Consider the following 71,520-nt stretch of genomic DNA (forward strand, 5'->3'; position numbering starts at 1 on the left):
TCAAACAGGATGCAAGAGTGCATTTATCTCCAATACCACAGGAAACAACATTTCCACCAGACACTGTGCGAGAGGCATCTCAACATCAAGGGAAGGATGCTGGGCTGGCAGAGCAGGGGTTAATTTACTGCTTTGGCCACTCACCCCAGCAAGCCCTGGGTTAAAATACTGCGGAGGCTGCTGGAGAGGCTGCTTGAGGGACAAGATAGCATCCAGCAGACAAGGATGGGTGTGGGATGCCTGGGGAGAGCAGCCTGCCTTCCAGCCCCTGGCTTGTGAGGAAAGAACATCTGCAACGCAAATTGACATGCACAGGCAAGTCACAGTTCCAGACAGGCTTGCAGGCCTGATCTGCTCTCACTTCTGAAAGAGAAACTGGTATGAACATCACCACTGATGTTCATACTGCAAATGCACTGCCAGCAGCCCACTAGTAGAGGAGAGATCAGCCAACTATTTTCAAAGCAATTAAAGAAATAAAATACATCCAAGGTCTTGGAGGTGCCCCTGCCACTCCCAACCTGTCAACACCATTAAGAGGATGTTTTGATGTTGTATATCCACAATAAGTAGACTCTAGCCCTGTGGATGGGAAAAGTCTGCTCCTGTGGTGAGACCCAGCCAAATCAGGCAGGTGACAGGGACAACCACAGGTGGAAGATAACAAAGGATCTTTCTTAGGAGCAGTTTTACACAGTGCCCTCTGTACTTGGAACCTAAACCACTTACCTTATACACCTTAGAAGGTTTATACTTGTGCAATGAACCTAAGCATTAAGCGACTGATGCACCTGGTCCAGAAAACAACAACAACAAAAAAATAACCAAACCCCACAAGTCCTGATATAAATATAAAAATGTCATATCAGACAGCAACCAAACTTTCTGTAGGAAAACATAAGACACATAATCTCTCCAAGGAAAGAGAAAGACCCTAAGGCTGTTTGCTGCTGGCAGAGCTGTGTGCAGCCCTGTGCTGCTCCTCGAGAGCCCTGCTGGCTCCTGCTGCAGGTCACTGCCACTGCCATGGCCCCATCAGCCCCAAAGGCTGGGCAAGCCCAGATTTGGGCACAGTTGGGTTACCCGAGGTCACCACCCAGTTCTCCCTTTTACTGAAATAACTGTGGCAGCGTGGGACTCTGGGGCAGAAATTAGGGACGTGGTCTTTAACACGCAGAGTTAGCAGCTCTCAGAGGCTCTATCTGGCCTCGCTCCAACTGGGAATTTTTTGAAGAAGACTTCAAGCCTTTAGAAGACCTTCCAGACTCCCACCTCCCCTGTGGTATCACCCACAAAGAGCACAGGAAACCTTTGTACCTGCACCAGAGGTGAGTGATGTAGAAGAGCCCCCTGAGCAAAGCTTGCGCACTGGAGCACACCAACCTGCGAGTGGCCAAACACATTGTGTGAGAAGAAACAACAACAGCCGCTGAATAATTTATGTGATAAACTATTCCTGGAGCATTTGATCAGCTCCATTGGCTACCATTACTTTTGCTGAATCAACAGCCCCCATCAGAGCATATGCTGCAGCAAAAACAAGCAGTGCTGTGACAGGTTAGGAGAGACATTTCCTGAATTAAAGGCTCGCTCCGCTGAGCCATAGCGGCGCATCCATGGAAATGCAGGCAGATGAAGGCACTCGCTTCCCTCTGAGTGTCTCAGCACACACCGTCTGTCCCTGCAAGGCTCACATTAGCACAACCACGTGTGCAGCTATAAATCAAAACCAGGGAGAACAGAGCAGGCTGGCAGAAGAGCAACAGAAAGAAAAGACATTGTGCAAAAGGTGGTGTTTAATTATTGCTGGCTAAAAGCAGCCACAGAGGGAACAGCTCTGCACCTTGGCAGCCTGGGGGCTGGGAGGAGGCTGGGGGGAAGCAAGGTGTTCACTTGGTCTTGAAAACGGAAACAAACATGACAACGTTATTTGTTGAATGATGCTGAATCCATTGCTAAATACACATTTCATTTCAGAGTTTACCACAAGCAGAATGAAGGCACCTGCACTGAGTCCTGCAGAGGAGTCGGAGGACCCAAAGCAAAGGGGGAAATGCAGAAAGGAAGCACAGAAAGGACCCTGGGGTTTGGCCACCAGCTGCCCTGGTAGCCCCCTGAGGCCACTCAAAGAGCTGCTGTGGCACAAGGGCTTCCACATCCATACAGGGTGCAATTCCCAAGAGCCACCTCTCCACTTCAGGAAGCAGTGCCTGGGATTTGCTGAGGGCAAAACGATCAGGTTTTACTACAAACACTCTCCAGGGACACCCCCTCACCCCTACAAAATCTGAAATCCTTTCCTGCCACCACTTCTGTCTAAATGGCAGCTGGGAAGCGCACTTCTGGTTGTACAGAATTGGCAGATCTTCAGAAAAAGAAAGAAAACCAGCCATGAAGTGCTGCCACTGGACAGGTGACAACCTGATCAGCACTGGGACTGGAAACTTCTCTTGCAAGTGGAAGAGTACCCAGGGCAATGAGCCCCCGTGCTTGTACCCAGCTCCATGGAAGCACCTGTGGGATCACCTCAGTAGATCTGGCAAGGAAACAGCCACTGCCTGTTTCCCCAAAGGTGCGTGGCTCTGGAGAAGAGGAACCCCAGTGTATCCTGGCTCTACAGCTCAGAATGTGAATCCCCTTCATATCTGGCGTGAGCAATGCACCAGGACTGCAGAAGGGAACCTCACTGTCCCCCCGGATCACGCTGAGATGCACGGGGCTCACAAGAACACCCTGGCCCAGCAGGTTATTTTGGGGTGGTGAATCAGCCCAGGAGCGCCTGCCAGCGCGCATGACGAGGCAGGGGAGCTGCCAGCTGCCCTTCAGCTCCTCTCTGCACAAACACACTGGCACAACACCCACTCTCTATCTGGCTACAGTAGATCTGACACTGCTCAACACTCTGGGAAGTACAGGAATCATTCTAGAGCACAACAACCAAGTCACACGTAGCAGGTTTAACCAAAGCTGCGTATTTTAGTGCTATGGAAACCAGTCACAAGAAACAAAAAGCTGCCCAGTGACAAGAATTTTGTGTGCTGCTCTCTCCTAATCTGTCCTGTTCCCTTCTGAAACCCTAAAACTGATGAACAGCAGCATGAACTAGTTACAGCTGGCCCAAAGCAGCAATCTCAGCTTTTCACATCAAAGCTCTGCCAATGCATTATCAAGGTCACACTAAAGCACAAGGATATTTCATCTCCCACCTCCAAACGACCTCATGCAACGTGCAGCCTTGCTTCATCTTCACAAAACACACTCCCCACATACAGACAGACAGCAGAACTTTCAGCTGTAAGGCCTAAAGACACCTGTTTTTTCCCAGAAGCAGTAATAATCCAGGGGTCTGAGCAAATGGGAGCTGACAAGTGCTTGGTGGTGCACAAGTGAATGAGGGAGACACCACCACATTTAGGAAAATGTGGCTTTAATGAGAGATACACCACCACATTTAGGAAAATGCTCAAAAAGCAGCTATGTAAATTGAAGCCCTTCCTTATTTACAGAACATAGAAAATGTACTGACTGAAGCTACAGCCAAAGGTGAGCTGAGACTCAGAAAACCTCTGGAAACTGGAGACAGCTAAGCAGTGGGATCAGCACTGTGAAGTCACAGGTTAAAATCTGTCAGAAAAGCTTACATCAAGTTTATCATGTCTCAGAGGACAGAGGTCCATGTGCAAACCTATGAACTTAAACCCACTGGTGTTTCATGCCAAGCAACCTGATGGCCAAGGCACTCAGCACTCTGTAATGTAGAGTTTTGGGCTTCAGAGATTTGTTAGTCTCTACCTCTCAGAGAACATTTTCCTGCTTTCTAAACCTTGAAAGGGTTTGTAAAGCAGGCTGCAATGTTACACCAGTCCTGCCACACCACACCATGGATGGCCCCAAACTCACCACCTGAGCCTTCACACACTGGCTGAACCCCAGCACTGTTCACAGCTCACAGGACCCTTCCCATAAACTATCTCGGAGCAGAATAAAATTGCACCTTGCCCGAGAAACATACCATAACTCAAGCAACAGCCAAACACTTCTGACTAGAAATGCAGCAGCACAGGGTGAGCACACAGCCTCAGGTGGAAGGAAAAACCAGAGTGATGGGAGGGCAGGCACGTGTTGGAGCTGCAGGCTCCAGCAGGACCAGCCAGGGGCTGCAGCTCCCTCTCCGAGCTCCCTTTGTTGCTGAATACAGATTTTTTTTTTCAGCCTAAATTGCATTAGTATGTATATTTTAATTTTTTAATGCAAGTTTTTAGTTTATTTTACAGCCTCCTTTGTTGCCAGTTTTAAAACACATATATTTATATGGCTTGGAAAGAACCATCTGGAATAACGATTTGAAAAGCACATCCTTCTGGCAGACAACTTGTGCACTTCTGAGTAATTAGGGTGTTTACAGAAAGCTAGGGCACGCCTGGGTTTTTTATTTGTGAGCCCACTCTTCATTAATTGCCACATTTCCCCAGGAGCAAGGAATAACATTCTGCCTCTGTGAGCCTTGGCTGCAGCAGCCCCCGTGGGAGAGGCCAGGATGTGACACACACACACACACACTGCCAAGAGGGGCTCCCACCCCTCCTGCACCCCTCGTCTGCAGCCTCTGCCCAGGGCAGGTGGGTCCTGCAGGAGGCAGCTGCACATTCACACAGAGCCAGCCTCACCCAACAGAGCCCCTCTGTGAGATTAAACACCTGCTAGGAGTTCTGCCCCTTCCCTGCTTCCAAAACAAGACTTCCCCCCCCCCCCCCCCCCCACTTCAGTTTCAGATTTCTTTTAATCTTAAAGCTTTTCAGGTTTTTGAAACAACATGGTGTAAGGAAAACCTAAAAGTTGGACTTGTTCAAGAAAGCCAATCTACCTAAAATCTCTATTAACTTTGGAAAGGCTATATACTCTTAAAATTTTACAGTCTTGATCTGCCGGGGGAAAAGAAAAACAAGTTTGCTCAGAGTTCAGCCCCACAGCATGCAGTAAACCAGTCCTAAACCCTTCTCAGAGATCCACTCACACAGTTCAAATGTGACACCTCAACAGTGTCAAAAAGATGGAGCCCTCATTTTTGAACCCTGGCAATAGAGCTGATCTGCCAGCACACCTTGGATGATGTTGTGTAACGACAGAAACCTGTTTGGCCCAGGAAAGTCTGAAGAGATTTAATACATTGTGAAAGGAAGGCAAGAAGGAAAACAAAAACAGGGATAAAGAGTTGCTCAAAAGGAGTCCATGACTCTCAAAATAATTTACTTCCCTAAACAAGCTTATTTCCAGCTTATCTGGGAATTGTATTTCTGTGCAGGAAAGTGAGTGTCAGATGTGAACTACTGTCATGTCCAACGCTATGTCCAAACTATGAACTGTCCCAAGCATCCAGGTCAGCACTCCCAACCTTTTCCAACCCACAGCCTCAACCCTTAACAGCAGCATAAGCTCATCTACATGTCCACCAGAAGCCTCTTCCCAGCCTTCCAATTCCTCTTGGTTACATGGTGTGGACCTCTGGCAAGTGACTCCAGAGACAGAAACCAGATTTAAAAGTGCTGCTCCACACAGTGTGTGACTTATGCAGAGGTGTAAGTGTTTGTAAGGAGCGCACTGCAGTCACAACGCTTCACACATTTATGTAATTCCCATCATGTAAATCCAGAATGTCCTTAATAAATGTCATTGCACATGTATTAAGGACATTAAAATGGCTTGAAAAAATCTCAGATAATCCAGCTTACTCAAAAATGTTGCTGGCTAACTGAAGGGAAAGTTGTCCCAAGGAAAAACAGGAGCAGAGGCAGTAAAGAGCTGAGGAAAACAGCTGCCCTGAAGTCCAGCAAAATGCCAAATTACAAAGTGACTCAAGTCTTCAAAGTGGCAGTGCATTCAGAAATTTATTTTCCCCCGTATCTAGCAATGCTGTGCTGTGGCAGGACTAAATGTTGGACAGACAACCCCATACATGATGCTGCCTGCTACATGCCAGCAGCTACTCAAGTTTAGTGTTTGAGAAAGTCCAAGAGCCAGAATAATCCTATTTATTTCTGAGAGATCAAACAGGATTTGCAAAAGGGTAACATATCCACAGATCAGTGGAATGTTCTCAGTTTAAATGTGCTCACTTTGCAATCATGTCCAGTAAGAATTTTCATCTGTAGATTTAAAGGAAGTTTTTGACCCTGAGAAGTGGAAAATACACATTCATATACATGAATTCACGTGAATTTCTCACGTGATCTACATGAGAAAAACCTGGGAGTGGTATTCATAAAACACCAATCCCTCCTCATCTACTCGTCATGAATTTTGACTCACTCATACAGGAAGGTTCTTCTGCTATGAGTGAAGGGAACACACCAACAGCTCACAGCATCTCCCTCAGCACAGAATCAACATTCTCTAGCAATCAACTTTTCCACACAAAATTTTCTTTGGGAGAAGCAGCTTCAGGACACTATCAAAGCAGCAGCTGTCTAGAAAGGTGCAGTGTGAGCTGGTATTTTCTACAATTAATTCATAATGAACCTAAAATGATGCCCAGATGCAAGTGGGCATGGAGGGGAGCACTCTGCAGCCTCAAGGGGCAGAGGGGCTGAGCTCTGCAGAGCAGCCACAGACACGAGGAAATGGGGGAAGCTGTGCCAGGGAAGCTCAGCTTGGACATTAGGAAAAGGTTCTTCACCCACAGGGTGCTGGGCACTGAAAGCTCCCCAGGACAGAGTTCAGAAAGTGTTTGAGTGCTCTTAGTCCCATGGTTTAGTTTGAAGCAGCCCTGTGAGGAGCAGTGAGGTGGACTGAGCAATCCCTGTGGTCCCGTCCAGCCTGGGGCACGCTGTGCTTCCATGTGCCAAACCATACCTGCAGCTACAGCAATTCCCTGCTCTGAAGAGCTTCCCAGAGCTCCCTGTGCACAAGGGGCTTAACAAGGGCTTAGGTGTGACACTTCCACGTCTTGGCTCTTAGTTCTTTGAGCACTGACACTACTGTGGAAACAGCAGCATCAATCACTCAGCCTTCCCCCAAGGCAGCTGTGAAGCTTCAAAAGAAAGTGCAGCCCCCTTAGATGATGGGAAAGCACAGCACAGTGGGCTGAGCTGACTGCAGCATCAAGCCCTTGATGTGAGCTGAGGGGCAGGAACCCTTCTAAAGGACCTCTCTACAACACTTATTCTGAAAGCAAAAACCAGCCATTTGCAAGTGGAGATCCTGGGAAAACATTACCTAAGCAGTCACAGCAGATACAAACTTAATTATCAACCAGACAAGCACCATAAATAACACAAATAGATGCACAGATGTTACCTCTGTGATAAGAACAGGGGCAGTTAGAGATGCAGAAAACTCTAGAGCTCATTCAGTCTCTACAGGACAACTGGTATCTTTGAATATTCATTCCCCTGCCCCATATTATTTTCATCCCACTGGAATTAAGGATATTTAGAATCAGATGTGGCTGTTTTTAATACCCATCAAACACTTTTATTCACAGCAACATCCTATCTAACACGTCTACAGTAAGGGTAGCCAGATCAAATTAGCTGGCTGTCAAGATAAAAGTCAATATATTCCCTATGTATTCCCACAATACATAACTGCAGGAGAAGGAAGTGCCCTTGGGTTTATCTGAAGATGTAATTCCATAATGGAATACTGTGGGTCAGTGGGGAGCAATGCCTTCAGGGTGCTGTGCCCAGCTGGGCTGCTCTCCCCTGACCTGAAGGCTACCCAAACTCCCAGGACATCCCAGTGCCAGGGCTCGCTCCCTGTGACGTTCCCTGGGCTCTGGCATCCCTATTCAAACCTGCCCTGTGGCAGCTGTGTTGTTGCTTCCTGGCTTGTTTGGCAAATGTTTGGAAAGGTTTCAGTCCAGACCTGAAATGGCACAGCCTGTATCTGCACGCTGCACTGAATGTTGAAATAAAGACCATTTTGTCCTGATAACATTAGAGAACATCTAGCAAAAAATTCCTGTACTTTCCACTGGAGATACTTGTCTTTGTTCCCAAGAAAGCTTCATTTGCACATCCTACTTAGGAAGGAGAAGAGTTATTTCCTCAGGGAATCTTCCCCCTCCACCTGAATAGGAGTATTTTGCTTTCACAGCAGTGCCCACTCAGGCAGTGAGAGGTCAGGGCTGAGCTCTCTTGACACTGCAACACACCTGAATCTTTTACCAACCTACCATAAGGGCTCACCAGGCACTAGAACAGGCTTTGTACACCCTCATTCCATCACCAGAGAGACTGGGAGGCTGGGAAAAGGGAGAGCAAAAACTGTCCTCAAGTTAAGTAAAACCATACATTAGGTTCAAAACTAAAAAAATTACTAAGGATAAGGCTAAGTTCATTCAAGTGACTTTAATTACAAGATGAATGTTAAACCAATTTAAGCTGAGAAAACACTTTCTAAAAGTCCACATTTAAATAAGACTTTAAAAGAACAACTTACAAAAGACGACAGTGTAAAAAATTACTTGTTTTCATCTTTGTAATCCACAAAAAGCCTCATTTTTGGAAGCTAAAGTGGACCACTTACTTAGTAAAGGCTTAGTCAGCATCAAACTTACGAAAGTGATTAAAACATTTTCACTCTTAGGAGTGTAGTAAAAATAAAAAACAGCCAACATTTTCATTAAACTGATACAAAAGTAAACACATTACCAGTGAAATGATGCTGTGTTTCCATATGCCAAATTTGTTGTTTTAGAGGCATCTGGGAAGCTTTTATGTGAAAGTACAGCATGTTACATCCATATAGAATGAGTCCCTTCCTAAACAGCTGGCTTCTTCCTGAGAAAGTTACCAATGGAGAGCAGGTAACCTCATGTAAGGAACCAGTCTCCCAGCAGAGGTCAAAATTCCAGCAGCTGGAAGTCTTTATCTGCACACTAAAGAGGCACAGAAACTCTCAGATAACTATTTAGTATAGGAAAAAAAAAAAAAAAAAGAGGGAGTTTCTCAGGCACTTAGACTTCCAAGCTGCAATTTTTCATTTTCTTACTTGCAGCCTCCACTGCAGTCAGCTGCTCAGCAGAATATATTAACACATGCAGAGCTCTGTGCTCTGCAGCCAGAACACTCCCATGCCTTTCAGACAAGAGAAGTGCAGGTGGAACATTGTGGCAAACAACTATCCTAATTAAAGATGACAAATGCAAGGTGTACAGGTTAAAAGCTCTTAACTCAAAGAGCCAGGGACTGTCACAAGCAAAACTCTCACAATGAAGCACTTTCTCCCGTTTTAGAAAAAAGCCAGAATCAGTTAGGCAGGAGAGAGATGGGGACCAGTTCTTATTCAATAACTACCAGCTACTTTATTTCAGCTTATGTAACACAAATCCACATCATAAACTTTGTGCAACATCATTCAATGGTTTTCTTTATAGGGGAGTTCAGCTACTTCTGCTTTCTCAACTTCAAGTCACATTCAGGCTCTGCAGGACTGTGAAGTCAGCCAAAAAAGCAGCACAGATAACATATGAATGCTTTCTCATGGGTGAGAAAAACTGCACATGGGTATTTCCTCTATGAAAGAAAAGAGTGGAAAAATCAGTTCTTTCTTCTACTGCTTTACAGCTGGTATTGCATCGTTAGATAAGGTGTATACAAAAAGTGCAAATGCAGCAATGGTTCTGTTCAGAACATTCTCCTCCACTGACATCCCAGCTAAACAAAACCATTTATAAAATCTACCAGAAACAAGAGGAAATGGAACCATAAGAACTACAAGATTCTGAGACAGTACTGTCATGTTGCATTTTTTGCACATCTTTTAAAGAAGACGTTCAGCCCTGCTGGCAGAAATGTTTTGTTGAAATAAGGGCTTTTATTCTGACATTTACATCACTAACACATGACCATTATTGTTATTATTATTATTATTATTACTACTACTGCTCAGGCAAGATACAGATATTCACTCTGGACTTCCGTGCATGAAAAATAAATGTCTTATGGGATCAGTTAACTGTGAAGTTCATGCAGTTAAAAAGATTTACTCAAACATGGCAAGAAATATTTTAGTCAGCAAATTATACCAGCATAGTAATGTTCTGTCCATTAAACAGGAAATAAGGAATATCTAGGGAAGAAACAAGAGTTGTACTGTACCACTGTATGTTCCTAGCAAGCTCTACCATTCTACCCTTGTCAGGCAAACTTCTCATTTAAACATTCCACAGAGATTAGCATGGCTTCTCCTAATGAATTTGCTAAGTTACTGATCAATTCACTTGGTAACCTGATACTACAATTCTCAAAACTGAAATGCACCGTGCAAGATAAAAATCAGCACTTGATGATCCCTGGTGCAACATTTGCTGCAATGAAACAAAACTCTTTGAGTCAAAGGAAGTCAAAAAAACTTTATTCACACCAGAAACGCAGACTTAGGAATTTTTCTTTATCAAAATAAGTCCCTTGTGGTTACTTACATCTGTGCTCTAACAGAACTGTACAATATATATAAACATATATATATAAAAAAAAACAAACAAAAAAAAATCAACCGCTGCGCTTCCTTAATATTAATCATCATCTTCTTCCTCTTCATCACTGATCACGTATTTCTTAGGCTTCTTACTTGCTTTGTCATCATCATCTGCTTTTCTCTTTCCAGAAGGTTCACCTTCCTAAAGGCAAAAAAAGAACAAAAATAAACCACCGTATTTCCAGCTAAAATAGAAAAAACACAGAACAACAACAAAAAAATACCTCAAAGTCTTTCTTGTAAGGAAAGCAAAATTACTAGTTGTAGTTTTTCCATTCTGTGCTACTGTGAAGCAGGGCTGGTTCTGTGCCAGTCCTTACCCTCAGCACTGAGTGGCTGCTCCCAGTGTCACACCCCAGACCAGGAGGGTCCAGGAAGCTGCAGCTCTGTTCCCTCACTGGCCCTGCATCCACACCTGCTCTGCTTGAGCATGGCATGCACAGTCTCTGCATTATCTAATTTACAGCACGTGCAGGGGCACTCTCAGCAGGTCTCATGAGCGTGGACACCTCCTCGAATTTGCAGTGAATTTTCCAGCATACAGACACTTTCACTTCAGGCAGCCCCTGCAGCTTTGCTAAGTTTTCATACTATTTATACCTGTATGGCCTGAATCAGAGCTACTGAAGCAAAGAAGAAATTCAGGAAATGGGTAGGCATTTTATTCATTAGGAAGACAAAACTAAACTAAGCATTCTCTGGCATGAAGAAAAAAAATTAGGAGGAATCACTGGTACTCAGAATCAACACCAGTTTACAGTCCAAAAAATGTAACAGTTTGTAGTTAATGAGGCCTTAAAGAGCTGGTTAAAAGAACTCAAATCACCGGGTTAATTACCAGCTTACAAGCAATACATGAAGACTTTTATAGGGTTGATGTTCAGCTTTTAGTTTATGGAGTCAAAAGGTTGATTTTTGCTCCATGTACATTTCTACCAGTTCAGTTTGAATCATTCTTCCAAACAACATTTTAAATCATGAGCTATTAATTCAAAACTCATCAATTGTGAGGAACAAGTGGTAACTCAACTATTGTTGGAAGAGTATCTTTAAAAATACTCTCAGGTCTTAGTAACCTCTTTTCTTCCATTTTTTGGTTTTGGGAGTGCGGGTTTGGATTATTTTAAATTTTTTTAAGCAACTTGCTTGGATTTTAAGGAGAAAAGATTGAGTTCCAGAACTTCAGAGTTTCAGAACTCTAGGGAATAATTATTCATCCAAAAGCATTTGATTCTGTATTAATGTATTGAGTAAGTACAAATCGCAGTTACACAGGAATTTTAAGCATGAAAAACAGAAATGAACAGGGGTGGGAATCTGAATGATAGCTTCTTCCTCAGAACAAACATTCTCTTGTAACCTAGCTGGGCTATTGTTCAGTGAGTCATCTTCCAGTTCAGCAGAATATCCCCATTAACTGCAGCAACAGTGAAACTACTTGCTGTATGGTGATCAAGTGTATTAATAACAGACTGACATTTATAGTAATGGTGACAAATTGTTATCAGCACAAAGATTTGTGCTGTGCTGGTGACTGACAGCAGCTAAAAGCAAGCGAGTGTACAAGGAAGCCAGAGTTCCACACGTGTGGGCATGCACTGAACACCAGCACTCGAGCACCACTGGGGTGTTCTGTGACACTGCAGCACCACTCCAAGGCCCCAGAGGAGCATTACCTTCCAGGCACTCTTTAAAATGGAGGCTGCTGTTCCTCAAGCAGCAGAGAAATGCTGCTGGTTAGACCTTTCCTTCTGAGAGAATGAACTGCCAAGTCCTCACATTGCTGTATCATAACTAACACCTCTAGCAAGAGTCTTAAAAATAAACTATTCCATTTCTACTAATAAACACAGGGCTCACAAAATTACAGTTTTGTCTACATGACTCACTATGGCTGTCATATTTACTAAAATACTAAATTTTCCTGATGGATAATAAAAAGCCAGAATCTATGTCTTTGGAAGACAAACCTAATCTTTACCTCCACTTCACATTACAATGCCTGTTAGTGCAAACAACTCAGCTGACTCTGTAAGAGCACCAAGAACCTGCATTCAGCGTGCAGAAAACACCCAAGGGGCTGGGGCGTGAGGCCTCCCAGGGACTTGATAGAAAACACAGCACAGAGAAGAAAATGAGAGCAGCTTACTCCTTGTGTAACACTGCAGTGCTGTATCAGCAGTGACAGGACGAACTAAATCTCAAACACAATGCTCACAAAGACTCATTTAATAATACCAGTAAGTCATAAATTACAAAGCAATAAAACACCATTTTAGATTAGTAAACAGCACTACTGCTGTAGCTAACAGTTAATTTGATCAGGGCCCAATGTTTCAGATGATAGTGGGGTGATGGAAAATGTATGTTTAGCAATGGAGAGTAAGTCTTTTTAACTCAGTTTTTTAACTCTCCTATTTAAAAAGAGCAGAAATACTCTGTGAAAATGCTTCCACTATCTCCATAATAAAAACGAGAGGACCACGTAACTTAGGTAACACTAGGATTCCAATATTAAATCTCCTTACTCCTTGCATAATTTTTGTAAAGTCATTTTACATAACTCTGCATAAATTTTTCCATCTTTAAATCAGCAATAACAATAGTGTCCTCCTTTGGGAATTACTCAGGTCTGTGAACTAATGCAGTGCATAAGAAATGGATGATTAATTACCACGGAAAGCATGCCAAGTCAAATAACACATTCATCATGGCATAAATGAAACCACAGAAGTCCCAAGTTAGATATAGTGAAGATATAGATATAGTGAAGGAAATGTTCCTCACTAAAAATGAGCAGCTTAAGAACAAAGTCCTTCTCTTACCTCATCACTGTTAAGTTTCTTTGCCTTGAGTAATCTTTGGGTTTTATCTTCATCTGAGCCTTCATCACTGTCAGAAGAGTAGATTCTAGCACGTTCCTCTGCGCATTCCAGAAAAAAAATAAAAAGACAAATATGTTTAATTGAAACTGGTGAGGAAGAGAGGATATTAAAAATGTCTTACATTTAAGCGCCGCAAAACATTTGCAGAACCCAAGTCCAGAGTAAACAAAGTAAACTTAACACAAACTGAACTAACATCTCTTGGTGCATCAAACGAACCGCCAAAATGCCATCTCACCAAGGCAATCCCCCCCATCTGAACCACGGGGGTAATGGCGTGCTGTTAAGGCTGCAGATTACCTCTGATGCCACCTTTGTATCTGTTTTTGATGGCTGCCAGGCTGATGGCATCATCCCCCTCGTCCTCCTCGTCGTAGCGGTCGGGCTCCAGGTAGCTGGCGCTCAGCCCCCGCTGGTGCTGCTTCTCCCGCATGCGGCGCTGCTGCGACTCCCTGCGGATGGAAGCCCGCAGCCTCTCCTCTTCTTTCTGGCCACACAAACGACACACTGAGGGATAAGCAGCCCCCAAACCATTTCAGGAGCACCTCGGATTCTACTTTTGAAATAACCTCACAGCAGTGTAAAGGATGCAAATAAACTCTTTGTTTAAGGCAAGCCACACCTTATGCCTTATAACTCTTGCTTAAAACTCCGAAACATTACTGTTTGTCATAAATCATAGAATATTAAGAAATGTCCAGCTGTATTACAGTTGTGATGATTTAGATTAAACCAGCAGATCAGAAAGTTCCAGGCCACAATACCTTGATCATTTCTGTGCGCTGAGACTCTGGGTCACGGCCTGCCATTGGCAAAATACGAATTTTCTGGGTCTTTGAACATCTGTCTGCCAGAGACAGAGTCATCTTCCTATGAGTGGCACTGTCTGTAGAGTGTGGCCTGGTAAAAAATTGCTAGGGGTTAAAAACTTCTGTAAGGAACATAGCCATTTCCAAAACACAATGGTAGGGACTGCATACCTGAGAATTCAGAGATTCATCTGCATAAAAGTGAAAGCATCAACCCTTTTTGAGAAGTATTTATGTGCACTGCAACAGCTACTGGAGAGAGCAAGCCTTCTCTCAGTGAAATCACCAGTCCAGACATTAGCAGTTGGACTCAAAGAGCTCCAAGGCCTTTTTTACCCTTAATGATGCTACAATCCTACAACCTTTGACCCTTATCAGCATCAACATCTGTCCTCACAGTTCACATCAATATCCCAAGAAGCAGTTGACATCTCAATAGCAACTGTACCTCAGACAAAATAATAATTTCAGGGAACAGTAAAATTTTTTCAGACTTGAGTGAGAACTTGCATGTAAAAATGCAAATTAGAACATATATACAAAAAAATCTATATGTAGCCTACACAATGCAGGAAATGGCACATTAACATTCCCAATTGAGACAGCTAATGTAGGACAAATCTTACTGAAAAACTGAGTTTGGAAAATAGCACATTCTTACTAACCAGTGAAGCTCTGAAGCTTTACAAACCGGTCTATCTAATCTTTATATACTAGTTACAACACTTAAATTGCAACAACAGTATCAGCATTTGATACAGAACAGCAGTTTACCTGAAGGTTAACTTGGTCTTGAAGACAGCCTGTCCTTGCAGGCCTGTCCCTTGTCTGATGAACAAATGATTGTGATCTCCTTGTAGCGGTGCCTTGTAAACGTCAAAGACCTCATTGCCCAAGTGGAGGGACATGCTTAAAAGAGATTCCCACATCAGTTACTTGATAAAGCCACTGCAGTCTATTTTTTGCCTCATTTCTAAATGGAGAAAGCTTTCATGTTTCCTTTTAATATCTAGGCAGTAATTTTATTTCAATCTGAGCTAAGCAGAGCACAAACGTTCTAAAGCACTGATACTAAAATAATCTGTACCGAGCAGAACTGATGTCAAAGTTTGCTGACCTCCCAATTTTGCACATCACTGCAAGAAAAACTTCACGATTTCAGTACCAAAGAGTGCAAACTAACCTTCCATCTGACCATTTAACTATCCGTGCATTGCTTTCTCTGATCTCATTCCCTTCCTCGTCTCGTCGCATCCGCCATCGTATTGTGTTTTCTACCTGTAGGGGGAAAAAACATAAAATAGTTTTTCTAGTTCATAAGGAATACTGTGGTAAAATATACTCTATATAGGTCAAGAATTGCAGTTAGAAAGGCTTGATAATTTGTGGCATAATGCAAAGTCATAAAGGTGAAAAGTATTGCTTTTACAGGTGAAATGCAGCTGTCAAGCTTTTTAAAAATTTATTACCAAATAGATCACTTTCCTCAGTGCCCACACTTTTATAATCTGAAAACTCAAAACACCATTCCAAAAGATCTGAAACAGACTTTGAAGGAAAGTGCCTAGATGAGTGTAAAACAGAAAAGTAAAATTAGTGTTATACCTTGAGTTTTAACCTAGTTCTACCCTCTTCATCAAGCATCTCCTCATCTTCAAATTCATCTTCATAATACTGGGGATCAAAAGGTCTGCAAAGAATTTTACAACACATTCTTTATTATTCTAAGAAAATTAACCCAGATTATTGCAGAGTTGTGCAAGTTAACAGGTGCTTGAGAGGTTTAGATTATTCCCTGCCCACAACAGCAGGCACTGCAGTGTGGGACAGCCCTCTCTGCTGCCAGGAAATCCACTGCACTAATTCCCAGCCTGGGGGCCTGACCCAAGTGTCCTCTCTACCATCAGCTACAGGTTAACATTCACACACTCTGAATGTTCCAGCTGAAGAAAACAAGTCTGCCTCAGAAAATTCTGTTTCCTTACATCAGCATGATGAGGTCAGGGTTAAGTGTGGAACAAAAAATATTCAAGACTGTACAAGGAGAATAAAACAAAAGAAATATCTTATAAATGAGGTGAATTTGGGACTTTTGAAGAGCACAATTTTTTTTTTCTTTTTTGTTTGGTAGTTTTTATTTCAATCTCAAAACCAACCAAAGAGAAAGGAAAATGAGACTGTTTTCCTCTCTTCCATCAAAAAATCCAGTGACTGTGCTGGGAGTGAGTGGGGGGAACCCTTCCTCTCACCTCATTCCTACCAGTTCCTAGGTTGCTGCAAGGGAAAAGTGATAAACAGACTGCTCCTGAACAATTATATTTTCAGTCCTGTCTGACCTCCAGAGATCACCAGGACTTCTATCACTGGTAGCAGCCACTCCCCAGATTTTGAACAGTTCTTCCCTGAAGCAGCCTGGAGCCCCAAGGCAGGGAGAATGGCTGAGCTCAGGTGTGACACAAAAAAGGCTGTGCTGTCAGCTAAACCTGCACCTTGGGAACAAGGCAAGAAAGCTGCTCAGCAAAACACTCAGATTCAACAGCATTGTGCTGAAGGAGGCCTTTAGGGCCAAACCTAACATCACAAACAACTCTAATAATTGATTTTGCTTCTCCTTATGCTTTCCAATAAATGTCTTCAGCTTGGGTTGGGTGCTTAAGGAAACAAGCAACCACCCTCTTCATAAACAGTACATTTAATATATACACATAAAAAGGGCCTTATTCTGAAATTCAAAATGTTGGTTTTTATCACTGGAAAGCATATAAGAGTTGTGTGCACTTGCCTTTCACATCTCTGACAGCCTAAACTTATGCTTACAACTCAACTGATACCATGTGCTTTCAATTAAACCACATTTTTGTCTGGTTTTTACAGACAATTCAATCAAGCTGAAACCCAACTTCATAATAAAATTACCTGATTAGAAAACAACAGCCATTACTATTGACTAATCACAACCAAAAATATGCACCTTAATGTCAACAACTTTAAACAGGGCAAACACATTTAACTGTATTACTAAATAAAAGCAACACAAAAAGACTTTATCAATCCTGTACTTAACATGTGATTACCTGGGCTCCACACTGAGGAAGTTGGGCAGCTTCACAAAATACAAGTCATTACCCAAGTCTGTGTTTACTTTTGGTATTTCTACCTCTATTCTGGTCTCTGGAATAGGCTCTTCTTCCTGCTGTTCTTGACTCAGTCCATTCTCATCCTAATGAAAAAAAAAAAACAGGAGCATAAGTGGAAAAAAATCAATCTGGCTACTGCTGCTCTAATAATTATATTTTGCTTAAAGAACAGTCATTCATAGGCACAGATAGATCAAAAGATTTGGATAAAAGAATTCAGTTATTTTCATTGAAAGGAATTCCATTCAGCATTGTCATGTAGCACTTTAGGTGACTTCAAACACCAGTGCAAACTCAAGAGACCAAAGAAAATAAAGAACAGCAAAGGAGCCAACAGAGTTTTCAGCTGAGCACTGGAGACTGGGGGACACCTTCTACAAAATAAAAGCGGGTATTTTTATCTATTATCAACAAAAGATGAAAAATTACCATAAAAATTAAAATATTCCTCAAATAGCTGCAAAAAGGTACCAAAGCTATGGCTTTGTATTTTACTTGCAATACTTTCTTTTTACTTAGCAATCAAACCATTCTTTGTATTTTTTAAAGTACAAAAAGCAGAGCAGGGATGGGGAAAGGTAGATAAATCTGATATTGTTATGTATAAAATTTTAATAATTCTTTCAGGTGGGACAAAATTATCTGTAATGCTACTTAATGTCACTACTCTTTTTTTTAATGGAATATTACCCAACTCAATTGGTATTCTGCATTTCAGAGTGGAATGGCATGTTAATTATCTCAAAAGTCAGGTCCACTCACAATGGGCTGCCCTGGGGTTGGTGGCTTGTCTTCTCCATCACTCCCTGAGGAAATGTCATCGGCACCTCCAAACAGATCCATGACGTCTGCATGCTCTTTAGCAGAAAAATTACAATTTTAAGCCACACAAATATAAGCAAACGCAGCCCTAATGCAAGATTTATTTATCAAATAAGGAGAACAAGTTGGGAAAATGGCAACAGAAGAGTATAAAATAATCCTTATTCAAGTAACTGAACAGGAGTAAATTTCATTACGCATTTTGGAAGTTTCACTTTTCAGAAAATAAATGCCTCTTCCTCAATCAGCTAAACCACCACAAAACACAGTACAGGTTCCCTGGGTTGTTCTAATTAAAGGTACTATTTTTCAATATCTTTCAGTAAAAATGCATGAAAGAACATTCGCAGAAGAGAAAACTTGACAGAGCTAACTGGAGAGGATGAGCATGTGCCTCCCACACAGAATTCCTGATGTTATCTTGTTATTTCCATGACACCATATAGCAAACGCTACCAATTCTATCAAGCCCCGTAGCTGATGAATGGCATGCTCAAGAGGAGGATTAAAGAGCCCAAAACCCCACAATCCCCCCACATTTACCTTTCTGCCCTTCTGTGTCACTCTCTGCTTCTGAATCTGATGCAATTGGTTTCTTTCGCTTCATTCGCAGAACTTCATCCTCGCTATCGCTGCCCCTTGCAGACTCTACTAAGGAGCATAATTATTCCCAGCAAATTAAAAATTTTGGTCCACAAATTTTAAATTTTCTGTCTATTAAGAAGCTCTAAAAGTACTGCATTAAAAAAACACAAAGATGACTATAGTTAAAAGCTATGTAATTAATGCCGTAAATTAAAGTTTCAGTCTCTTCAGGCCAATGTAAACAAAACAATAAACAGAGACCAAAACAGCAACAAATCATTATTTCTGTATTCAGCCCTACCAGATTTATGCTCCTGCTCCTCCTCATCGGAGTGCTGGGCCCTTTCCTCATCATCAGAGTTCTGCATCTTCTCCTCGTCAGACCGCTGGGCCCTTTCATCATCATCAGAGTTCTGCATCTTCTCCTCATCTGAGGCCTGTGGCCTTTCCTCATCATCAGAGTTCTGCATTTTCTCTTCATCCGAGTTCTGGAGTCGTTCCTCATCATCAGACACCTGTGGCCTTTCATCTTCATCAGAGTTCTGCACTTTCTCCTCATCGTCAGAGTTCTGCTGTCTCTCCTCATCATCAGAGTTCTGCTGCCTCTCCTCATCATCTGACTGATCACTTTTGTCCTCCTTGCCCCACTTCTCATCCTCTGAGTGCGCTTTCTCAGAACCGTCTCCCTCTGAGTGATGGCTGCCTTCCTCTGAGCCGTGCTCACGGTCGTCCTCGTCATCGTCGTGCGCAGCCTCGGAAGCGCTGTGCTGGTCCCCGTCCGACTGCTCGTTGTCCTCGTGCTCCGAGTGCCCCGAGGCCTCGGAGCGGTTGTAGGATCTCTCAGAGTGGTTGTCGCTCCCCGAGTGATGGGATGCCCCTTCATCCTCGCTATCATCTCCAAATAACTCCTTGTTACTGGGTTTTATTGCCTCCCTGTCGTCGTCCTGGTCACTGTCGCTGCCAGATGCATTGCTCCCAGAGCCAGCGTTCTCCTGGTCAGAATCTGAATCAGAGCCAGAATCGGAATCTGCAAAACAAATATCACCCTTTCAAGAGTCAGGATGCCCCTCTGAGGATGCACATGAGATGATGTGCATGGGTTTGACAAAAACCCCAAAACATAACCGAACCCCCAGAGAGAACCTACACAGAACTGTAAGCAAGACCAACAAAGTTACCGAGAATAGTAAAATAAACTGTCTGCTAATAAAAGCACAGCCAAAGAAAGCCACAATGAAAAATGATGGACGTCCCAAACCACAAGTTGTGATCTAAATTCTAAAACTGTAGAAAGAATAAAGAACTGCACAAATGAAGATAACAACTGAAATAGCGAGGGCTTAAACAGGTAACTACACAGATCCGGTTTATAAGATCCTACAAATCCAAAACTGTCATTCTGTATTTAACTAAGTCATCTACCCAGGAGGTTTATGACAATGAAGCCACTCCTCAGTGCCGGGGCTAGTAAGTGCAGTTTCCAACAGGGAAAAAAAAAAAAAAGCAAAGAACACGTGCCTTGACAAGTAATTTACAGGAACGCGAACAAGAATTTTGAAAACGTCAGAGACTTAAACCGGGTGTTCCACGGTTTCCAGAACTCGGCTGTAGCCGAACAACCTGCCCTGCACGTACCGACCCCTCGCCCCGCTCCCTCCCTCCGTGCCGCCCGCGCTCGGGGGTAGCGGCAGAGGCGAGGCGGGGCGGGCGGCGCAGCCCGCGGAGGGGGCACCCCGGGCGGAGGGAGGGAGGGAGAGAGAGAGAAGCGCCCCAGACCTTTGTGCTCGGGCTCCGAGTCCGCATCGCTGCCGAACAGATCCGCCATGTCGGCCATGGCGCCAGTGCGGCCCCGCCGGCGCCACGCAGTGACGTCACAGCGCGCGCCGCGCGCAGCCCGGCAGGGACCGCTCTCAAAGGGGGCGACTCTTCTTAAAGGGACCGCGCCCGCGGCCGTGAGGGGAACATAGCCCGGACGGGGAGCGGCACCGCGGGGACAGGGACAGGGCCGGTGACAGGGCCGCGGGTGCCCGGCTGCCCCTCCGTCCCCTCCCGGCGCGGCTGCAGCGATCCGCAGCAGGCAGCCGCCCTTCCCTCCGCACAGCGGCCGTAGCGGCGGCGCTGCTCCCGCGCTCCCCTCGCCCCGCCCTGTGCTGAGGGGAACCCGTCCCCCTCAGCGCCACCGGGCCGCTCCCTTCCCTGCCGGAGAGAAAACGGGCTGTTCTCGTACAAGCACAGGGGTTTCAATAAAGTCAGTACACTACTAAAAACAGCAACAAACAAAACCCCGAAGCCACAACAAGAATACAGTACTTTAATCATCCAAAAATTAGTAACTGTTTTACAATCTGACAGCATATAGTGCTGATCTGCTAAAATACTCAATACCTGTTTCCCCAATGGAAATTTAAATTGAACACTTGCTCGTTTGTAGTTTACAAACGCAGGATTACTCAAGCTGTAGAGAGAATGAGCCTATTTCTTTAAAATACAAGAGTAAATAGGTAATTGCTCTGAAACACTGGTTATGTTTCCATGCTTAACTTGGAACCAACAGAATCAACATATGCGGTCATTTGATTTCTGCATTAAGCCAGAAAAATAATCAGTTAAGAAACAGTATCTCTTTTGGAAAAAAGACCTCGTGTTTATGGTAACTGGCTATCAAAGGAACACCACTCCTGCACTCACAATCAGTGAAGTCATAGGCAGGATCTCACCACACAGCATTACATCAGTGTTCACTTTGTTTGTTGAGACTGTTGAAGATTCCTGGCTACAGACTGAATTTCTTCATTTATTCCAAAAAGGATACACACTGCAGGCACAAAAGTGAATGTTGTTAACTGTTCCGTGCACCATGCCAAAGGTCTTGCAACAATTTGGATAATTAAACCCTTCTGGTTGCAAAAATTTATTTTCCATGCCCAGCCTGTCAGGTAACTGTCCTGAAAGTCACAAGCAGTCACGTTTTTAGCTGTTGTCTACAGAGCTAAACCATTTATTAGGGTCCAATATTATCATTTGTGACAGGACACCTGAGAGCTGCAACTGAAATGGCCCTGCCTTTGATTGGAATATAAATAACTAAACAGCCAAACTCAATTTAGTAAAAGCAAGAAAGGAATTTCGGCTATTATTTCCATAATCCAGCCTTTCAATTTTCTCCTCAGTTTTGAAGTAGGAGATAACTGCCTAATCTTTTTAGGTCGTGATAAAATAACTCATCATAGAATCCCAGTACATGAACAGATTCTGTGAACATGCAGCCCTTCAACAAACGAAGGAAGACATTACAGCCTGTTTTTTGACACAAAATTATTATGGTGCCTAGCAAATAAAAAATAAAGTACAGCTTTAGGCAACTCAGCACATGACATGCTTTGGCCATGTTTATACAGCAGTGTCTGTAAAAAGACACTTCACTTGTGCCTGTATGTATATTGTATTAGAACTATTTCAAAGTTTATTTCAAAATTCAAAAAGTTCTTGAAAATATACAAAAGCCCAAACCAAAGGAAGCCCTTTTTATTTCTCACCAGAACACTTCTGGTAGTGTTGTGAAGTTACAGTAAGTGTAGTCTTTGGTTTTAACTGAATTAATTCCAACTTGGTTTTCAGAGCACATATTTATTTGTAATTCTAATAAAAGGCCGATTTAGAAATAGGGGGGGGAAAGGTTCTTCCAGGAGTATAAACCAATTTTATACATCCTCACTGAAGGCACTATAGTTCAAAATTCTCTGTATGGTTCCAGTAAAATTTGAAGCCACCTCTGGAATAAAGTCTGGCTTTAAAGATCCAAATCAAGATGTGCAGCAAATTACCACGTGGATACAGTGTCAGAGACTTGCTCTGTTTTTATAGTATATACAACCTGATGTAAAATTGTCACTCCAACATGTTTTCTACACATAAAAGCTCACCACATTATGATCTTTGGATGCAAACAGTTGTCAGTTGAATTTTCTGTTGCTATAAATACAACTAAGCAGTCCTGTAGAACATTTTTGTGATCTCGAAGCAAACTAGTACAAGACAGTCCAAATAGACCTACACCAAAAAGCTTCTAGATTTTCTTATTTCAAAGTGTACTGTGATTAGGTACAGAAGTTGAAGTAATTCTTGTTGCCTTATTAGTTTGCTTATAGGACTTTAAACACTTTAACAATGACTGTGCCCTAGAGATTTGACACTACATATTGGTTAGTTTTTGCATGTCTTAGGTATGTTTCGACATCAAGACAGATATAGAATGGAAAAACCCTTTCTTAAAAGTATTACTTCATTATTAAAAACTGCTAGATTTGTATGAAGTACAAATAGCTTAATGTAACGCAACTTAGTTCAGTGGTCTTACAGTTAAGGCTGCTTTTCCTGTACAGTTATGCAGAATTTTAAATATGAATGTCCACTACTTCTAGAGAAATTGATACTTATGAATGTAGATAACAATTTTTAAACAAAGAATATAAACTAAATAATGGTGATGAACACATGAAATCAGTCTAAAACGTATCCAGTTTAGATACAGAGCAAGACACAGTTATAGGACCTTTGGAAAAAGACTTTAAGGATTTAGTTGTAACAGAAAGACTCATTTTGCAAGGCTCCAGAATTTTTTTCTTGCATTGCAAGGCTTCCACTCTTGCATTAGTCCCTCTAATCTCTTGGGAGAAGTCCTTAGCCAATTTGTGTTTGGCTTTAAAGGATGTCTTTGAACTTGATTACAGTATCAAGAACAAATAAAAAAACAAAACAGTAGAATTACAAATAGCATTGCTGTGAAAGATTTCTCTTCAGTGCATATGAACAAAGCTGAACAGCTCTACACAAGTCCAGCTGCTGGGTGAAGAATCCCTTCTTACTAAGGCATTGTTGTCAGGAATATATACATACCCCCATGTAAATACACATACCCAGATTTTCTTACAAACATTTCAGTTGGGTCATCTGCCCAATGATCTCAAATGTCCCATTCTTTGAGTACAGACAATTATACCATTGATTTGCAATTACATTTTTAGTAGAAAGCACAGACAAAGTCTTGAAATACAAAAAAAGTTCTTCAAAAAAACCCAATCAAAACCTATGGTACAGAGACTGGCACAGTTATTGTGTCTCCATCCACCCCAAAACCGTGCTGCATACCAGCAGATGATTCTATTGCCTTGCTTTAAATGGAATGGGGTTTCCAGTCTTTTCCCTTCTAACCCAGGTCAATGTTGTCCAAGATTGCCTCCATGGTGCTGCCCATGCTGTTCTGGCATCAGCTTTGCTAATTGTCTCCTTCAACCCTCCTCTTCCGAACTGTAGCAAGGGAGACAGAAAAGAGAAGCTTATATTTGTATTTTAACTATGTTTGTGTTTCTATAACATAAACAGTTACTTTGTCACATGAAGTACCACAGATTAAGGTAGCTAACACTAGCCTTCGACAGCATTTTAAGCAAGTAAGCCAAGCTTATCACCTTATTCATAAACAGTTGCAAATATTTCCAAGGAAAGACTTGTGGGAAATATTAATCATTTTATGCCTGACAAGCAGATTTAGCCAGGATTCTTTTTTCACAGTTTCTGCAGTTTTTTAGAGGTGAATTTAATTTACATGGCTTCAAAATAAACACTACAAGAGTTTCACAGTGTATCTAACTCAATTTATACACACAAAGATGTTACAATCAACAGCCTAAAACCTTCAATTTATTAATAAAAACATTCATTTGTCAAAATGTAAGAGCAATAAAAATCTATGAATAAAATAACTAAAAGCTCACATATTATTAAGATTTGAGAATATGCGATACTGATTGAATGACTGGGGTTTTCTTCAACATTTGTTTATTTTTGATGTTTTGACACTATCAAATTATGTTCTCCTTTTCTGTGCAGACAAAGAAAATGGCACTAACAGTTTTATGGGACACATAAAGGACAAAATATAAAAGACGTCTCCATTTTGTTTAAAAACGTGAAGGAAGCACATCTATATAAGAAGAAAATGAATCTGTTCTCAAATCCATTCAATGGAAAGTAGGTGGCACAAGTTATTCATACCCACTTCCATCAAACTGGAAGAACAGATGAAAAGAATTTCCAGCCCTAGACTTCTCCAATCATGCAGTTAAATGTACACAGACAAAGAACAGGGAAGTGGTATGACACAGTGTGAGCAAGGAAAAAGAAGAGGTAGACCTTGTTTTAGAAGGAATGTACAAAGAGAGAAATGAGAGACTTCGAACATCTCTGTTTCAGTGCTCAGTACCCAAATGGGCATTCAGAGTAACCTCCTCTGTAGCTTCAGGGCTGGAGAGATGAAAAGGTATTTGCAGAAACTTTTACTTGCATACTCCAGACTAAGAAAGCAAAGGAAAAAAGGCAAAATATCAACAGAAGCATAGATTTTGAACAGTCAAGCACTAATAAGACAACTACTGATAGAGGAAACCTTAGAAAGCTGTGACACACCTGAAGCATTATGATAAAAGACTCAACTGGTTTAGAACCTATTTAGAGAAACAGATATGCAGTGTCTGAGTGCCTTTCTTATCTCTCTGTGTTCTATTCTAGTTACTCATCCATATCTTTCAGAGCTGTTCTCCTCCACTTTAACCTATATTCAGAGGGGAATCAGATTTTTAAACCAAATTCCAATTTCCTGTGCCTCTAATACATTCCTTAACTACTGCTACTATGACTAAACTGCCTGGCCCCTTTTAACACTGATGACAGGTCACCACAAAGCACCTAAACCCAAATGATTTAATTAAATAGAGTTTTAAAATGCAGTTCTATTTGAATAGATGATCATTATTTTGTAGTTAAGTGCCTCAAGTATTTGACATTATTATACAAATTATGTTATCAACTAATTTTCTGCTGATCCATTTAATTAGGATTCTTATTGATGAGCTCCAACAAACCTGACTGCAGCAAATAAAAATGCCACTGCTATCAGCTACTTGTGCATGAACAGAACCACCAAGGCAGAGATTACCCAGTCCCAGCCTCTGTACATGACAGTACCTTCAGTTTCCTTGCTCAAACAATCCCAGGGACATTGGGATACTGGCACTGAACAGGGCATCCTACACTCTTAATTTCAAGTACTGCTTTTAAAGAAGAAATTAATCCTATCTGAATACAACTGAGTGATCAAGACTATTGTTTTCACTGCCTTTGCCACAACTCAAATTTGAATGCTCTTGTTCTAGACTATGCTAAAAATCCTCCACTCATGTACTTGAACATCCCACAACAAAACAGAAAACATCAAATGGCAACTAAAAAGTAGGAGTAAAGCAGAGGAGAAACCTGAAACTGATCTACTAATCTTGTGCTATCCTGGTTTTGTTGAGGGAGAAGGGGGAAAAAACAGACACCTTTAAAGCATGTGCCACACACCCATTCAGTTATTAATGACAGGTCTTACCCAAATCATTGTTTTTTGTGATAGCTGCAGCTGCCCTGGCTCGAGGTCCCTGTTGTGTGAAATGGTATCCAAATTTGAGGATCTTGTTGTTTTCTTCAAGCATCTTGGCGATTTCTACTTCTGCAGCTGTGCCCAGCTGCTGCCTCTGTTAAAATAAAAGGTACACAAAGACAACAGAGCTTATGTGTGTTCATCATGAAAGAGATCAAAATACTTTCCCCATATTAGTCAATGAATACTCAGCTTCATTCTAGCTGATCAAATAGGCAGAAGGTCCTAAATATGTTTGTACACTTTAAAGCACAAGAAAGCACAGAAATCAACCTCAGCTGGATGCTTATGACAATCTTAAGGGCAATTGTTGATGGTGTTAAGATAATTAAACAAAATATTTGAAGAGTTTGTCACAAGCTGTCTTCTGAAACTATTCAGTCAATTAGGATTGGCTGGGTTCAGCTATGCTATCACCACCACCTCACTTACCTGATTATCAATTTTGATCTCTGTCAACGTTTCATTGTCTTTCAGTGCATCAACCAATGCCAGAATTCCAACTCCAGTGATGAAGTTTGATTCTATGTTCAAACTTTTTAATTTTGTGTTTACTCTCAGCATATCTGCAAAAGCCTTTGAATATAAGAAAGCATCATTAAACTTTTGAATTTTGCTGCAGTACCTGATAGGACACAGCAATAACCACTTCCACTAAGAAGCTCCATGGAAGCAGCAAGTTCAGAGATGCAAGGTGTAACTTTGCAAGCTTTCACTTACTGAGACAAGTCCTCAGCCAGGCATTATCTACATTCCCTTTTTAAACAGCATTCAGTCAAGAGAAGGCCTGTCTTTCTCTTGTTACAAACTAAAAAGCTACACAGAATAAAGATTGTCTGAAATTAGCATATTGGACCAATTCCATTTTGTAAGCCTTCACAGTACACAAGGAGCAATGCAGGCTGCTAAGTAAAGGCCAAAGAAAGGGTGTTAGTCAACTGAGAGGAGAATTAGATATGGTTAATTTGTAAACAGGAGATCTGACTTTCAAAGTGCTTTTGTCCACAGATTTGGTAGGAAGAGGTTAAATTCAAAGCTCTAAGCATGGTACCAGCATGTAGTTAAAGGCACTTTTACACCTGATTTTATTTCTGAGAAAGGAAGAAAACAGGAATGGCTAACTGCTAAGTTTACTGCCAGAAAAATTGTACCCTTTGAATTTCTTTTCTATCAAGTCACAATACAAAAAAGCCCAACAGAAACACACCTGAGAAAAGAAGCCATTACAGATTTTTATAATACATTCTAGTCCTGCTGAAAAGGAACTTTTAAATTGACCCAAACCCAAAGCCTTCAAATGCTCATTTGTTCATTTAATGAAGTCTTTCAAACTAGTTGCTTTTGTTCTAATTTGAATTTAAAACAAGTGCAATGGATTGTCCTGACAAAACAATGAGTTTTGTTTTCTTACCTCTTTATTTGTAATTAAATAAGGTACTGCTTTAATTCAACATAGAAAAAAATGACCTGACAATAAATTATATTTAAGTTTCAATTGTATCAAGCTAGATACTTTGACTAATATTATGCTTTATATCCCAATATTTTAAACCAATCTTTAGCAGCAGGGAGATAGAGAAACAGGCACTTTACAACTTCAACTAAAACTCTAATTAGTTGAAAAATATTATGGGTGTTTTTAAGTCCTCAAATGTGCTTCTTGTAAATTAATTTTGAATAAACTACTGGCTACTGGAATGAACAGCAGGAACTAAACAATTAGGAAAGAAAGGAAAAAAGGAAGGAGGTTAGCAAAATGAAAAATCAGGGAAAGGGACTGGAAAAACATTCTCCCTCACACATCTGAGGCATTGGTACATATTAAGTTACTACTAATCATTTACTAACTTAGATACAACAAAGGTTTGTTAAAGAAAACATACCTTATAGTGTAGCAGAATGGAAGCATTTCCATCCCTGAGCATTTAAACTGGATTAAATTCAATCCCTTACCACTGCCTTCCCATCCTAACTTCCCTTGCACCCACTTAAAGCCATTATTGTGAGTACTTACAACAGCAACAGGATCATTGCTTCGGGTGGCTGCCAGGCTAAAATTCTTCACATGTGTGTTGGTTTCTAAGGCTTTTGCAAATTCTTTCAGCGTTGGAATTGGTATGTTCTTGAATTAAAAATAGCATTTCACTCTCTTGAGATACACAAGTTTATCCCGTTCCCCCAGCTTCTCCCACTATCTTGTTTTCTCTACAGCAAAATGCCCTACACAATATTAACTACCACTGGTCTCCAGCAGTTTCACAGTGAAGACCTACCCTAAGCTGCAATGGCTGTAAGAGTCACCAATTCTATAAAGCAATCATTTTTACAGTATAGTGGCAACCAAGCTTAAAAGGATTAATTTTAAAGAATTAATTAGGGTAGCAAATGTCTCAGTTTATTGTATCAGAAACTTTGATCTGTTGCCTTTTTAGGGAGTTATTTTGGCTAGCATATACCTGTTATACAGTATTCTTAAACCATGGATTTTTATTTCCCCCCTTTAGTAAGGGGAACAAGCAATCCTGGCTGCTGGCAAGGCTGTCCCTGGTGTCTGCACTGGCAAGTCAGGGGTGTTGCAGTTCTGGTTTCTTTCAAGCAAATATACAAAAGCTTGTCATGTGTAAAACCACAACGGTTACACTTAGGAGCAGAAGCTGCCCTAACTTCCACCAGCCCTTTTGTACAAGAATCAGAAGGATGTCAGCCACAAATATCCCTTTGCTTGCAATAGAAACTGAGAGCACATTGCTTCATCAAGGACAAAGGATTCAACAAAGTGGTTAACTCCATGATAATGGACTGTTGGAACTGCTGCCAGCTTGGCAGCAACAGAAATCTAGGCTGGCAGTGAGAAAGTCTAAGACCTTTTAAATACACATTTGGCAAAAGAAACCAAGATGGCTTATCGGTTTAGTTGCAGGTTCTGAGCTTATATACACTACAACACTCAGCAGAAAGATTGCTGTGCTTAGAATAAGCCTGTCATGCTTTCTTAGAGGGTTTTGCAGCTTGAAGTGTCTTCTACTCAGAAAAAGCAGCATATTTACTGCAGCCTTCAATTAATTACCTTAATGTTATTTAGATTAACTTCAACAAGACGAGAATCATTATCTTTAATCCTCTGCAGTGTCTCCTCCACATTTGTGGGATTTGGTGGTTCATCAAAAACAGGCAACATTTTTTCACCTTTTACTATATCTGAAAAGTAAGGCATTTAAATGTAATCAAACAGGTTGCACACATTCATTGTGAGTAAATGATACACAATCTAAATATTTACTGTATTTAAAGATCATTTAATCAATCTTTACATCTCTCCCCCATCAAAAAAAACATACCATCCTCTCCTGACCATATTTTCATAAAGTTCAATTATTTTTCAGAAGTCTGAGGGCTTCTGAGGACTGAAGCTTTTCTGCTTTTTTTCAGGAAGCATATAGGAGTTGAATCACAAACAAGTATAAAACCCAAGAACCAACACACACAATGCATACTTATGCCTACTTTTGTCACCAAAAAGTGACTTAAATGCAGAGGACACTTTAGTGTACATATATTTTAATTCCACTCTTATCAGAACTCAATTAGCAATGTTAAAGGCATGCACATTTCCAGACTAAGACTTAAGAGTCTAAAAGAATGTTGGTGCAACAGAACAGTGAATGCTATAGAAACTGTGTGCAGTACAGAGAATTTATTTTTCTAGCACTTGTGTACACACTTACTTGAGAAGCTGTCTTTATCAATCCCATTACTGCTTCCTACTACATCACAGAACTGATTGTTTGTTATCAAGTTGGACATTCCCAGTATTGCTGAAAAAGGAAAAAAAGAGAAAGCAAAAAATAGTTTCTACTGTTTCTGACTCATTCAACTCAGATGCAGGGTTCCTTTAAGTAACAAAACCTGATGTTTGTACAACAGTTATCAGTACAAAAAGCCATTCAATATACTAATCAATTGAAAAAAAAAGTAGAAAAAATAATTAATTATAGTTGACTTCCACATCTTCGAAAGTTCTGATCTCACCAGGTTCAAGCACCAACACTGAAAAGTGCAGCTCCATCACAAAATGTAGCTTTAAGAATACAGGCACATATAAACACATTGTTATACACAAGAAAAAACAATCACACACACATCAAAAAACAGCCAGTCTGAGGAATGGATTTAAAGGTTCTGAGTCTGAAAATCAGGTATCTTTTGCAGGCCAAAATAAAAAACTTCCTCACAAATTGTCACAAATCAACAAAGGTGAAACAATTCGAGCAAACAGGCAAACAACAATCTAGTTTCTCTCACAGCTACAACATCCTGTAGTCAGATCAATACACCACCACATGAATTATAGATCCTTCTTGTCTAAAGATGTACCAGCCCATTCATCCTTCAAAAAAAATCTCACCTGCGAGGTCACCCAATTCTGTGTCTGTGGCACTGGTCAAGGCTTCCTCCAGTTCTGGATCAAGAGAGAACTTTTCTTCTGTGAAAGATTGTACAGGCTTTTGCTTGGGAATAAATATTTTCCCTAGAGTAAACAAAATGGAAAGTCTGCTGTTACTTTGTATTATATAGCTACTTATATTTCAAATACTAGGTACTTAAAGAGTACATATTACATTTAGTGAATACTAGGGGAATCACAAACATAAAGGGTTCTTCTGTTGTTGCAAGTCAGAGATGAGGAAAGAGCATACATAAACAGGAATAATTTTTTAGGAATCGAGATCATGATTCTTTTTTGTTTCTCCTAAATACAAGAAAGTAACATACAAGCCTCCATTATAATTTTGAACAGTCTAGAAAGACTATAAGAAAGAATTAGTATCACTAGAGAATGCTGAGTTTCCTCTCAAGGGAAAAAGGGACCCAGGCAGAACTGCAATCTGAATATGCAGAAAATATCACAGAGCTAGCTGAAATCACACACCTGACTATTCTCTGCAGTTTTTGTATCATACACAATATATCTAAATTCAGATATTAACCTCAGTTCTGAAGCAAATAACCAAAGCTGCATGAGAAAACCATGGTTTGTGAACAGCCCAAAACATGGCAACAGATTTCTGTGCTGGTGACACTGTTCTCTAAAATTATACTTAGAAAGGTCATTGAAGATTCAATGGCAAAAGAACCAAGAGTAATATTGCATTCTGCAACAACTTTTTAGTTATTACAGGCAGGTAATGGGAAAACTTATTTTAGAAGACATGAATTAAGTAGAGGTCTGTGTAGTTACCATAATTCCTGCATACACTTTTAGATGGAAAGTTAGGGTAGGAAATCAGAATATGAGAAAGCCTTTCTAACAGATCAGCTGTGAATGGGCTAGAATTGGTCCTTCAGAACAAAGAAGTTTTCCACTGAGTAACAGCCAGGACAGGTAAGGAGTGCTTAGGTTCAGGACAAATTAATATGGCAAACAAAAGCTCTTGTACTGATGCAGTTGAGAGAAAACACAACTACACAACTGTGAATCAAATCTTAACAGCTATTTAGGTTCAGGTTTTTCAAACTTTCCAAGTTGCGTGAGCTATCAGCAGAAAGAGCAATGAGAAAGGAGTTGCAATTTCCTTTTGTTATTTCCTGGGATAGGAAGTGGTGTTGATAATCATCCTGTCAAGTCTCAGTCCTGATTCAGGAGCCTACCCTCTGCCATATCCACAGCTATAAAAAGTATTTCCACAGAGGAATCATCCTCATCCCAAAGTCCCAGTTACAGTGATAGTAGGTGGAGTTTAGCATCACTAAACCCAAAATCATATATTCCATATCTTCTCTAGATTACAGTAGTTTGTGGTCATTTTCCTTTTAAAGGAAGTTAATGCATTCCCACTAGCACAGATTACAGAGAAGCACATCAGGTTTTTCTCTGACAACACAGTCTGATGACCAAGAGTTGTTGCTAGCAACACAGTATTTTTGTTCCTGGGTTGCTATCTCTTTGGAAACTTGTATAAATGGTCATTATCCATATTTAGAAGCAGAAAATATACCTCCTTACATAACTGTATTGATTCCAAACAGTAGTTAAGTGCAGCTGACATGCATTACCACTCATACCTCAGTTTTGATGGACAGTGCAAAAGAAACTGTTGGTGATTCAGGATTAAAAGAAAACCTTCATAAATTGAAGGCTTATGTAGCAATTGTTTCAGGTTGTTTTGATATAAATGATGCAATACATTTCTCTAATTTTATTTTACCAGCATCACCTACTGGGGAGAGATTAACCTTTAACTTAAACAGTAGTTTATAGAAGAGATGCAAGAATGTTTGTCAAGCTTTTCATTAATCCACGAAACACTCTAAGCAGCATAAACATTATTTAAAGCTTTTCAGCAGCTATGTTTGTGTTATTTTCCCTCAGTAATACGGGCTAGTAAAAAGGTGAGTATTTTGGAGTACAAGGAAGGAGAACAGTGGGATTTGAGCACCTGAGTCTTCATTCAGTCCTCTTATTTACAGCATCAGTGCAGCAGGAAGAGAACAGGAAAAAGAAATTGATCTCAATTAAAAGCAGCTTAGCAAAAATGTATTTTAACCTATTTCAGTCTTCTGCCTGGTTCATCCCACAGTGCTACAAAAAAAAAAACAAACTACTTTCCCTGCTGTTGCTTTTCTTTAATTCTTAAATTCATGGCTTAGAAATGTCTGGTTCAAATATTTGCTTCCTAAGAGTAATACTAAACTTATCCATACATGCCTGACTCTTTAGAAAACCCCAAGAGAGTGAGAAGTATAATCATTTTTTAATAAAGCAAAAATGTTAAAAGCCACTGCCCTTCAGAAATGTTCACTGCAGCCAACTCCAGTCACGTGAGCTGGGTCAGGAGCAGTTTTTGTTATAAAACGAGTCATGTACACACCCTTGTGTACATAATTTCTCTTTCATTGGCTTCATCTCATCCTAGACCAGAAATCAGTGGTTTACAATGCACATACAAAAGTAGATCCTTCCCTACTCCCCACTTCTAGCAATGAATTTACTTCTAGGAGGATAAGACCCCTGTGTCCCTGGGGACAATGATCTCACTCAAGGCCTGCTGCCAGTACAGTTCAGCAAGTCCCTTCCCCCTTACTAATGCAAGTTTTAAATAAAACCAAAAACCACTACACATCCTTGCAGCCCTTGAGATGTGCAGCTCGCCTGGCCCTCAAGTGGAACATTTCCAAATAGCAGGGATTTGATTACATGAAGGAACACAACAGCTCCTTTTCAGCCAGCCAGGATACTGCAAAGATTAAGCAATACAGCACAAAGAGGCAAATTTCAGGGATGTTCACATCATTTTTGTGATAATTATACAGGCAGATGTTCCATGCCTTTAAGCTAACATATTAGATGATGCACATCCAGGATTAAGTCTCAGGCCTCCTCTGCTACAGAATGAACTTTCAGTTCCAAGTTTCACACAACTGTATTGCTCTGAAGGCAGGAACACTGGATGGTGTTTATTGAAGTGCCCTGGACGTTTCCCACACAGATTCACAGTATTTAAGCTGGGACTCAGTACCTTGCAGAAATCAGGTCTGTTCAGTGGGGCCATGCACTGCACATTGCTGGTACTATTCTAACATATCCCACACTTACAGGCAGCACCCAACCACACCTTGCACAGCAGAACAAAGTCTAAAATCCACTTTCGGGGTACTCCATTTGGGGAAACAAATCAAGTGCTACCTGAGAACAACTGAATACAAGCTTTTCTCATCACTGACTTCATGAAAGAAAGTGAGCAACATCTGATGTACTCCTTACATATTATGTTCCTTAAACTTTCCTTAGTTCAGAAATTTATATAATCTACACTTCATCTATATCCAGTTCTTACCATGTAACAGATTTAGGTTTATCAATTCACTTGTAAGCACAATTTCATACTAATGTTTTTAATTCAACTTAAAAGCGAGTTCCCCAATGTCTTGGTGCAGAATCAGAGCTGTTATCTGCTATCTGATTACAGGCCACATAGCAGTGAATTAGAAAACTTTCACATTAGGGCTGGAGTATCACATTATTTTGTTCTAGTGCTCTGGAAGGAGAATATCAATTTGACAAGCTGTTTCTCCAAAGCTCCTACAGTATACTAGCTTCACTTCACAACATGTAACACACTTCCTTTAAAGACTTTAAAGTGATTCAATGGCAAACAAAGAACACCGCATCTCAAATCCTACTGCAACAGAATGCAATGGTGATCTACAGCAGCAACGGAGCAGCCTGCCAGCAAAATAGCTTTAGCCAGGTGGCTACAGTTTCAGTTTATTTTCTGGGTGATAGAGAAGGGGAATAACCAAACCAAGCCAAGCCTAAAGCAGAAGTTAGATGAACTGCAAACCTACACGGAACCAACACACCCGGCAGGAACACAAAGGGAAGAGAAAGCCACAATTAGGAGAGTGCAAAGGCTAGAAATGCAAAGCTTAGTTTACACAATGCTTTGCTAATGGCTTGCACTATACAGCACAAAGTACATTACTATCTCAGATATGTTTTTATCTCAGCTGCAACAATTCTCTTCTTCTGCTGTTCCAAGAGAAAGGAGGAGGAGGAACATTGGTCAGACTCGGTCAGATGAGTGGAACACACTTGAGGGCAACAGCCTTCAGTGCTGAAGCCTCGCTTTACTGTTTGGATGAGAGCTCCTTCTCCTTGCAGTATACCCTGTAAAATCTTTATGACATACTTACATAGACACATTGAGACAAAGCTAGTTTTGTTGCAAGTATTACCACATTGGTCTCATGAATCTCTTGAACAATGGTTTACTGTATGGTTCAACACTCAGTTGGAACAGAATGTGACTTAAATCATTAAACCACGTTTTAAAACAAAGTAAGTTCTTAAAGATGCTTTTAGAAACAAAATCAAGGCACTGGGAAAATGGAACAGAGTATAATTTAGGGATTAAACTTCACGTTTCTCTAGCACTGTTCATTTCACCACAGCAGGACACTTAACACTATTTCAGATCTCCCACATGCCATAGCAGAAAGCAAAAGAGGTTCCACAGACCTGGAGAAATTACATCATTATCACTGAAAGAAGCAATGTTGCTTTAATAACATTACCCCAAAATTAGGTACTTGGGGCATCTGGAAGAGAGTATTTCCCTTCACACTCTAGTAGGAAAACAAGATTACCAGAATCAGCAGCAAGACAGGATATTTAAAATTAACCTAGGGTAAGCTTCTTTGATAAATCTGCAGACCGAATTGCCATGCAGGACATCAGTTCTACTAAAATAGAAAAAGGAAAGAGAAGGGTAGATTTTTCTCTTCTTGCTCCATGAAATGAATAATTGGAACAAATTAGAGCAATGAGACCAGCCAGAGACACAGAAATATTTTAGCACATTCTGACCCAAAAAATGGTACCAAAAAAGCCAGCTGCAGCTCCAATGACTCTCTCCTCCCCAAACCTCTGGAACTGAGGGTTATTATTTGTCACATTTCTCCTAAATTAACAGGAGAATCAAGCACGATTTTCACCTACCCTTATTGCACAACTTGCTAGTGTTTTTCTGTAGCACATATTTCTAGATGAAGTGAAAAATTATAACCCATCTTATCTGTCTGTTGGTCTGTTTTAATATGAACAAAAAGAACATTAGGATACAAGCTCCCTATAGAAAAGAAAATCCTACACAAGTATTAAGTTGTACCCCATGCCCTTTCCAAGTTCTACATCTAGATAAATACTATGATTTCTTGATTTAAAAGATTCAGTTATTTGCATTTGCCATTTTTGTGCAAAATGGCAACAAATATGGCAGCAAGTCAAAGTTGAACCATAATACTTTCATGAGGGGAGAAGAAAAGCTTATCCCTCACCTACTACAACATGAGCTTGACCTTCTTGCCTCCTGCCCACTCTACAGGGCATCCATCAATTCGGATACTAAACATTTGTTTCCACATTTTTAGTTTTAATGAAAGTAATCTACATTTCATTTTTCATATTATTTTCTCTTCTCCTATAGCACTAAGATAAATTACAGAGGTTAGTAAACAGCAACTTTTTTTTTTTTTTACAAGATACAGGAAATTTTACAAACTATACTGGTATGACTCATTGCAACATGCAGATAGACTACTTAGTAATACTTTCTTACATAAAGGAAATGACATTTGATCTTTCTTAACCAAGCTCTGTGTTACAGCTGGACCCTTCTGTTTCTCTACAAGATTCTCACAGATTTTATCTACTCAAGCAAATATTTTTATGTGTGCATGTAGACATAAGCTGACTTTAGTAAAGAGCCATCTATGTGAAAGGAGCCTTAGCAGTCAGCAGAAAATGTAGTATTAGAGCACATCCTCCTTGACCAGCTCACCCCCTGACTGTGCAGTGTACAGCTTGCAAGGGATTCCCCCATCACCCATGAGCCCCAAATACACCAAACTCAATCACACTTAACCATCAGCCTGTCTCCAACCCAGAATGGCAAATCTGTCAGGAGAGCAGCAGAAGGCAGGCACAGCCAAACACCATGAACAGGTACTTGGCAGCAGCAGAGGTACCACGAAGGTACTGCTGCTGTGGGTGCCTCTGCCTTCTATAGTCATTACATTGCTTGGTCCTTCACTAGGTTACTCCTACAGGTTCACATTCCTGTTCTGCTGTCAGCAAAGTTCTCTCTCAACACACAGGGAGCTGAACTACAAAATAAAGCAAAAAATGCTCTATGAAGGAAGTCCATCATACACAGTGCACCACACATATTGTAAAGTCACAATCTTTATTACTTCAGGAAAAAAAGGGAGGCACCAGCATTGTCAGGAAAAGCTATCTGGCACAGGAAGAGAAAATGTCAATACCCCCAACAAAACTTTCACCAAGTAGTCCCCACAGTCATCCACAAACTCAGTGGATGAATGAAGACTCAATTCTGAAATTAGCAATGATTCACACCAGAGAATTAAGTAGAATTAAAGGGTTTCAAACCCTTAAGAGAAGAGGGACCTGCTCATCTGGAGCAGCTGGAATAAAACTTAGGAAACAATTTACTGAAGCACTAGTGCAGCAGATCTGCCCTGCTGCTGGGGAAGGTTCTCATGAGCCAGGACTCACAAGCAGTGCTCAAACTCTGTGGCAACAGCTAAAAGCCTGCTCCTATGCATGTGTGCCCTGTACAGGTCTGGGAGTGTCTGTGCCTACCAACAGTGCTTTGTGAGGCTCCACAAATTTGGGAACATCTGTTCTGGGTGGGGAAAGAAAAAAAAAATAAAAAGGGAGGGAAAAAAAAAAAAAGAGTTGCTCTTACAATATTTAAGAAACACGTTCTTTTTCAATTTTCTTCTGAAAAGGAAAATGCTTCCCATCAAGTCAATGAAAATACTGGATCCAAAGCAAAAATTTAAAATCCCAGGCTTTAATGACATGACCATGGTTTTCAGACCACAAACCACTGCCAGATTTCACAACTTGTGATGTTTCCCATATAATTAGTTCGGAGTAACTATGCAATGTTATTAAACCTTTCAGTAAGGATGCTAGATAAATACCATGACTGCATACACCACTTGTCTGGTCTTGTCAGCCTACATCATCTGCGAACATTACTGTCGACCACAACATCATTCATCTGCTATTTCTCTAATCCAACAGTGTTACAAAGGTTGCTGCCTGTATCTGGCACAAGGCATAAACCACAGGCACAATGGCAGCATTTGCTATTATTGACATAAATCACAGTTAGCTCTTACTTTGAGGATACCATGGCCATCAGAACTTCGCAATCTATGATAAAATCTTCGTCTTGTTTCCTTCCTGTGCTACACACAAAGAGCACACCAGCCCCAGTGGCATAAATGCCTGAACAGGAAGCCTCCTGGCCTTGCACAGTAGCAGCCATTTGGGAACACTGTGAGTTAAAAGCATTACAGCTGCCAGCACTTCAATCAAATTCGGTTCAGAGTAGTCCTGGCTCATCCACTTCAGAGATTTCATAAGCACTTACACCAAAAAGCGTGGTGTTACCTTTCTTTTCTCTTGTAAAAGGCACATAGTCTTCCCTGTCCTTGTACTCCAGTGCCTGCTTCTCCAAATAGGCCAGGAGCCGTTCCCTGTCGAAGGGACCCGAGGCCTTCTTGGCAGTCTGGTCCTTCTGCCGGAAGCCTGCGGGCAGCAGCGCATTCTGCAAAACAAACGCAGCTTAGAAAGTCTGGGTGAGCACCTGCTTAGTTTCATTTCCCTCTTCTTTCTCCCTCTCTGTAAGGTTCAGCCCTGGTACATCATCTTTTGTAGGCAATCTTTGATCCCCTGCCAACTTCCTTTTCTTGGGGCAGGGAAGGACACAAGGTAATGCAGACATGCAGAATATAATGAAAATACAGCACACTGCGCTCTCAGTAGGACTGAAGCAATTCCTTAAGTACAATAGCTCCCAACACTCAATTTGCCAGTTACTTAGCATTTCTTTGCTAGAAACAGCACTGTTTAAATGAGCAGTACTAAATAAAACTCAGCTATTTACAGTTTAGACATTAAGCAAGAGACTATTTCCTCTGTCACCTACATCCATGGGATTTTAAGTCTGTAAGACAACTGACTCTACTATTATTTTAACACAGAGTATTTCTGGTCTTGACCTGACTCAAGATGAGATGTTTCTTTGATAACATCAACATATTTCAACTAAAAAGAAAAAAAATAAGTATGTTACTACAGAAAGACCAGAATATACAGGAATTCTGACTGCCATGAAAGACAACCAGTCCCTTTTGCCGGTTCTCCTGTTAAAATATCCATAAAGTCAAAAGAATTTAAAATATCAGTAATATCTTGCAGTGCAACAAAATAGGTGATCATAATATTCTGAACCGATCCCTGAACATCAAGATTAAACTAATCCAAGATTAAACTAATCTAAACTAATTTTGTTAAAGTAAAAACACAGACCCATGAGGTGAAAACATCAAGTCTTAGAGTCTGACATTGGCTCCAATATCTGTAGAGGACAACTCAGCTCTTTATAGCAGAAACCTGCACTATTCCTTATTTAATACCCCAGGCTGACATAATCATTCGGGTGCTTAGAAATTGTTTGTCTTCTCTTCACAAAGTCAGCATGAGGACAGGAATAGATATAAGCTACCAGATACAAGACCAGGAATCATAAGAAGAGGCTGGCACCCTCCCACTCCCATCAAACTCCACAGCAGAAATAATAAAACAAACATGGATGCAAAAGGGCTGTTTACCAGACAGCACTGGAAACAGGAAAGTTAAACAGGCCTTTCTAAATAAACTTTCTTTTCAAGAGCATGAACAACAATAATTGCCAGAAAGCTCCTCCCAGCTATCCCTTCTTATGCTCTCCTTTACTACACTTGTGTCCACCTTGTAAACAGGAAATAAGCATTATATATACATACATATCTGTGAGATCAGCAGCAGGCTATGAAAAAAATCCTCTGCCCAAAAGTATATTGTACAAAGTCTCAATTTATCTTAGACTAGTAATGGAAGGAAATAAATAAAAGTCCTCTTGGCTAATGCCTACCTCAGGGTCAAGATCATCCAAAACAGTTTCCAGTTGTTTCAGTTCTTCTTCTGAAAGTTTGCCAAGAATTTCATCCTCATCGAGATCTTTGTACTTGTCCAAGTCCTTTCGAAATGGGAGCGTCATGACTTGGGCAGTAGCAGGTTGTTCCAACACTTCAAAACCCAAGTCCTAATTCTTATCCAGACCTACGAAAAACTTAAAAAAAAGAAATAAGCAGAGTTGAGGTAAATATCCCAACCACAAAACATCTTCAGCCTCCAGGAACATCTGTGAAAAGAAAGCTTTGTCACCCAGTATTGGTATCTGTTATTCTACAGCTGGCAAGGAGCACCTGGAAGCTGTATTTCTGCACTGATAAGAATCCTGTCCCACCATGCCCTTGTCCATCAGCAATTAAGCTATATCTAATTAAGCTATATCTATTTTCAGATCAAAGTCAATACCCAGTCCTCTTGACAAGAACTCTAAAGCCATAATTCCTACAGAGCAGGACAGGTTGTAAGGCAGGAGGGAGGAGATCCTACTATTTATGAGTCCAGTTTAATGCCCTCAGTTTTTACACATGAAGAAGCCAAATGAAGAGTTAAGATGCTCCACATTTATTGTTGCTACAGCAGTCCAAGGGCACTTAAGGATAACTTCACTATAAACAAGGTAATTGGTTATTACTGACTCATATCCCTGTATATTACCTACAGAAGGAACAAAGGAAGTTTGCCCCCAAGCTAATTATAGCACTACCATCGAATCAACACTCTGTTCTGTCCACAGAAAATTACAATAGCTTGATGAAAAGCACAGGAAATACAGCTCCCAAGTGGCAGCACTCCAGTCAATCCTACTACCATAAAAAACCTAAAATTTAAAATAAATAAAAATATATAAAATTAAAAAATAAAGAACAAACTGTGTGACTGGTCCCTAAATATTATCTTTAGAAGAAACCAGGGTCCTTTAAAATGTACAGTCTATATAGCATTTGTCACAGACAAGGAGAGTGCAGGGAACGTTTTTTCCAACACCCACCATTTTTGAGCATTTGTCTTGGAAAAAACAGTTAATCACAGCAGTGTTCAAGCACACAAGTTGTTTCCTCTCATTTTTCTGAAAGAAGTTCTAGGACTCCCCTTTTTTCAGCAAAATTCTTGCTTCAAGTCAGCCACACAGACAAAAAAAAGGCAATTGTAATAGTGATGACTCTTTGTAAGTAAGCAAGAGAGTCCATAAGGTGTTTGGGAACCAAAAGCTAAATATATACATTCCTGATCATTAGTCTCCTTAAATCTTTATTTTGGCTCCATAGAGATACTCAACACAGACCAGACACACAGTAAAAATCACTTTTTCTCCAGTAGCCTCTATTCAAGGACAGATGCTTACACCATAAATACAACTGCATTACTTCAAATGCACACTTACACTGTCCTCCAAACCAGATCCATTTAGTCACTGCCTCTTACGTAGCAGGAAAAGGCAGGCTGTATATACATATATGCTACACCATGGAATCCTGCACACAGGATTCCTCCACCTCAGTTGTTTACATCCAGAAAGGGCTCCCTGGCTGCAACAGTTACATATGGTGACATTTTAATTCAGAGACACTAAACAGACATGAGCACAGAGGTTCCTCTATGACACCCATTCAGCAAAGTGCACCTGTAAAATTAATCTGGTTTTAAAAACTGCCTTTGCAAGAATGGAGAATTTCAGGTCCTGTCAACATCTACATCTGAATGGGGAATATATTCAGCTATTTTCAGGATGTCTGCTTTTAAAAAAGTGTTGCTGATATAAATACTTAAATTGACACTGATGGGACTGAGGCTGACCTTTGCAAAGTTCTCTCAAACATAAGAAGGAACTCCCATTTTTGTGGTAAATTGTATCAAAAGAATTCTGGTGTCCTCTGAACAAACCAAATCATGCTGGAAGAGCCCAGACCTTTTGAAAGAGGCTACAGAGCTAGCAATAATCCAAGTTATTGGCTGCAGAAAATGCAGAGGGTAGCACATCTATGTTTTCCTAAGCTCCAGAAGTTACTAAAGGAGTGACCCTGGCCTAGAGAGCCACCTCCTACAGTTTTCATAGTCTGGTAGTATTTGTTTCTCCAGGTGTAAGCAGCTGATGGACAATTAGCTGGTGCCACACAATCTGCATGTGAACTTCTCATTCCTGGAGCCTTAATGTTCTGCCCTTCCTTACAGTTCAAGCCATTACACAGGATCACAGGAGAAAAACATTTCCTGCAGCTGATTACACATTGCTCTTTGTGACCAGGCTGCACCATCTGAGCCCTACATCAAGACACTGCTATTTACCACATGTCTGCATGTCCATTTGCATTCAAATATTAAAAGGTGTAGTTTTAACAGGTAATTATAAGGAGCAGAATGGTTAGCAAGATGCAGAATAATGCTGCCCTTACTCTGAGAGTAGCACTGCATAACCATACATTATCTTCACACAGGCTGTATTTCCTCTCCATTAATTGTCACAAAATGCTGTCATCCAGAATTGATTACCTTTTATTTACTGCATTGGGATGTTTCATATTGGAAAACTACTCATCCTTTGTAAAACATGAATTAATTTTCAGGTCACAGTCCTTAAGTCTCACTTGTTTGTATATGACTAAAGAAGTCACATCAAATCCTCAGGTACAGTGTTCACACACACACACAAAAGTGAAAAATACAGCAGCAGAACAAAAAACCCAGTTTCTGTAACTGAGGCTTCACTTCAGCAAGAGGAGAATCATATGTGGCCTCGAAAATACTTAAAGAGTTTTGGACATATTTCCTAATACCTATTCGGGGATTTTTTTTCTTAAACATGAAAGCATCCTTAATGTGAGACACCTTTAAAATGTACGTTGGTAGCACTGGTTAGCAGGTCTGTAGTACAGAGATTGCTTGGCAGTGACTCTCAGAAACATTCCCTACAAAAGAAAACACAGTATATACAACACTTGCATACAACATGCTAAAAATCAGGTTTTAAAACACAGTGTCAGGAATTCTCATTGCCTAAAAAGGGCATAAAGGCCAGCTGAAGCCCTAATCTAATCAAACAAGCCTTTCACCTCCCATTAAACACACTTAGTGCTCTATTTGCTTTCCATCACTTGCTGTAGCAGTTCAGCATAGAGACACATGCATAGCAACTATAAACTTTTAGAAGGAGCAGCTACTTGGCCTGTGAATGTTTGTGGCACATTATATATATATATATATATATATATATATATATATATATATATATATATGTATATGTGTGATCTTACTGCAAAATCATGGGCGAAACTGTAACCATCATTTTTGTCTTTGCAAATACTTTGCCCTTTTTTCATCAACAGAGCTAGTTTACTTCTAAGTATTCTTCTTAGCTTTACCATGAAAACATTACATAAAAGTCCAAAGAGCTAATATTCTTTTTCAGATAACGTAAAGTTCTTCACTCCAGCAACTTCAAAGTCACATAAGAAACATTTAGAGAAATGGAAAAGAAAGGCATCACTTCCATCAAATGTCAATTCTCTGTTAAGCAGAAGAGAATCTGAAAAATCAGAAATGAAGAAATTCTGCTGGACATCACAGAGAAAAAAATCTTGCTATTATTCCCTCACCTGGGAAATCAATGAAGAACTAAAGAAATGAGAAAACAGCAGAAGCTTCACTTTATGCCATTTTACGATTACCTGAATAATCACTTGAAAGACTGTCAAGCAACTTTCACACACCTCTTATCCACAAGTCAAAATAATTTTTCTCCTCTCCTCTCTGAAATTATATCTTTTAAACCCCAGAAGATCCTAAAAATAGCAAGCTTCCAATTATCTTTCAAAAACTCCACCCCTTGCCCCCCCTGAAATTTCTGTTTTATTCAAGAACACAAGTTCTTCGGACCCAAACAGGAGAAACTCTTTAGATATAACTTGCCCACAGGAAACTACAGCGTTGTTAAAGTCCACTGTAAATGGCTTCCGTGACTTGGATTTTAAAATAGAAGTAACATCATGAAAAACAAACTGAGCTGGGTTTGGCCAGCACATTTGCAGAGTTCACTTTAATCTCATCTGCTCTTCACGAGTCTCTTTTCCCCAGCCTCTGGGTGAACCTGGAGGAGCAGGGGGGTCTGCAGAGCTCTCAGCACTTCTGCACCACTCAGGGCCCCAGACCCTCCCAGCTGCTTGGAGGAGCCTAAACTGAGCATTTCCCCAGGGAACCCCGACGATGTCAACAATTCTATTTTCCAGCGTGCAAGATTATACAGAACTGTTTTTGAAGAATGTGCTGCACTTGAAAGAGCTATCTTTACTTACAAAAGCAAAGAGAAAAATTAGTAAATATAAATATTACCATAATCCAAGCAGGTTTCTTAGGGTATTTTTGTAATGCCTTATAAGTCTCCTGAACAGCCCAGTGCTGCCTCTCTTAGCAGAAAGCTTTTAGAAACCCACCTGAGGCTTCCAAACCCCCAGCCTGGGGTAGGGCACAGGATCCGGGCTGTCCTGCCCCAGGGACGAGCAGGCATCCCCCAGCCCAGAGCCTCATGGAGCCAGCAGGTGGCAGCTCATCTTTGCCTACACCTCTCATCAGGGAAAACTGTGTTTTCTAGGCAGGAAGACACAACTATTCTGGGCTATTTTCCTAGAAAAGCAAGCCCAAGGCTTCATTCTGCTCAAAGAGACAATTCACTAAGCTTTATACATGGCAAACTGATCTTCTCTAACTTCACATTTGTCCACACAGTGACCCAGGGAGTGGAGGGGGACAGGCAGCTACTGCAGAGTAACTACACAGACCACGAACACACTTCCATAATGAGGCATCTTCTGCTGGAAGATGATGAAGATCTTCTGTGGAAACACATCTGTGTTTCCAGTTCCTGCAAGCTCCTCCTCTGTATCAGAGGGTACCTGCAACCAAAGCCCACATTGCTCTTTTATACATGCTGTGTACAATGACACAGAACTGGGACACAGCTCTCTTGCAGACAGGGTGCTCTGAGTGATGGCTAAGCTGCCAAGTTGGCATTGTCCCATAAAAACTCAGTCCTGTGTGCCTGTTCCTGAAAACTGGTCACCCACATTGCAGGGCTACATGGACATACCCAGTCAGCCCAGGCAACAGCAGGGTGACAGGGCCAGAAGCCCCAAAGCCAGTACCTGGCAAACTGCACAGGGCATGGAAATGGCAGCAGTCCAGCACACCCATGGCACTTCCAGGCATGCTCACCAAACTTGCTGCAGGGCAGGTGTTCCAATCGCAAATACATACAAGGCTGGGATAAGATAAAAATCCCAGGTGCCCCAGGAAGTTCTTCTGTCAGGCATCACCACTCCAGCTATCCCAACATGCAGGAAGTTACTGACTGGCCAGGATGAGGGATGTTTAGGCATAATTTTTTTCAGACAATACCTGGATGTTCTTCGATAAAAATCTGTTGCCCATTAAGATACAGTATCTGCTCCTGGAGGAACTACCTGCAGGTGTTTTAGTAAAATAAAAATACCAGATGCAAGCTACCTGAATGTTTATTGAAACATTCAGTTATCTTTTATCCATTGCAGGAGAGTGGCAAAACTTACAAGCCTGGAACAGAACAGTAGAAGAATTTAATTCATTCCCATTCTATTACTTCAGGAAAATTGAGTACAAGCCAGTTTCACGTCCTCCTTACATCACTAGCTGCCTTTCAAGCTCTCTACACCTGACTCCCTAGGCAAACTTTAGTTATCAGGATGGAACCAATACATTACAGCAAATTTAAAGCTCACGGCAATCTCCCTAGAACACCCCTTGGTTCAGCACAAGTTGCGCCTACCCACGGAGCGCCAGGCTCTCAGAACAGGCCCCCGACGGCTCCGTGCGCAGCTCTCGGGACCAGCCCTGGGCAGGGGCGAACGGGAGGCTCCGGGAGCTGCACGGAGAGCACCCCGCCCCGGAAAGGCATCCCTCCGTCACCGGCTGCGGGGACCCGAGTGCTGCGCGAGCCGTGGAAAACACCCCAGCAAACTCAAAAGAATTACGGGCACCAGCTCTACAGGCGAAGTTCCCAAAGTCTCCGTTCCCGGTAATCGCAGCAGAGCGAGGCGCTGGCTGAACGCACAGCCCAGCCGCGCACCTGGGAGCGCTCCGCAGCCCCCCCGGCCCCTCAGCCCCGCGCCCGCGGCACGGGAGGCTGCCCAGGCAGGACCCCGCTGTGGGCCCGACCGCCCCCCCCGGCCCGACCTCCCCGCTCCCCGGCACCAGCGCGGCCTCGGGTCCCCCGTGAGCCGCCGGGGTCCGGCCGGGCGGGCGTCAACCCAGCCCCGTCTTCCTCCTCCAGCCGCGCCGTGGCGGCGGGGCGGAGGGCTCTGCCCGCCCGAGCCCGGCTCGGCTCGGCTCGGCTCCGCCCGGACCCCGGTCCCGTCCCGGCAGCCGCTCCCCCTCACCGGCGGCAGCCGCTCCCCGCTCGCCCAGCCCGACCAGCAGCACCGCGCTGCGCATGCGCCCCACGCACGCCGGGAGCCGCGGGCCCGCCCCGGCGCAGGCGCGGATGAGGGCGCGGCCCCTGGGAGCGGCGGGGCCCGGGGCGGGGTGAGCCCGAACCCGGGGCGGGGTGAACCCGAACCCGGCTCCGGCCCCAGCCATAGGGTGCTCAAGGCCGGACTGAACGGGTCTCTGAGCAGCCTGGCTGTGGAAGGTGCCCCTGTCCGGCAGGGCGTTGGGTCGAGGTGCTCTGCAAGGTCCGTCCTGACCAGCCCGTGCCTGAGGGGTGTGTGGCAGCCCCTCCGGACGGGCACACCGCGTGTGGGCTGCCAGCCAGGCTATCTCATGGGTGCCTTTTCGGCGCTCCGCGGCCTTGCACTTCTCTCTTGTAGCTTCTTCCTTCCTGTGGCCCCTTCATGCTCCTCGTCTTCACCTCTGCTCACATTTTGTTTCTTTTCTGTTCAAAACATGCAGCTTCCCCCTCCGGGCTGTCACGCAGGTCACCTCACACAGGAGTGCGATGCCCTGTCACTCCCTGACCCACAAAGGGAGTGATTCCGAGGAATACACAGCGGCTTCTCCTGGGTAGCTCTGGGCCATAGCTCCTTCAGCGCTTCTGGTGACACACAGCAGGTGGAATCCAAGTTCCAACGTGCCCTATGTGCTGCTGTGTGCTTCATCAGCAGCATTTTGTGGACGTTTCAGCTACCTACTCAACACCACATGTTAGTAAACATTATTCTGTATGCAATCCTTTTAAGGCTTATAATGTGAATAGAAGGCCTGGACAGCAGTGGAAGTTCCACTGGTGCTGAAAAAATGCACATGCACAGCAAGAGAAGATGCAGCATGGAGCTCCTCACTGCTGGTCACTGAGCTGAGCACAGCAGGGAAAAAAGCCTCTGATGTAATCCTAAACTGATCAAAACACAACATATCTACTCTCTACAATGCTGACATAGTAAAAATGAAGACTATTAGTTCCGAGTATATGTCTTGAGACAGAAATGTCTTCCTGCCTAGGGAATTCACACGGGATGTACGCAGGAAGGATAATATCAGTAAAGTAGATAATGGCAAAAAGTGATGCCTGATCCTCTATCCTATTTTTTATTTTTTAATGAGTGGCCAAATTTGGATTGAAACAAATTATAAGTAAGAAAGTCCTATTTCTTCCAGTAGCAGCAAAGAGGGAGGTGGTTCAGTCCTGGTTCTCTTGAGGCACAACCCTAACACTTTGAGAATTTTATGTTCTGATGCAAAGGGTTAAGACAAGCACATTCCCTTGAGCTTACACAGCCTTTGGTAGGAGGCCACAGGGGTAGCTACCTACTGTGTATGTGGGAATTTTTCCCTTTTCTTGTGGATGGCTGCCTTGTGGCCAGCCCAGGGCCCACCTGCTGAGGTGTGTCTGGAGACAAGCTCAAGCACCACCATCAGACTCGCAGCATTCTCAGCCCCATCTGCAGGAGCCCACACTGTCTGACATGCTCTGCTCAGCATTTGGGACCACCACTCACAGGGCTTTGTTTCTCAAGTAGACCATTAAGACATTTTATATCCCAAACGATGCAATTCCCAGGGAAGACTGTAGGGAAGAAAAAAGTGGTACGAGAAAAATGCCCAGTGTACACTGGTAAGCTCCAGAAGGCCTTTGTCTGACCTTGGACCTCTGACTCTAAATAAAGAGAGAAATTCAATGCTGAAAAAGTTGTCCTGCAGATCCCTTCATTGAGAAGGAAGTGGAACAGAAAGATCTTCACCATTAGCAGACCCGGTAAAGAGAGGAGCACAGTACCTCTTGGACCCTGCTCCCATCTGAGAGACAATGGGACAATGCTCCCAAATGTAAAAAAGGTGGGGATTTGGCCAAAATATCTTTATTCTCATCCCTGAACAGACAGCAGAGCTGGGGCAGGTGGAGGAGGAACCACATCTCTGTGGATGGAGCAGAGTCGTGTTGCCTTCAGGGTGTCTCCAGGGCAGTGTGAACCAACCTAAGGCACTTCTGAGCAGGCTGCCTGGAGCAGAGTGGGGATGCAGAGCTCTGTGAGGGGGCACAGAGGTGGTGAGTTGCTGGGGTCACTAGTGGTCATCTTGTGTCCTGGGGGGAATCCCTTCCACCTTTCAGCCTTCAGCCGGTTCCTGTTCCCAGTGGCATGCCCACCAGCTGGGCCCCTGACTTCAAATAGTTATTTGTTCTGTGTCTCACTTGTCACACCTGCAAAATAGAACTTGTGGTTCAACTGGATATCTACTGCAAATTAACTGGTACAGATAAGATATTTATAAATGGTGTTACTACCATGGCAAATGCAGTGTCTAAATTGAAATGCATTTATTCAGGATTTATAGTGCTAAGGATGTAGAAGGGTTCACAGGAAGGAAGTTTGGGTGAAGTAACAGAAGACTTGAAATGAGTGTTATTTAATGTATTACTGACCTTACCTTATTAAACAGTCCAAAAAAATCCTATTATCTATCAAAGCAATGCAACTAAAAATTTTCCAGTCTTCATATAGTTGGGGACTGACCAGTTGAAATGCTGCTGGCCAACATTTTAAGGCCTGAACCATCAAGGTCTTATGAACTGAGGCTGCTTACATAGATTGGTTTTCTTTGAAGGCCATTTCAGAATAACCCCCCCAATTCAGTATATTTTACATGTGAGCAAGAGTCAATTTTTTCCACTACCCTAGGTCTGAAATTTGCTGATCAGGAATTGAACCAGGGGGTTTTATTTACAGGTCACTGAATTTGATCGACAGCTGGTCTTTAAGGGAAGAGATCAAAACATGCCCAACACAGTAATCAAGTCCAGATGTTGTCTAGAAGACAAGCTCCAGTTCTAGCAGGAATTAATTAAGCAAAGTCTTACAAGCTGTGTCATAAGGAAACCAGATGAAAACAATAGCCCCTGTGTTATTTTTATTTTAAAAATGCAACAAACATTTTGAAACAACGACCACATTTTGGTTACAAATAGTTCAGGAAAATAAAACTTGCTTTTGGGTGCCTCAGTTAATGATTTACTGGTACAACCTGCTGGCAGTAAGCCCAGTTTAGACAGGGTTGGAAAACTGCCAAAAATCTACACTGCATTCACCACAGAGCCTCTGAAACAAACTGTCACTGGGTGTAGGGAAGGCTGAGCCAGGAAATGCATTGTTTTGGGATCCACAGGATCCCAGCTCTCAAAGGCATCCCTCGGAGTGGAGTAAATTTTTTTCTAGAGTAGTTGTCCCCTTAGGTGTTATATCCAGAGTGTTTACTCTGCCACTGTGCTTCTTCAACAAGTCAAATTACACAGAAAAAAAAAATAATAAAAAAAAAATTAAAAGGCTAGGCAGGCAAAATGTTATGCAAAGGTTCTGCCAGGGAAAAAAGGACTGCTTTTTTTCATCTGCCCTCTCAGATGTGCCAGCCTGGGAAATCCCACACATAAGAAATGTGGTCGGTGAAGGTGACCACAGTCATTTGATGTAAATGTATCACAGCAGGCATAGCTCATAAATGGGATCTCCTGCAGCCCAGGCATGGGATAGACCTCAAATTCGTGAATTATATTGAATACATTTGTCTTTTAATGTTGCAGTTTGGGAAGAATGAAATATTATCTAGTACATCTGTATTTAATCTATATACTGTGTAAGTTTTTTGTTGGTATGCCTCATGAATACAGGTGACCTGCACCTTTTCTTAAACAGAAACTGATCATATTTCTAATTTCTTGATTGCAGATTCCATGCATGAGGTACAAGGAAGAAAGAAACGTGAAACCACAGCCGAAGCAGAGCAGAATCCTGACTTCAGCCAGACTCTACACTCCTTGCTGAGGATTGTTACATTTTTAACAGAAAGTAACATGAAGTGAATTTGTCATCAGATAAAAGGCATACAGATGGGAAATTCAGCATGGGAGGATTTCTTTTCCTTCATATCAGAGGAGGAAGAGTTTCAATTTAATAAACAGATTTTAAGGCGTGATGGGAAAAATCTGAGTGAAAAAAACTTGTTGGAGTTTATCAAAAACCAAACACGCCAACGTTAACTTTCACTTTGTGAAAGTTCCCTACATTTCCCTTTCCCAGTATTTGTATAATTATGAGTGAGTCACTCAAGCCCTGAACCTACAGACCAAGATTAAATCCCAAAAGAGGGTTTAATCCATGTCAATAATTAAATCCACATTTCTGTTTCATGGCTGACTGAGACCCGTTTGCAGAGAAGCTTCAACCCCACCAGCCAACCAACAAATTTCTCTTCAGCCTGAGCCACCAAGTTACAGAGCAGAAGATTTCAAAGCAATTTGGTTCAGCTTCCCTGATGCTTCCAGGACTGAACAAACAAAACCATAGATGCAAACCTTGTTTTCTTTGAAGGATTCAAGGCAGGGAAGGAAAGGGATAGACTGTGGAATAAATGGATCTGATTATTTTCCATTTCTGTTGATCTGATAACATTTTAGTTGTTTGGCAAAAAAGCTGTTAACTTATGGCTGGATATTGCATTTTATGAGAAGTTCGAGGTGAGGAGTTCCAAGCAGGTAACTGCAGCTTTGGAGGATTTTTCTACACTCTGCACATTATTGTGAATACAGGGGTTTCCCTTAGCAGCAGTGGCAAAACACCCAGGGAAACCCTTCAGCCCCTCATATTAGCCTGAATTTTCTGCTCTAAGTCTTCCTACAGATGCCTGAGATGCTGGGCAGGGTTTGGTTCTCCCGAGTTCTACTTTCTTTCCATAGGAAAATTCAACTTTAGCGCAGCATCTGCTTCTTAACAAGGCAATGTCTTCTTTTCCTGCCAGTGGGAAATGAAAATTAAAGATGTCCCAATCACTGGAACAGCTTTTCTGCTGCTTGTGACTCATCACTTAGTGCTCAGAACCAAGGGCCTCTGTTCAACTAAATCACAATGCCCAGTGAAAGCATTCTGATAAATTAAATTATGGACATGCTTAATTAAAAGGGGTTCACTCAAATAATACGACATATAATTTCAACCAATAGTTAACCTTACCATGGAATAATAGAACAACTATAAACAGGATTGCCAAGACTAATTAACAGAAGAAAGGGAAAACATCAAAATGGTCTCAGAGGCCAGCACTCTCTACTGCAAAACTGGCTCCCTGGGGTGACACATCCTGGTTGAAGGTGAGGGCCAGCAGGTTTCTGCTGCAGGACCTGTTTGGCTGGCTCGGCTTGCAGCAGGTGTTGAGAGGAGCAAACCATGCTCTTTGGGATCATCTGCCCAGACGTGTGCCCAGAGCTGACCATCACGGCTGCCGAGGAGCCCGGGCAGCACAGGCAGGGAGTGCGAGCAGAGCGGTGCTTGGGGCAGGGGCGGTGCCCGCGGCTGGCAGAGCAGCCAAACCCGCAGTCTGTTTTCGTGAGCCGCGCTGGAAAGGGGAGTGATGAGGCTGCATCGCGCCAAGCCAAAGGCGACAGGGAGTACGCGGGTTAGGTGGCACCTCACCTGCAGGCTTGGGGCAGAGAGAGCTGGGAGGGGCACGGGGACCAGGAGGGTGGCCCGGCCGGGGGCGGGAGGAGCCGCTGCCGGAGCCGGTGCCGGTGCCGGTGCCCGCGGCAGCCGCCGGCGGCTGCCGGACTACGAGTCCCAGCGTGCCCGGCAGGGCCGGGGCCGCACTGCGCAGCCGCCGCGCCGGGCACCCACCTGCAGCCGCCGGGCTCGGGGCGCGGAGGGGCGCGCAGGCGGCGCCGGGCTCGGGCTCGGGCGCGGAGCGGCGCGCAGGCGGCGGCGGCCAGGCCCGGCCCCGCGGCGGGGTAAGGCGGCACCGGGCCGGGCGGGACGCGGGGCAGCATCGCCCGCGGGGCTCCGCGCACCGCGGGGCGGGTGCGGCGGGTCTGGCGGAGCATCCCCGATGCGAGGCGCGGATGCGGGGCGGCTCCGATCTGACCCCGGGCGCTCCCCGGGATCGCCGCAGGAGCCTGCGGGGCGCGGCGGGCTCGGCCGGGCGGCCCCGCCACGCCCGGGCTCGGCGGAGAACGCAGCGCCCGCCCCGGCCGCCCCCGGCGCCTCCGCAGGTTTGACAAGCGAGAGCGCGCCTGGTTATTGCGGAGCGCTCGCATCCTCCGGGGCACGCGTGGGAGGACAGAAATTAGATGGGGCTGTTTAATAAAATACGTAAAGCAGGTGTTCGTGTCAATGATGGTGAGCTGCCCCTCCTAGGAGATCTCCTGCCTTTTGTGTGTCACAGATACAGCAGGACCGGCGGAGGGTGGCTCTGCTCCGCCGCCGGGCTGAGGGTCAGAGCAAACGAACCGATGACAGGTTCAGGAGTAGAACGCTGGTTTAGGAAATTTAGGAACGTTTCCAAGGTCCTGAGGAGCGAAGTGTACCCTCAAAACATGCACAATGGCGTCAGATATCACATACTGTCTGTTCTGTCATCTTCTAATAATTAGCACGGTGCCCTAATTCAAGGGGATTTGCTTTAAGGAAACTTTGGGGGAATTTCTTCTGCCACAGTAAAAATCTATAGTTGATCAATGAGAAACATGTAAAGATAACTGAGGACTATAAACACCAAAAAGTAAATGATGACTGGTTAGGTTAACATAACCATCCTGAGCTTAGCAGTGACATAAACTTCTGGGAAAAAAAATCTAACATTACTCCTAATAAGACAAAATCAGAAATTTATCAATATCAAATATAAATTGAAAAATAATTGGAAGAAGTAATTTTATTTTAATACCACGAATGATACACTGTGTAGAGATATGCTTTTGAAAGTGTTTAATAGAGGAAATCTTCATGAAGTTGTTGGGTTGCTTATTTGTAGTAAATAGATGCAGTATTTCAATTTTTTATCATATGAAATCTTTTCTTTAAATGATTATTCTCAGAAATTGTACTTGGTCTTTCTCCATTCTGCCCTTCGCTCTTGGAGAGAGGAGCATGTAATGGGAAAGAAACACCTGGGATCAGCTGGCCCAGTACTTACTGTAGGCATCACATCCTCTAATTCTTTGCAAGGCATACAGTTACTAGAAAACTGAACTCAAACTCAGGGATGCATGGTGATGTCTCACTGAATTATACTGACAATGCCACGGTCCATTCCATTTATTCTGCACTCATTTGCTGTCTGATGGCCTGCCTGCCTTTGCACTGGTGCTCTACGCTGTGCGCATCTTAACTGGTTTCCACTATGGATATGTTTAAATTTTTACCACTGGGTAAGAAAAATTAAGACTTGTGTGATTCATTTTAGTGGCTTCACCAACCTAAATTCCTAATGTGTCTTTTTTCCCATTTATTCAGCTTGGTTGTATGTCTGAACTTGGCCAGTATCCTCTCTCATCTTGATTGTCAAAATAATTTTGTTCAAAGCAGTGTTCTTTGCTCTCTGATTGCATACCTTTTCTTCCTTCCCCAAATTAATATTATTTCCAGTATTTTACAACTTCTGGCAAGTAACATTTATGCATTTCTTCTGCTAGTAATCTGTTTTAGGGTTTTTTGGGTAGCATTCCTCTATTATTGAACCTCCTAGTTTGATGGCTTCCTGTAATTGAGTGTCCTTTTGACTGAGGTGGCTGTGCAGGGTTTTGCACTGGGAGGCCCCAGGTAGCATCCTGTATCCACAGGTATTTACACATGCTGGGTTAATCGTGGGGTGAATGCCTATGTTCTGTTTACTGACACAGCAGACAAGTGTAGTGGTGGCTTCTGTTTAACAGAGGGCTTTGGTCACCATTATTTGGTGCCCAGAGATATGTAAACTTAGTTTTAAAACCCTTATTTCAAAGAGCAGCTGAGACTGAGTATCCAGGTGCTATGCTAAAATAGGGAAATCTGAGAACAATGGTGACAAAAAGGTGGCACTTGGTTTGTTATCTGTTGGCAGCACAGGTGGAACAATGCTGGAGTTTATGTTACCCAGTGTCTTTTTTTCCTATTGATGTTTCCAGCATGTGGGAAACAAACACCGGTGTTGTGTTTTCCAGGGTTGGCCCGATCTATTTCGTTGTAAAAATAAAAAGTCAATTTCCAGGTAATTCCTTCTCCTGTTTGTTGTTTCAGCTGTTGGGATGTGCACATCCTGCATGGTTTTTGGCTTTGGTTTACAGATAAAATGCAAAAAATGTTGGTAACTATGATGTCTCTGTACACTGTAAGGAGGAAAAGCAGCTTAGGAAAGATGCAAGAAGAGGATTGTTTTGAAGGTACCTAGCAGTGGTCGTTATTCAGGATCTCAGTTCTGCAGTCATTAGTACATGCTCTTACCCAGCCTTTGGGTCTCTCTGCTGTTTGTATATTGTTCATTTAAAAGATCCACTTAAATGTACAAGATGTCCATGGAAGAGGGGACCCCTAGGCAAAGGAAAAGCTGTCCAATGCTTGACACTTGGAAGACGGTTCAGTTCCTTGTCTTGGCAGAGACCTGCCATTTGAGCTTGTACAAGGCATTTCTTTCTCCTGGCAGGGCAGTGGAGAGGCTCTCCTGTGTCTGATAGTGTTCAGGGCTCCATAGCAGCTGGTTCCATGTAAATATAATTGGTCAAGGAGGACACCAGGACCTGGCCTTTGGCCTCTGTGCAAAGCTGCAGGTACTTCCTACCCCAGTGTGTGCTTTACTTTGCATTCACGGTAGCTGTGCTGGTTACAAGGACTACAGTTCTTTACACAGCACAAAAGCTGGGATTCTGAACTGGAGGAGGACAGCACCTTGTAAACATCACAGCTATAATACTGCTGTGATGTGTATGATCCGTGCTGCCCTGGGGACCACAGAGCCATGGGCTACTGTGTCACAGGACTGCTCTGGGGCAGTGCTGACCAGGGGCCACAGATCTTTACTTGTCCCAGCTAAATCAGCACCTGTCTGCTGCAAACCTGCAGAGTCCGGTAGTTACTGAAGGAGGTTAAAATATCATTGGTGCCCCACAGAAGATAATGAGGCTATTTTCTTCTACTTGCTATCAAATGGGCACTTATCCAAGGGACCACCAGTCAGCCACCATTGGTGCAGCCCAGCAGCAGGATGTTTCTGTTCACGTCAGAGTGAAGCTTACAGATGACAAATTGTGGGTGGAGCTGTCACTTCGTGCTCTGTTTTGACTGTACAAAACAACTCTGTCCTCCACGATTCTCAGCCGTGCACTTTAACACCACCCTCAGTTTCAGACAGTGACTGTTATGCTTTTATCTTGGAAGAGCTCATTAACATTGCACAGATTTTCAAATCATCACTTAAGTTCTATGAAGGGAAGAGCCCTGCCTTTCAGTTCTACAAAGTTACGAGCTGCAATGAGCAGAAAGATTGTTTAATTAGTTTATAACTAAACTTTACCCCTCTAGGAACATGGAGGAGTGTTCATCTGCAGGAAGCAGGACAAGCAGGTCTCTGGTGTTTTGCTATACTTGATACATCACTGAAATGTCAGACCACCATACACAACCCCACCCATGTCTGCAAGGCTTAGGTTTGTTCTGTCATCTTATTCTTGGAGGTAGGAATTGAGTGATTTAAAGGTTGGATTTTTGAAAGGAAGACTTAAATCATCATCGTATGGTCCCTGTATAATTAGTCATCATATGTTTGTCTGGAAGAAATTCTAATGGTTATGATCTAAAAATATCATCATACCCAGAAACAAGCTATAAATTCATCAGGCATTGTAAAGAAATACTTCCTTTCCAGGACTCAATTTCATGTTTTGAATGGTTATGAGTAATGCCGCTTAATGTTATTTTAGAAACAATCAGAAATTGGTCATTATGTAACATTCTTTCTCTGTGGGAGAAGAATCAATGTTTCATCTTTCTTTAATCACCAGGGAAAAACCTTTCATGTTATGTGAATCAGAGGGAGTACATCCCTTTATGTCTTCTATAAATAACAGTGCTTTCATATGGATAATTTTGCAATATACATGGTGGTTATTTTTTTATAAAGGGCATGACTGAAGTCCCATTACAGTGAATTAATGTCTCACATTCTATGTGCATGGAAGTTATCAATCTCCAATTAAGCAGCCAACTGTGATGTGAACTATAGAGTAGCATAAACATTACCAAGGGTCAGAATGCCACATCCAATTATCAAGTGGAGTTGTTCATCAGTGGCTGATTATCCTAAAAGTTCAGGCCTATTCTAATATCAGGACAACATAATTGTTAATTATTCACTGCTCTCTATGTAGGACTAAACCTGTTGCTGGAGTATGAAGTAATCCTACATTAACTCTGAAAGAAAACAGAATTTTAAATATACAGGGATTTTTTGCTGCAGTATGACAAAGGATGGCAGCTGGGCTTGGAATAGAGGAGGTTTGGCCACACTCTGACTCTCACAGAGCCAGTCCTGAGGCAGTGCCAAGTGCAGCTGAGCTGTCCCCCCTGCCAGACCCAATTCTACAAGTCCTCAAACAGGGTATTTGCTCTGATCCACAAAGTGACCATGCTGTGTCATGAGTGTGAAAGGGTTAGAAAAGGTGACTAAACTGGAGCAGTTCAGTACCTCTTATGTTCTGAAGGGATTTTTGTTGTTGTTGTTGTTGTTGTTTTTTTGTTTGTTTTTTTTTTAAATAGTCAGAAAAGTTGGGGGATTCTAGAAGAAGAAATACTTTTCTACAGATCTCCCTTCTGTTTTTAACCTATGTGATCTTCTTTGACATGTGTACTGTATCTACATCAGGACCTGTAGCTAATACTGTTCTCATCGTGCACGCAAACCCCAGTTTTGTAATGCTGTGTTCCTACCACACCTGTGTTCTGTACTGGCCCTAATGCATTCCTTCTAACTTTTCTGAGATTTATGAACCTCCTACTGCAAAACAGGAACTCCCAGTATACATCCCCCATATGTTAATGGTTAGAAAGTACATTGGTACATTTGTCTTGCCTTTTAAGTATAAAAATTAAAAAGGAACCTTATTTATATTTCAGACAATGGAATATTTCTAATATTTTTTCTTTTTTCTTTTCTTTTTCTTTTTTTTTTTTTTTTGAGATTTTAGCAACTCAGCCTTATTTTTCATAGTATTTCCCAGGCAGCAGAGATGTTCCCTGTCTGGAAGTGCATTCTGTGTGTTGGTGGGGGCATTCCCTTGCCTGGACAGCATGGGACAATCATCCTCCTTCTACTGAGCATCTGCTTGTCATGCACAAATACAGCTCTTAATCATAATGGCCCCAATCCTATTTATTTGGTCCAGTATCAGTTTAACTTGGGATTAATTCTACCTGGTTTTTATTTTCATGTTTAGCTACATGAGCCTATTTAAAGAAAGAGAATCTTTTTTTCCACATTTACAGATCAGTTACACAACTGTTTTTCAAAACACAAATATCCTCCACTGTGGATACAGAGAGAGTTTAAAATATGTCATGCACCAGGATTTCCTTTCTAAAGATCAGTTGCCATGATTTGCAAAAATGAGAACAACTTCTCAAACCTGATTATAAAAACATACTTTTTCCCCCCCCCCAAAATTCAAAGAACTCTATGACAGGATTGTTTCCCATTCATCACATCTCTCTATACTTCATAATGCACATTGTCATGCAGCTTCATTCTTAGCTTATACACACTATCAAACCTGGAAAATCACCTCCTCTGTGTCACAGTATTCTCATCTCTGCAGGACCCCGGAGACAGATGTTTCTCTAAGTGTGTAGTTTGTGTTTTAGATAGCAGGAGGGACCTGAAGTGCATTTGTAGCTGCTGGTCCATGAGAGAGTCTACAGCTCAGGTTGTTCCAACACTTCCTAGGGGATCCAGGCAAATGCAAGTGGGACCCCTGTGACATTCAGCATTAATTCAGCAGAGGAGTGATTCTCTCTCAAAAAGAAACATCTGTATCAGCAGTAGAAGATTACAACAGTGTTATGGTATCAGCAGAAACCACAGCTTGGCTCCTCTAGAAAGCCCTTTCAGGAGAGCATAAGCATAACAAAAAAGTACTTATGGGACATGGCAAGGTACAGAGGGGTTATATCACAGCACGTGTAACTAGCTGAGCAATAAGGATTTTATGTAGGCTGACTAATGACACCCTCTTTCTCTTTGAAAACATGTTTTGAATCCTGTTGTTGACAGGAATAGGTGAAAAGCTGCCCCCAAAAAAACCGTATGTATTTCTTTCTTTAGAAGGAATCAGAAATACAACTGTAATGGGGTTCTTTGAAGCTCACTGTGAAACCTCTGTGCTCCACAAAGGTTTAAAAGTAGCACGTGGGCAGCAGAAATACCTCTTACATTTCTGCCCCATCCAGAATGAGCACAGATCTCACTTGCTGGGCTTTGCTGTTTAACAGTGGGGTTTGGGCCCATGAGAAACTGAGATGCTCTCTACTGAAACTCAGTGGAGAAAAACAAATGTGGTATGTGCTCCCCCATTCCTTAATCTCTCTCACTCTTCCCAGTAAGTTTGAAGGGAAACTGCACAGTATTATCCATTATCCCTCATCCTGCTCCCCTCAGTGCTCCTAATGCAGTGTAACATTCCAGAGTGTCTTGCCTCTGTGGTTAGACTGGACATCTCTCTTCTGCTGTGTGACACCTGATCTGCTTTTATATGCTCAGAATAACAGCAGCAGGGAGCTCTGGTTAGAATTGCTTTTTTAACTAATGAAAGTTTTCATACAGTAATCATAACAAAGCAAGTCCAATGGATGTAGTATGCAAGAATTAAATAGTTGTGTACCCAGGCCACAATAAAGAGCTGCACAGACAGCTTATGGCTCTGTTTACATACACAAAATTAACAGTATCAAATCCAATTAGGGAGGTGGAGATTGTTATCATCACATTAGGCAGCACTTTCCAGAGTGAATCAAGAGTTCAGTATTTCCTTCCCAGTCTGACTGACGCTGAATCATTGGATTTATCTCGTTCCCTTGATTTCTAATACTGTAACTCTGGTGAAAGTTCAGTAGAGAGCATAAACCCAGGATGTGAGCAATGGGTGTTTCAGCCCAGCCTGCAGCAGCCTGTGCAGCAGAGTGAAAGCTCCAGAAAAACTTTATTTCTTTCAGGCATTGTGGACAAAGAAATTCCCTAAGCAGTGTCTTCTGCTTTTGTTCAGTCACAAAAGAGTAGGATTCTGTTATGAAAGGGGAAATATTAAGGGAATTTCTGTTGCAAATATGTGCAGGCAAGAAAAGCACAATTTCAGGCTCTTCCTTGCACTATCAGTCTAATAAGGGTTATTCAATGCAGTATATCTGTAATATCTGGGTTTCAGCTTCCCTTTGGGGTATCCCTACTGGACACAGTCAAACCCCTTCTCTTTTTAATAATCTAAAGTTACAAGACTGAGAGCTGTCACCTGTTCAAAGTGTCCCCTGGCACAACCTTCCCTTTATGGCCGAGCACTGGTGCAATTCACAAAGAATTTGGGGGTGTGTGGTGCACACAATCATTCCCTGCAGTGCCTCCCCCAAGCACCTGGTTCATCTCTGCACACCTCACAGAACTCTCAGCTCCTCACTGTAATCCTGCAGTGCTGTACATCCAGGGGAGAGCTCCTGCTGCCAGGTGTCCTGCACGACTGCACTGCTGACCCTCAGCCAAGGAAACTGTCTTGGGCTCTTGCAAGTTGCTTTGCCTACAGTATTTAACTGCCCTAACTTTGGGATTACATTTCTTTCTTTTCCAGGGATATGATTAAACTCTAATAAAATAACCATTTAAACTTAAATGGTTTTAAAAAGCTGTAATCCCCTCAAAGAAATTGTTGAGCTCTGTTAATGACTGCTAGCTGAAATGTTATGTTTGTAATGAGTTTATCCAAAGGAACTTAGAGAAGGCACCTGTTGCCCAAGTGCAGAATGTTGTACTGCAGATCAATTTGGTTTTACAGTTTAAACAAATGTATTTATAATTTTAAAATAAAATGCTTTCATTATCTAACAAGTAATTTTGATAAAAATTTGCATGTATTAAACACAAACCAAACTAGTGCTCTTCTTAATTGCAAAGTCCACAAAAATTTTTGGCTAAAATGTCCCCCACATTCATGGCATATGATGAAGTTTTGGTATTATAAGAAAATTTCACAATTGTTGTGACTTTGTGAAACATCAGATGCCGACTACCTCCCTGTAACAAACTCTCAATTTGAAGAATGGTTGAATTCTATCCTGACATTTGGAATGGCTTTATAATGATGCTACAAAAACAGCAGCCACAAACAAAGCAGGAATAAGGAAAAAAACAAAGCATGTGGGCAAAATAATGATTTTTCTTGGAATTGGATAATAAAGTGTTTCAAGTAAAGGCTTAATGTGCCTTGCAGTAGTCAAAGAATTTCATATATTTCAAATTTGTAAATCCACTGATTATTCCCTTCCCTTTCAATAGGGAAAAGGTTTCTAGTCTTTTTGATAAATAGAAAAGTGAGACATGTTTTAATATTTAGTATTTAAATAGTGAAACTCCTAAGTAAATGAAATATTTTCATTTTCATTTGGAATAAAAGAAAAACAAAAATCAGGCTTCTAGCTCATATGGCAAGCAACAGAACCCACATGGATTTTATCAGCTTATGACGACTAAAAACCTGGCCAAGGGAAATTAGGGTTGGGGTTGATACATGAGTCAGTGGTAGGTGCCAGTTGGCCGGTTTCCATATCAACCATAACTCTGAAATTTGTGAATGCAAACACTCAGCTGTAAAACTGCACAGCTAACTGTGTCATTTGGAGAGTGCTGGTGCTGCTGTGGGAAACTGGGCACACCCGGGAGGGCTTTTGGAGCACACTGAAAGTCCCCAGCTAATGCTGATTCTGATCAGAAATTCATAAATTCTTTCACTCTGTCCCTTTACAGGATGATTCTGATTCTAGAATTTGTTCTGGACAAGAAAAAAAAAGAGCAAGAAAAGACAGAGAGTCCTTTGTCATATTGTCATATGACAGATAATATGACAATGACTGTTGTGGTCATGCAAATGAGATCTTCTTGTTCCCGGTTGGTTGGGATCATCTAACAAAGAGTCACATTCAAATTTTAAAATTAGAAGAGTTTGTGAAATGCTAAGTCCATCTTTTTTCATTACATTTGAACTTCCGCAGGTCCCCCATGTAGCAGGCTGAATTACAGATATTTTGAGCTATAACTAGCATCTCCTCACTCCAAGAATTTTGATAAGTGCTATCATTTGTATCCAAACATGCTGAAGTAACACTAACTACCAGTGTACCTGAAAGATTCTTAGGTAACCAGAATGTGCCAGAAAGTCAGCCAAGATGATGCGGGTTAGCTTTCAGCCACCAGCAAAGCTGGGATAAAATAGAATACCTCAAGGCATTACATTCTGGCTTTTGTTTGTCAGTGTTGGACTGTTGTCTGTGACTCTACCAGTTTCCTTTGCTTCTGACCAAAAGAGCAAACAGATACTCTTTTCAAGCAAATGAAATAATCCAGCTATATTTCTATGAAAAAGGAAAAGTTGCTAATATTTTGGTTACCTATGTCTCGAAGGTGCTGTTTGCTGCTGCCCCCAAGCATACTGTTCCCATCCTTGCTATTCCTTGGCTACTGCTGCCCAGGACATCCCACACCCCCCGTGCTGTGCCAGGACATCTTGCTGCTTTGTTTTCATTAATAAGTGTCAATGTGACCCTCAGCACGTGGGTTTTCCAGGACTCTCAGCTAGATGGAGATCCTCACAATGCTTTATTGTTAGCAGTGAGCAAGGCTGAGGAGCTCAGTGCCCCTGGATGGTTGAAATCCTGAGCAGCAGCAGCAGCAGCAGCAGCAGCAGCAGTGCAGAGCAGAGCAGAGCAGTGCAGCAGGAGCCATGTCTCTGCCCTTCCGAAAGGAGCTGGAGAAGTACAAGAACATCAACGAAGATGAAATACTCAGCAAGCTCTCAGAGGATGAACTGAAGCAGCTAGAGCATGTTCTCGACGACCTTGATCCTGAGGTTAGTGGTGATAATTGCAATGCTGCCTGTTAGAAATGCCACACACTGCAGCATTTTATGTTTGTGTTCTCTTACAGTGTACCCTAAAGCACGAGCAGCTCAGCTACAAACGTTTTGGTTGTATTCATGCTGTGATGTGCTCCTTTTCTAAAGCCACTGTGCTCTTGATCTATCCCATGTCTATTTAGACATGAGCTTGTCTGCAGTCTAAATCTTTAATCATGTTGGCACACTGCAACACCATGAGAAGCTTTTTATGGCTGCTATTTCTCAGCACAGCAATAAACAAACATAACCTGTGCTTATGGAGATCAGGTCTTTTGATCTTCTGAAATCTGTTGATCATGTCGTTCAGCACATATATTTTTAGCTGAAGAGAACATATTTGGGCATGATTAAGAAAAATAGGATTCATCTACACAACTGTCATTCCCCAGAGAGTAAGAATAATTGGGATATTTGAAGACATTTTCACAAAGAATTTTAAAGATCTCTGGTCTGAGAAGCACTTGATCCTACAATAATGAGGTTATAGTCACAAGCATGCAGGGAATTGTGACTAAACCTACCCAAAAATATTCACACTAATGTAGGAGTTTGAAAACTGGTGGGTAAAATGTTCTGTCTGGAGGCAAAACAAATTTGGAGAAACACAATAGATTTATAGCTTCTAGTTCTATAGCACCAGTTTGCCTGGAAATTTAATGAGGGCTTGACAGTTCTTTCCCTCCCATGTTGCCACTTCCCACACTACTGCCACTTCTACATTTTCTGATATTTTCAAGTATCTGGCATCTCAAATGGAGACACAGAAAATCATTAAAAAAGTAACACCAACCAACCAAATAAATCAGGCCATGGTGCATTTGTAGTTAATGATACATATGTGCAGTGAATTTGGAGCACTCTGGGACATTTGTGCATGCACAGTAAAGTAACTGGTGACTTGAGTTCTCTGGATGTGCTCAGAATTTCCAGGGTATTTGCTGTATATCAGATTTACTGTGCACGTTCTGGCCAGTGAAGAAATGTTTCTGAAGCACTCTGGGCTGCCTTCAACGTGTTGGCTTTACTGCACGTGCACTGCAAGGTCCAGCTACCTGTATTTCTTTCTGGGATTTCCTGTACTGAAATGTGGGGGCCTTGTGCATATTCCTGTGTTTTGGAATGCAGATGAAATCACAGGATCTCACAGCTATGTGTTGAAAGTGGGAATTATCTGCTGGCTTCCTCATACTCTGAATAGCTGAAGTCTACCTCATTCACCAGCCTCTTTAGTGCATGCCATTAATTTCTGAAGTCTGAGAGACATCTGCTTTAGAATGAAAGGAAGTTTTTTTTTGGTTTTTTGTTTTTTTTTTTTTTTTTTAGTGAAAGAAAAATGGTGAGGAAAAAGAGTAAAGGAATAGAAGGAAATGTTATCCTGGTCTATATACCTGAACTGCAAACTCTGTGTAACAAAGGACTCTGACCTTACTTAGTTCTTTGGTGCCGTGATTGTAAATATGGTTAATACAAATATTAATGGGTAATAAATCAAGAAGACTGAATGATATTCTGGGTTTCGTGGTTACATTTAGGTAGTGTGTTACTGCTGTCACCAAAGAGCATTAGGCAAAGAATGATTTCACTTAAAAAGCAACAAGGCTGCGATGAGATTTGGAAGAGCGTGTGAAGCTGCCCTCTCTCCTTTCCGTGCCCTGTGTCTCACAGAATGCCCTGCTTCCTGCGGGATTTCGCCAAAAGGACCAGACCACTAAACCAGCCACGGGCCCCTTTGACAGAGAGCGCCTGCTCTCCTACCTGGAGAAGCAAGCCCTGGAGCACAAGGACAGAGAGGACGTCGTGCCCTTCACAGGGGAAAAGAAAGGTACTGTCCATCCCTGCGCTGGCTCTGCCCAAGGGCTGCTGGGTGCAGGTGTGCACTCATGTGTGGAGTGTGGGAGGCTGCTGCAGGGCAGGGCGAGGCTCGGGAGCCAGGTCTGGAGCTGCTGGAGCAGAACTGGAGGGATGCTTTATCTGCTGCTGGTGTCTCTCGCTGCTCTGGAGTCCCAGGGGCAGGGCTGTGGTCTGGGGCATGTTGCAGTGTGTTTCTTGTTAGTGGTAGGTTCTGCTGTTGACCGAGCTAATGGTTTAGTCCAAAATTATATCCTCCCACCCACCTTGTCAATCTATCCTAAACTATCTGTCAGTCCTGCTTTGTGCCAGCCCCCTGCTTGCAATGTCCCTTTGGAAATGCCCTAAAACTGAATTTCTCATTAGTCCATGTGTCCCAGTTTTCCCCACTAGCTCTCTCACTGGACAACGCCTTTGTAAACCCTACCCCTTATCCCTCCTCAGAATCTCTCCAATTTGCTAAGAATTTCCCCTTGAACCTCCCACATACGTAAACTGTTGCACCTTCTCCATTTTTGTCTTTATCCCCCGGATTGCCCAAAGTGATAAATAAACACAGTAATAAAGTGGCAGGTTAATGGCCTCTCAGGGGTACAGGAGCACCATTCCAGCAAAGGGCTCGGTCACTGCTCCCTGCTCAGCCAGTGCCTCTGGGTGCACTCAAGCACAAAGGTGCCCTCACCAGCCCCACAGGGACTGTTCCCACTTGAGAATTAGGGCCATGCAGGGGTAGTGCAGTGGGGAAAGCGTTCAGGAGGAAACACATAAATGCTTTTGCTCTTACTGCTGTAAGTAACTGAAGGAACACAGTTACAAAAAATTAAGTATTTTCCCACTTGTTTACTAGCACGTCTGGCAATGCTATTCATGCGGACACTTTCCCTGCTACCCTTGTCCTACAGCTACAGGAAAAAAAGGGGAAAAACAGGAAAACCTAATTCTAATAATTTAAACACTGTTAGGATAACCTCAGGGCAGGAACAGTCATAATTTAAACAAACAATATTCCTTTAGCACCACTAGCTCCTTTTCCTTGTTTATAAAATGTGGACAAAAACGCTGGCCTTAGGCAACCCCTTCATTCAAGAAGGAACTTCCTATGTCTGGGTGCATTTCTGGCAATGTAATGGATTACCATTGGTTTCAATGGGATCTGCTTAAGGGAAAGCAGATACTTCAAGAAAGTCAAGGGCAGCATTTTTTTTACGTTATGTACCATTACCAAAGATGTAAAATGTTATTTATATAATATTTCATAGGCCAGGAGTCACTACTATCATTACATTGTGTTCTCAGTCTTTGAAACAATGATTTCAGATAAATGAGACATTTTTCAGCTATATCTGATCGGTGTGCCATTTCACCATGCAGCATATTCTTTAACCTACTTTTTTCCCCATCAAAATGGGGAAAAAATTTCCCCATCACATACTGCTCTTCACAGGGCTGATTGTGAGCCCACTGAATGCAGTGACAGGGCAGAGATCCTGCAGGAGTGGTCAAGCACACACTGTGCAGGAAGGAAAGCACTTTACTGTAGTATGGATTTATTACCAATTGTTTCCAGTCTCCTACACCCTGCTGTGTCAGAGCAGGACAAGTCACTGCTTGCAGGTCCCTAGGTCTTTACACCAACACCTTTAGCCAGGTCTCACCTTACTGATATTTACAGACTTAAGATTAAGATTTTGCATTTTTCACTGTAGTTATATCTGAGGTCTCCCAATAAGCCTGAAATTTCAGTGCACAAAACCCATCAGTGTGTGGAATTGTATATACCCATAGTACTGGCCCTTGATCTGTACAAAATGAGTCCCTGTATTGTCCCTGACTGTGGTACTCTGTGGACTGGGCTGTTTATACTATTTCAGTTTTCTTTTGATGAAGCTAAAGCAATATTGTTCCTACATTTGCTTCCAGCTGCCCTTGAAGTGCTTATTAGTGTCGTTTATTAGTTCCTGGTGTCTCTGGTGTGGAAATTCCACTGCTTTGCAAACACGACCAGCAACACATTTCACTTCCCCCTGAGCACAGAGTGAATGCAGCCCTCCTAGCATTTACAGCTGTTCTTAATTTGGCTTTTGATTCATTGGGTTAATTTCCTTCAAAATTACAGTTTCAAGAATTTTTACAATTATGAGGGAATGACAGCATTTTAGGCTAAAAGAATTATTCCCTTAATTTCCTCTGTTCTTGTACAATATAAATTCATGACAAAATCTTCAGTATCAGCTTTAGCAGATTAAGTCAAATGAAAACAACCATGTGTTCTGTGATTTCTGTAGTCATTTTACAATTATAATCTAAACACACAGAATTATACTACATTTTATTTGAAGTCAGAGGCCAAATGCTATGAAAATACTCTTTGTTTCTTTGTTGGTTAGAAATAACTGAATTAGTCTGAGATCTGATGAGGTCTAGTACCTTGACAATTGAGAACTGATGGGCTGCACAGTGTCGTTTTTTGTGCTGCTTTAAGGGAACTGGCTTTGAGAACAAAGTTGTTTATTTTGAGCTTGGCATTTCCTGAATTGGTACTGGAGTGTGAGTCCTGCTGCCCCTCTGTGGCTTGGCAGGAGGTGTCCCACAAAAACACCACCAGACTTTCAGCAGTGCAGAAGCTGAACCTTATAAAACATAAAACTGAAATCTCCATCTGCCAAATGCACTGCAATCCTCCCATGCTTGTATGATAACCCTGCTAGTTGGTTGGATATGTGATGAATATTGTACAAAGTCCATGTGTGACTATTCCTGGATCTTAGAATCCATGCTTATAACTGCAGTTACTTATTTTGACACTCCCAAATGAAAAAAATAACAACAGGATGGCTGCATTAAAATATAAATTACTTGATTTACATTTATAAGAAGATATTTCCCATGCAAGGAAACAAAGCAATACTGAAAGACATTTTCAAGATTTGATACTACATGCTAGATTTAAAGCCACTTTAATTAGAGAATAATTAGTGTTCTTCCAAAGCTCAGTAATTAGTTCAGGAAAAATAATTTAAATTTCTAAAATGTGACTTCTGAAGAATTTTAAAGAAGGATATCCCTTGAGGAAAATCTTATTTCTCTCCTTCTGCATGTTGATGATCTCTAAGGTGTATTTACAGATTGGTAAATATTTATATGATTATATTATATAGATTTCTGTTAAATGATTTCGTTACACTCTAGAAGCACAGTAATGTAGCCATTCTGTAAATAACCTAAAATTAATTTGATGCTGTTTCTGCTAGTCAAAAATTAAATTCTCAAGCAGCTCTAAAATGCATCCAGTTGTGTATATTTGGGAGGTATTGATGCCAATTTGCCATTTGATATTTAATTTATGATCTAAAAATATTTGTGTGTCAGTAGGATTAGAGTATGTCTAGTGTTGTTTGAACTTTTGTCAGTGTTTTGTACTATGATATTTATCTGCCACTGGGAAAGCATTTATTTTTTCAAGTTCAGAAAGTGGGATGCTTCTACTAAATGTAAAGTGATATTTCTACCAGTTTTTAGAGTTATCATACAAAGCTAAAACTTGGAAATTCACTGTTGAGCTGAAAAGAAGGTGGCATTTAAGATATCCTCCTTCCAGACTAGCCTGTGGTACATCATGATTTTTTTATCTACTGTGACTGCCTCTCTTTTTTGTTGTTGTTAATATTTTATTAGAGAGTTCTTGACCAAGAAGCAGTACCAAGCAGCTGCTGAAGGGCAAAACTCAGTTGCCTGTGTTGTTCTCTATATGCTGAGCAATCATAAGGGTTTGATTGTCCTAGAAAACAAGCCAAAGCAAATTCCAGAGCTGACAGGGATATCCAGAATGGTTAAAACACAGGAAGTGTTAAATATGAGCCCAAGATGGGGGGCTGTTTATGCAGGGAATTGCCTTGGTTTTGATTGTAATTTTGGTTTCAAGAAGTTGGAGATGCTTGGCAAATATAATCAAGTGTATGGACTGCATTAGGGCTTTGGCTCTCTGCCACATTGCAGCTTGGTAACCTACTTCATTAATTGCTGTACAAAAAGGATTTAAGCCTGGACAGGATAGATCTCAGACTTCAGTGGAGACAAAAGGTTTGCCCAAACCAGGGCTGAAATGATCACAGGCACACACCTGAAGCTGGCCACTGAGAGATGTTTTCAGACTGCTTTACCCACATCCCCCGTAATGCAAGTCAGGTCTGGGTACTTCATTTGAATGCCCCATTGTGTGGTTTGAAATGATCTGGTGGCTTTCAGGAGCTCTTGTGCAACACAGATGTCTGTCAGTAATGAGCAATGGAGGCAAAGAGTAAGGGCTGATATCTGGGGCCACTGTGATGGGCAGCCTGTAAGTGTTAATTTTGTGTATTTTGGATTTGTTCCTACTTAAGACAGATATTTAAGAATCCTTGCATAGAACCTGATGCTCTGTGGAAGTTACTCAGAATGATCCACTGCACTTAACACATATAGCTGGGACAGGTGGCTATCAGACTTCCATCACTTCCATGTGAAGTATCATTTGCAAGTTCATGAATGAGCCAAGAATAAAAAGAAAAGCTGGAGAACATAAGGGGCAGTGGAGGTACAAAATACTCCAGAGCTCTGTCAGTGTTGCCTTTTCTGTGCAGTCTGTGTGTCTGACCTTAAGAGCTGAGTCCTGCTGTGACTGGTAACAGCATTTCTGCTTCTGCTTTGTTTGCTGAGGTTCTCTGAAATGTATGGTACTAATGAAACATAATTCTAAAAAGTTCTTCTGTTGTGAAATGTCATTAGCTATGAAAGGTTGCTTTAAAGACTGCTGTTTCAACCCTTCACCACTGTCCCTGTTTTCTACAAGGTCTTCTGCTCCTTGCCAAACCCTTTCATTTTGGATCTGATCCAGTTCTCATCAAAGTCATGGAAAAACTCCAGTGCATTGGGCTATTACTATTTGTGGCTGGAAAGGGAAGGAGGACATGCTTGTATGTGTTTTAATACTAATATTTTCAGCTGACTGATAAAAGGGAAAGGGAAGAAAGTACCAGAGAACTTTTGGCCAAACCTGTGTTTTCAGCTTCTCTGGCAGAGACCATCCATGCTGCATGTGGTGCTGTGCCAAGAAGAGTATCAGTACAGCAGCAGTAATAAGGACAGCAGCAGTCATTTGCAGAAGGTCAGAGTATTAGAGCAGATGCTAATGAGTTCCAGTTCCACTGTGTCTAGCAGACTGCTTTCAGAAGTTAGGGTTTAGTATAAAGACACAGTTTCTTTCTTGGACTGAAGCAGCTGTTTCACCCCCAATGCTTAAATCGTTTGTTGAAATTTTTGCCACCTTTTTCCTATTCTTTAGGGCTTAAATTTAGAGCTGATGTTTATCTCCTAAGGCATTGAAAGTTGCTGTTGCTGACAGTAATGCCTCTAGCCAGTGCCTTTCACTGCTTGCTTTTCTAAGACTCTCTTTTAGCTGCTCATGACTTTGCCAAACTTGCACAGTTCACAGTGAAATTTCCCATGCCGAGAGGCTGCCTTGAGTTGAATTTTTGGAAAGTGTCAGCAAAAAGGTCTTCGTTGCTTCCAAGAACAAGATTAGGAGAAAACACATTGTTTTATCCATCTAGAGTAAATTTTTCCAGCTGGTTTTTTTTTTTATGACCTGCAGTGCCTCCATGCTTTGAAGAGAGGACTTGAAATGTATGCCCTTTGGAATCCCCAGGGAAGTATACTCAAGTCTGAACATCCTCAAAATATTGTGCTTTCTTGTACATCCAGTTTGTTGAAGCGTTGCCCAGATATTGCCCCTGCAGTGAGTGTTGGTCAGAGCTCCTGCCCCTGTGCAGGGAGCACGTGTGGCAGCACAGCCGTGCCCAGAGGGACCTGGCATCCTGGGCTCTCGGGATGGTCTCAAAATTCCTCATCTCAGAGGCACCAGGACAAGGGCAGGGACACTCCTGCTCTGGCAGAGCTCCCCTCCCTATGTAAGGACACTGTAAAGGAGAAAAAAAAAGAGTTAAGAGCCAGCAGAGAGTTTGGGGCAGAGAGGTGTGAGTTTCTGTATGAATATTCTGGGATGAAGGACTAGATGTAGCAGCTCTGGGGGAAGGAGCTGTAGAGAAGAACAGTGGTAAGGAAGGGAAGGCAGAAGAAAGGGAGGTGGTGGGAAGGGTCAGGACTCAGAGATGTCAAAAAAACCCAGAAGACACAGGATATGGGGAAGGCACAGGGGACAATGAGGGAAGGAAAAGAGGAGAAGAATGTGTTGGGTGGGAGAAAAGAGGCCAGAGATGAACATAACTAGTGTGGTATTCAGCTCTACCCACGTTTCAAGGGTCTTTGATGCCCAGGAGGACCTGAAGTGCAGTGAGGCACAGTTTGAGTTTCTTCCTCCTCTACCACCGTTCCACATCAGACATAAGAGCTTTCTGCTGGCTTGGTGCAGTGGGTAATCCAGGAGGTAACCCAGAGGACTGCCCTTGGGCTGCATCCTAACTTGTGATAATCCATGTGAGGGTCTGGAGAAATTCTGGGCTTCCTTCTGTTTTAAAAAGGTTGGCTTTTGTTCATTTTTATTTGAGCAAGCATCCTTTCCAGGAGAGTTCTTTGAAGGGTATTGCTGCAGTGGCAGAATCACAGCATGGTGGTCAAAGTTAAGGATACTGGTGCAATTTAAATCCACTTTTTGTGTTTATGCACAATAGATTTAATAACTTTGGAATGCTTCTCTTTGCAGCCTTCCTATTCCTTTGTCACAGTTTAAAGGCATAGAATATGATGACACTAATCCAAGAGCAACAGAACAGCAACAATTAGGATATTGCATTTTTATTACTACTGTCTTTCAGCTTCATGCTTACTTGAACTTGGCCTGTTTTCTTCTTCATAATACAAATTTATTCTTGGTAAGAACTAATTTAGCTCCATTTTAATAGAATATTTGTAGGGAGGGGTTTAAGAAAGACTCAACAGAAAAGAATAGTGTAAAATGGAAAAAGTGAATCAGGTGGCTGTGATTTATGCAAGGCAGATTTCCAGGATTATTGAATTTCACTCCCAAAGTCAGTGTAGCATTCTGTAATTGAGAACAAACAGGCACTCACTGTAGTCAGTGATTCATTGAGAAGTCAGAAGTAGTAAGGAACCAGGCATTTTCTTGAAAGTACAATAATCTGAGCTACACTTTATAGGAAAAGAAAGCACTTTATTGTTTTACAAATATAGCAGAAAATGCATTTGTGTTATGAAATAAAGTAAATATATTTTTAAAAATTGATATTAAATAAAAGGAGGGGTTTTTTTGCAGCTAATATAAATGGGCTTATTTCCCATTGCTCTGTTTTCTATTGTTTTGGCTTGTACAGTTTTGACTTGTATAAATACCAAATATATACTAAATATAAACAAATACTAAAATAAAAATTGTGGCAATTTATATTTATTCATAAAACTCAAATGGCATTAGAAGGAAGGAATAGAGGAGACATACCAGAAATGCTGCTCCAAATGCTGCAAACTATAAACAAATGTGAAATCCTCAAAATGTTTTCAGATTGGACTTGCTACTAA

General features: G+C 42.0%; 3 protein-coding genes across 10 annotated transcripts in view; 1 reads left to right on the forward strand and 2 right to left on the reverse strand.

Annotated features, from left to right (window-relative positions):
* Positions 1-10,334: 10,334 nt before the first annotated feature.
* On the reverse strand, positions 10,335-20,551 carry LEO1 (LEO1 homolog, Paf1/RNA polymerase II complex component). Of its 5 annotated transcripts, none has more exons than XM_062501135.1 (12): positions 20,494-20,551; positions 19,019-19,744; positions 18,676-18,780; positions 18,073-18,167; positions 17,248-17,393; positions 15,779-15,863; positions 15,357-15,451; positions 14,948-15,082; positions 14,129-14,264; positions 13,665-13,851; positions 13,305-13,402; positions 10,335-10,617 (listed from the first exon to the last, which is right to left on the reverse strand). In XM_062501135.1, exons 1-12 carry the CDS (start codon positions 20,549-20,551, stop codon positions 10,549-10,551), a joined length of 1,935 nt encoding a protein of 644 aa, XP_062357119.1. In that variant the 3' UTR covers positions 10,335-10,548. The 5 variants fall into 5 exon arrangements, with proteins under 5 accessions (XP_062357119.1, XP_062357117.1, XP_062357116.1 ...); XM_062501133.1 differs by having other exon boundaries at positions 10,335-10,621; XM_062501132.1 differs by having other exon boundaries at positions 10,335-10,621; positions 18,676-18,783.
* A 2,005-nt stretch (positions 20,552-22,556) lies between these two features.
* Positions 22,557-40,080, reverse strand: LOC134049090 (tropomodulin-3). Of its 2 annotated transcripts, none has more exons than XM_062501294.1 (9): positions 39,709-40,077; positions 38,184-38,340; positions 30,603-30,725; positions 29,923-30,012; positions 29,265-29,395; positions 28,212-28,319; positions 26,630-26,773; positions 26,147-26,291; positions 22,557-24,024 (listed from the first exon to the last, which is right to left on the reverse strand). In XM_062501294.1, exons 1-9 carry the CDS (start codon positions 39,832-39,834, stop codon positions 23,993-23,995), a joined length of 1,056 nt encoding a protein of 351 aa, XP_062357278.1. In that variant the 5' UTR covers positions 39,835-40,077; the 3' UTR covers positions 22,557-23,992. The 2 variants fall into 2 exon arrangements, with proteins under 2 accessions (XP_062357278.1, XP_062357277.1); XM_062501293.1 differs by lacking the exon at positions 22,557-24,024 and adding an exon at positions 25,015-25,070 and having other exon boundaries at positions 39,709-40,080.
* A 21,888-nt stretch (positions 40,081-61,968) lies between these two features.
* The window catches only part of LOC134049084 (tropomodulin-2), a 21,609-nt gene continuing 12,057 nt past the window's right edge, over positions 61,969-71,520 (forward strand). For all 3 annotated transcript variants that reach the window (XM_062501282.1, XM_062501284.1, XM_062501283.1), the window contains exons 1-2: positions 61,969-62,094; positions 63,808-63,964. In XM_062501282.1, coding sequence (XP_062357266.1) covers positions 61,969-62,094; positions 63,808-63,964 — 283 coding nt within the window. The remainder of the gene's footprint in view (positions 62,095-63,807; positions 63,965-71,520) is intronic.

This window comes from Cinclus cinclus, chromosome 13, assembly GCF_963662255.1.
Source record: "Cinclus cinclus chromosome 13, bCinCin1.1, whole genome shotgun sequence".
NCBI classification, from domain to species: domain Eukaryota; kingdom Metazoa; phylum Chordata; class Aves; order Passeriformes; family Cinclidae; genus Cinclus; species Cinclus cinclus.

What these genes read in the sequence shown, in the direction of transcription:
- LEO1 (XM_062501134.1), bottom strand. Translation starts at nt 20,551, where the DNA reads ATGGCCGACATGGCGGATCTGTTCGGCAGCGATGCGGACTCGGAGCCC. An exon ending in CTCGGAGCCCGAGCACAAAG is followed by an intron (nt 19,745 to 20,493) that starts GTCTGGGGCGCT and finishes TTTGTTTTGCAG; the next exon opens with ATTCCGATTCTGGCTCTGAT. An exon ending in CAACCCCAGGGCAGCCCATT is followed by an intron (nt 17,394 to 18,072) that starts GTGAGTGGACCT and finishes TTTTTTCATTAG; the next exon opens with GATGAGAATGGACTGAGTCA.
- LOC134049090 (XM_062501293.1), bottom strand. Translation starts at nt 39,834, where the DNA reads ATGACGCTCCCATTTCGAAAGGACTTGGACAAGTACAAAGATCTCGAT. An exon ending in GCAATGATCCTGTTGCTGTT is followed by an intron (nt 26,774 to 28,211) that starts GTAAGTACTCAC and finishes TTATATTCAAAG; the next exon opens with GCTTTTGCAGATATGCTGAG. An exon ending in CACAAAAAACAATGATTTGG is followed by an intron (nt 25,071 to 26,146) that starts GTAAGACCTGTC and finishes TTGCTTTCTTAG; the next exon opens with TCTGGAGTATGCAAGTAAAA.